Raw genomic sequence first — 72,089 nt, forward strand, 5'->3', positions numbered from 1 at the left:
GGTATCACAAGGGATAAGAAACTAAGAGTAATGCTACTCAACACCAGAAATCTAAACCTCAAGATGCACGCACTCAAAACTCTCCTTAGCATGGAGAACATCGATATCTGTGCAGTAACAGAAACCTGGTTCAAGGATCCTGAGAGCACCCCAGCACTACCAGGTTATACCTCATACCATGTTTTCGGCCCTAAAACTTGGACCAAACCACAAAAGGAGGGGGAGTATCAATATTCGTCAAAGATACCCACACCTCCAGGTTGGTGGCACAGCACGAAGCATCAGAGACTATCCATGTGCAACTAACAGTGGATAAAACTGCCTTCCAGTTTATAGCCTGCTACAGACCACCCTCCCAAACCCAGGAACCCCACTCGACCTTCCTGAGAACACTGGAAAATATGAATGTCTCTCCAAACACCATTATATTGGGTGACCTCAACTACATAGACTGGAAGTATTACTCTAGCTCCAACACCCTAGCCCAAAGGTTCCTAGAATTTATAAACAAAAATGCTATGGAACAACTTGTTACCACTCCCACAAGAGGGGAAAACATACTGGACCTGATCATTACCAACATGGGGACTCTATGCTCCAGACCAGAAGTGTATCCCTCACTGGTAAGATCAGACCATAAACTAATCTCACTGTATATTCACATACCGATCCCACCCCCTGCCCAGAAAACCACAGTGAAAAACTTCTCTAAAGCAAATTTCACACTCCTCAAAAATGAGGTGGAATCCTTCAAAGACCCCGGGCCTGTGGAAAATACGGCCCAGACTGCAGAATCCTTTATAAACACATTCTATGAACACCTTCAGGAATGCATGGATCATGCAATCCCAAATAAAACCAAGACCCAATCCTCCAAAGGCAGACGTCCTGTCTGGTGGACCCCAGCCATAAACAAACTATACAATAGAAGGAGGAAGCTACTACATGATAGAGCAAAATCCCAAAAAGAGAAGGCATCTCTGATCAGTATTAGCAAAAAACTACGGGCACTCATAAAATCGTCTAAGGCCAGCTTCGAGAGAAAAATTGCACAGGACACTAAGGATAATCACAAGGCTTTCTTTAGTTATGTTAGGAACCTGGGTGGGAATTTCCAGATATGCTCAGAATTAGTCCAAAATGACAAAAAATACACTGAACCCACAGACATTGCCAACATCCTAGCTGACAGGTTCAGCACAAACTCCCCACCAAAAGGGCAAATATCTATCCCAGCAGAGTGTTGCCCCCCCTGACATCTCAGATGCTCAGGTAAGAGCCGCCCTTTCCAAAGCAAAAAACACAGCATCAATGGGACCAGACGATGTCCCGGGCTGCATCCTACATGTACTCCAAGAAGAGCTAAACCCAAACATAAAACTACTGTTCATTCTCAGCCTTACTACAGGATATGTACCCAAAGAGTGGCGTACAGCAACAGTGGTCCCTCTCCACAAAGGTGGTGCCTCAATGGATCCTGGAAACTATCACCCCATAAGCCTGACTAGCTTAGTCTGCAAAGCTATGGAAAGGATTATCATGGACCTCATAAATAAAGATATTGGGGACCTACAGACACTGGATCCTACCCAGTCCGGCTTTGTTAAGGGCAGATCCTGCCTCTTAAACCTGGTCGATTTCTTTGAAACAGTCACCAAGGCCATTGACGAGGGGAAGGTGGTCCACACAGCCTACCTGGACCTCGCAAAAGCCTTCGATACAATACCCCACTCGGGCATTATAGATAAGCTCACCAGCTTAAATATAAACCCTTATGTCACTAGATGGGTTGCAAACTGGCTCAAGGACAGAACCCACATGGTTAGAATTGCTGGAGCCATGTCAGACTCCAAATCAGTTGCAAGTGGCATCCCACAAGGCTCAGTCCTGGGACCTCTCTTGTTCGGTATATATTTCTCGGAGGTACAGGCCAACACGGAAGGACTGTGGCTGACCAAGTTTGCAGATGACTGCAAACTGGGCGCCATAATCGACTCTCCAGCCGACACAAGCATCCTCCAAAAGGGCCTCATAGAAACAGACAACTAGTGCCAGAGCCATGGCCTCAAGCTAAATGCCAAAAAGTGTATAGTCATCCCCTGTGGCAAAAACAAAGTGCCCACAAATTACCACATAGGTGGTAATCCATTAAGTACAGAAGAAGTAATTAGGGACCTGGGGACCCAAGTTGACAGCAATCTCTCATTTGACAACCACGTGGCCAAAGTGGTTAGAAAAACATTTTATATAGCCCACCTAATCATGGAGGGATTCACATCTAGATCAGGGGAGGTCATCATGCCTCTTTACTCATCTCTCATCAGGCCCAAAATTGAGTACAATGCCCCTTTTGGGATGTACCTTACCAAACACCTGCAGCAACTGGAAAGACCCCAAAAATACCTCACCAAGAGGATCAAAGGGCTCAAACAGATGCCATATGCTGCCTGGTTAAAGAAACTCCAGCTCTGCTCAGTGGCATACCGCCTGCTCAGAGGTGATCTGTGCCTGACGTATAAAGCCATGTCCAACCCGGAATTAATGGACATGCTGCGCCTCAGAAAATCCAAATCCCATCGAGCTACGTGCTCGAGAGACTTGAACCTCAGCACTGAAATAAATAGGACATGCTGGAGGGACAGATTCATAACCCAGAGGCTCCCTTCACTCTGGAATAAAAGAAATAAAAAGGACATGCTGGAGGGACAGATTCATAACCCAGAGGCTCCCTTCACTCTGGAATAAAATCCAAGTCCAGGTTAGGCAGAGTCCCTCCTTGACTATCTTCAAGAGGAATCTTGATGAGTGGATGGGAGATCGTAAGGTTTACCCTGGGTATCACTTCTGTGTCACTGTTAGACAGAGGCACAGTATACTAACCTCAAAAAAGGGCATAGCAAAATTAATTTAAAATGGGTGGTTAAAGCCAAACACACTCTGGCTAGGCTTATAAATGCCCTAGGGCAGATAGCCTAGTATGAACCTATGAACCTATGAACCTATGAACATGGCATATGTTATATGCATGTTTACTGTCTTGCATGCTATCATCATTGTCATGTAAGTGTACTGGTACAATATTACCTTGTGCCACCATTTAGCATTGTCACCCCTCCAGTTTTTTCCCCGGAGTATGCGGAAATCAATACAGCACTCCGGTTCTCCAGTTCTCGCTCTGAGACTCCAGAATTGATGTGCTTCATCAGTGCATCTGTATGCTGACGAAAAAATGACATTACCATCTTGGTTGATTGGCTGCTTGCTGCATTGGGAAACAATCAATCAACAAGCTCATGCAGCAAGCAGCCAATCAACAATTAGACTAGCTAGTAGATGCCCATGAAAGCCCGTGAAAAATAAGGAATAAAAAGTGGGGCATTGAGCTATGTGTTGCCTTTGTTTCAAAAAAGGTGAAGGACTGAGATTTTCTTTGATTGCTGGCTTGGATCGTATGGCTATCCAGCTAAAGTCTGTTCAGAACTTCGGATTGTTCAGTGGACTGGTGGTCATGCTTCTTCTTTTGCCACCCTTGCCTGCTCTTCAGTTGCTGCAATAGAGATTTGGGACTCAGGAGACCTGCTGCTTGTTTGCCGGAAGGGAAGGACAGTGCCGTGGTGGTGGTGTATACTTTTACTGCTCTGCTGCATAAGGTGGTGTTTGGGAGCCCTTTTTTCCCTGCCTGCTGGTTGCTCTGTGCCATGTTAGCCTGTGTCCTGCCTGCCCTGTTCTGCCTGTGAGATTGTCCAAGGAGCACTGCTGCTTTTCTCAGAGGTAGGTGGAATTTAATCTGAAAAAGATGTAGATTTTCAAAGGCTTAGTGTTGCAAAGGGAAGGGAATGAGATACTGCCAGCACAGCTGCTAGTAAATTTTGTAAATGTTAAATTTACATTAATCCACTAGCTTTGCTGACAGTTTCTCATTCATTGATAGTGACAACAAATGATTTTTATAAGATGCTTGTGTTATAACTGTATCAAAGTAGATGTTGTGGTGATTATTAACTAGAAGTCATACAATCTATATAATTTCTAGTTTGTAATCTCCACAGCATCTACCCTGAGCTGTAGTTTCTAGGATACTGTCTGTGGACTGAGATATATAGCAAGGGTCAGTTTGGCTGTTTTTACTGCAAAGTTATTTTAATTATTTTTTATTTTTCATGTGGTTTTGCACTTTGATGTTACAGTGAATGTATATGGTGTATGTGATTTGTATAAGATGCTTGTTATGACTGTAGAACTGTTATTTCTCTAGTTTGTCATCACTGTGATGTTTACCTTGATCTGCATTTTCTAGGGTATACTGTTTATACTAAGGCTTAGTTTGGCTGTTTTTACTGCAGTGCTATTTTAAATATCTTTCATGTGGTTTTGTACTTTGATGTTGCAGTGAATATATAACGAGTACATGATTTGTTTAACATGCTTGCTATGACTGTAGAACTGTAATTTCTAGTTTGTCATCACCTTAATGTTTACCTTGATCTGTGTTTTTCTTTCTAGGGTGTACTGTCTTGGGTGTATAGTAAGGCTTAGTTTAGCTGTTTTTCTTTGAGACTGTCAGTGTTTGAAATATTTTATCTGGTTTTGAACTTTGATGTCACAGTGAATATATACTGAATATTTTCTTTTATTAATAAATATATTTAAACCTTTCATTGTGGTGTAGAGATATTTCAGTTTTGAGAGTACTTGCTTATTTATTTAGTAAGTTTACTATCAAAATAGCAATGTTGAGATGTTCGCAGATGAAAATACGAAACACAGATATTCGAATGTTCATCTGCTTGAATATCTCAATGTTCAAATGTTTATATTAGCGAATGCACTGTGATAAATTAATCTCTTACCTCACTGTAGTGCAATCTCAGAGTTGGAATATATAGTTAGTGGGGGTGTGGGGGGCACAGACCCCCACAGGGAGGTGCAGGGGGGCTTGCCCCCCTACAAAAACATGATGTCAGCTACAGGAGTTTTGTTTATGTTAGCTCCTATACTGACATCATGTGATGTGTTCAGAAACAATGTCGAATCTGCTGAATTTGATCAGTGGATTCGACATTGTGTCCTGTTTGTTATTTTAATTTTCATGGTTTACTTTCGATATGTTGCATGAAAATTGTTTTGACGTTTGACATATTGATAGTAAACTTATTTAGTGACACTATGTGGGTCTTAGTGTGTGTCAACTGCTTGAGTGGGGACCCAAAGCACTGGTTGGACAAATGGGGTGCTGGAGGTCTTCACTTGGCCCCTCTGCGCAACTCTATAGCTGTGACAGTGGTGAGTGTTATTGGGGATCTGGAGTGGAGAAAGGGGGAGAAACCAGCCCCGAGTTGACTGTGGTCTCTGTGCTGCTAAGGGAAATTGCACTTAATGCAGGGTGTTGCATCTGGGAATACTGTGGGTACTTGTCATTCTCTGTGAATGTCCCCCACTGTTGCCAGTGGTGAGGATCGAGGCTCCTGTAGTGGTGGGTCTCCACACAGAGTAAGTTTAAAATGAATAACTATTGATGCATTGTCAAGCTTCTTGCAACTTTTAGTCTGCTAATGCTCCTGTATTTATTGTAATCTGATATTGTGCTATCAGGCCAGGTGTGCTTGTTGCAAGCAATTACAATTGCACAATCAATTTTAAGCTGTAAATGATGGAAATGTTTTATTTTAGCCCCTATGTTTGAATATAGCACTGATGTTTGTCTTTCAAAACAGTCTGTGATTCATAGTGGCAAATCCTGTGAGTGGGATTTTAACTTTGTCTTTTTCACATTCTGGTTTCCTGTCCAAAGGTTTGGCTTAAAAGCATTTGTGGATATTAAACTTCATATTATTTATTTTATTTTATTTTACTTTACATTTGTTGACTGGGCTAGTCTAGCTGAATATATGTCCATTTTCAGTAGAGGCCCAGGGAGAAAAGCTCCACAGCAGATAGATACAGCTTAACATACATGTGTAAATATAGACATAAAGGGACATTAAAAAAAAATACACTTAGCTATACATGGTATGAAAAGTCATACGAGTCTAGCTTATTTACATTCCATAACAAAAAAAGAGAGCCATGAGAGAATGACTTACAAATTAGGTATATAGAATAGAAGGAAGACAAAGGGACATTTTTGACAACAGTGTTTAAATGTATAAAAAAGGTTAGTTATGATTTTTATTTATTTATTTATTTATTTAAATTTGTTGACCGGGAGTGTTCGACTGGACGTGGGTCCATTTTCAGCAGAGGCCAGGGGAGAAAAGCTCCACAGTAAAATAAACAGACAGTAGTTACATTGGATTACATAGCGATTAACAATTTAACATAGAAATTACTTACAACATATTTACAGATGAAGAACATAGTACATCAGTAGACAACTAGAATCTTTATCTATGAAGTACATAACAGGCATTAACAAATGTAACAATGAGAAGTTCCTGCTGTATAATAAGTACTAGGCTTATAAGCATCCGAGCTTGCTATCATCAAGGTAGTTAGTGGAGGTGAAAGAAAGGTAGTAGTTGGATGGGGTGGATGATATTAGAGTGGGAGTTGCAAGGGCAAAATAAAGTTTTGAAGTTGGTGCATGATGGTACGGAGGTAATTGTGGGTGGGAGTGAGTTCCATAATTTGGCTATGGCGCAAGAGAATAGTGCTTCACCAGCAGAGTTATTGGCTTTAGTGATCTGCAAGTGATTTTTCTTGCTGGATCTTAGTGGTCTGGTGGTGCAATAGGGTTGGAGTAGATTCTGGAGGGATGGAACATTTAGTGGATGGTTTACTAGTTTGTGGGTGAGTGAGAGTTGATACCACTGAAGGAGGTGAGGGAGTTCAAGCCAGCCCAGTTCAACGAGTGAGAGACAGTGGTGACTATGGTAGGATGCCCCTGTTGCAAATTTGGCGATTTTGTTGTAGCAGGTCTCTAGCTTGTTTAGATCACATTGCCTTAGGTTGGTATATACTGGAGAGGCATAAAGTAGGGTGGAGATAAGGTGGGAATTTGCTATTGAAATCTTTGCTGCTTTGGTGAGAAATTGTTTATTTCTGTAAAATGCTCCTAGTTTTTTGTGGACTTTTTTTATGGTTATGGATATGTGAATGTCAAATTTTAGTTTATTGTCTATTTCCACTCCTAGCAATTTGGTGTGTTCAGCTGGGTATATAACGGTGTTGTCTTTTGCTGTGATGTTAAAGTGAGAGTTGTTTTGAGTATGTTTGGTGGGTTGGAAGATGAGTAGTTTAGTTTTGTTTGGGTTGAGTATTAATTGGGCATCAGATAACCATGTTTCAACAGAGGAAAAGGCTTCCTGTGTGACTTTTTGCAGTTTGGGTAGGGACTGGGCTGAGCAGATGATGGTTGAGTCATCTGCGTATTGGATGAGTGTGCCATGTTTGGTGGCAGAGGCTAGATTATTGGTGTAAACAGAGAAAGTAGGGGTCCAAGGATGGATCCTTGGGGAACCCCTATGGAGACAGGTAGTTGGGGAGATATGTCATTCTGCCATACAACGGATTGTTGGCGGTCAGACAGGTAACTCTGAAACCAGTTGGTGACTGATTGTGAGAAGGATAGGTTATTGAGGACAGAGATAAGTTGTTTGTGTGGGACCATGTCAAATGCTTTAGATAGGTCTAGGAAAGTAGCAGAGGAGAGATAGCCATTGTTTTTATGCTGAAGGATAGTGTTAGTAAAGGAGAGTAAGGCAGTGGTGGTGCTATGGTTTGGTCGGAAACCATGCTGAGTACTGGAAAGGAGGTTGTTAGTAAGGAGGTAGTGTGAGACCTGAGAGTGTATGCATCTCTCTAGTATTTTGGAGAGTGGAGAGAGAATAGCTATGGGGCGGTAATTGGTTAGTTCTGCAGAGGGTCCGCCTTTGTGGAGGGGAATTATATGTGAGACTTTCCACAATGTGGGAACGTAACTTTCTGACAGAGATCGGTTAATCAAGATGGATACTGGGTAGGCCAGAGCATCAGCTGTGATTTGTAGGTATTCACTTGGGAGGTTGTCTGCTGCTAATTTGGTGGGTTTAAGTTTAGTTAAGAGTTTTTTTATGTTGGAGTATGATATAAGTAAATTCAGCCAGCGTTAGTACATGGACACAGCCATTGCGAGTTAAGGAAGATTTTTAGATGCTTTTTGAAAAGAGGGGTAGATGAAAGGGATGTGAGATTACTAGAAAGTTTATTCCAATGGATTCCAATAGTGTTAGTAAATAGAGAATCACCTGATTTGTTATTGGATTTTAGGGTAGCAGCTAGTAATTTATTGGCTGAGCGAAGGGTACTTAAATTGTTATAGGGGTTGATTAAGTTACAGAGTATGGGAGTATTTGTAGGGTGATGGTTAGTTGTTGGAAAAGAAGCTGGTTTTGAAGTTCCAACCATCCTAGTTTATGTAGATTTTGACAGTGGTGTGTACGGAATGTGGACACAGTGGCAAACCTGGCAATGTTATTGTAAGCGGTGGCCAGCTTGTTTTGATTATTTTTAGATAGATTTGTAAAAATTGGGGAGGCATAGAGAAGTGTGGAGAGTAGGTGAGTTTGGGCCATAATAGTCCTGGCTACAGGTGTAAGGAATGGTTTTAGCCTACAGAGAAATCCTAGTTTTCTATTCACTGATTTGATGGTTGAATTTATGTGTGAGTCAAAGTTGAGGTTATGGTCAATAGTTATGCCTAAGAGTTTGGTAGTTGGGTCTGGTACAATTACAGTGCCATTTTTTGATGTAAGTGTGAAGTCAATAGGAGGAGACTTCTGGGTAGGGGTAAACAGTAGAAGTTTTGTTTTTTTAGGGTTAAGGAGAAGACAGCATTTAGAGAACCAGTTTTCCACTAAGGTAAATACTTTCTGGGTGTTGGACTGAAGTTCAGCAGAAGTTGCTGCAGCACAGATTAGGGTTGAGTCATTGGCGTATTGAATACAGGTGGTTTGTGGTATAGATGTTTGCAGGTTATTGATAAAAATACAAAATAGGAGGGGCGCCAGAATAGAGCATTGTGGGACTCCCTGTGAGATAGGAAGTAAAGTAGATAGGTTGTTGTCCCAGAGGACTGCCTGTTGTCTGTTTTTAAGATAGGATTCAAACCATTTGGCTGTCTGAATATCAACTGAAAATGTGGTAAGTGTATCTATCATTAAGTGATGATTCACCATATCAAAGGCTTTGGAGAGGTCTAGAAAAAGGGCAGAGGTGAGTAAGTTGTTGTTACGATGATTTTTATTAATTGAGTCAGAGAAAGATAAAAGTGCAGTAGTAGTACTGTGAAAAGGCCTAAAACCATGCTGGCAGTTGGCTAAGAGATTGTTTTGGAGGAGGTGATCGAGAAGTTGCTGGTGAATGCATCTCTCCATGATTTTAGCTAAAGGAGAAAGTAGAGCGATGGGGCGGTAGTTAGAAAGTTCAGTTGAGTTGCCTCCTTTATGTAGAGGTATAATACAAGAGACCTTCCAAAGAGATGGTATACTACATTCTGTGATTGTCCTATTAATTAAGATAGAGATAGGGTAAGCAAGTACTCCAGCAGCCATTTTCAGAAATTCAGCTGGAAGGAGGTCAGCTGAGGGGGTACATGGTTTTAGTTTTTGAAGCTGGACATGGATGAGAGAGGTGGGAACAGGCTGTAATTGGAGGGGAGGAGGTAAAATGTCTTTAAGGAAATGCACAGTAGAGTAAAAACTGTTATTCTAACACCTAAGACTGTAATGTTTTTGTGTCTCTAGCAATGTCTATATTAGGAGTTCGAACGCACAGTTGTCCGAACACCATAACATTGAACTGGGAAATTTGAAATGTGAAAATAGCGAAGCTGCGGAACACCAAATTTTTTCCCAGGGAAAAAAAATCTGTGGGTCGTTTCCGCGGCTTTGCTATTTCCTCCACTATGGTGCGAACTCAGAGTTGGTATATTTAAGTAGGGGGGGGGTGTTAGGAACAGTTTGAAGTGTACGTGTGTTTTTTGTTTTTGTACTGGAGCAGCAATTTTTTTTCCTAGGGGAAAAAAATCGCTGTTCTGTGTGTTCGAAATTCATGCATTTCAAACTTCTGGGTTCGATATTCACGTAGTTGGACTTATTTCAGTTTGACTACGTAATATAGACCCTCTCTAGCACAGCCTAGTGTAGGTTTCTTGCTTAGGTTGAAAGATATTGTGATGTTTAGAACAAAATGGACAGATTTTGCCTCATTGTTCTCATACTGTGTGGATTTCTACCAAATGACAGAGAGTTGAAGTCACTAAATATTTGTTAGGCTTTTATCTTTAAGAAAATTCATGGCCTGTTATAGGATTGCAGTATTTTAAAATCTAATTTTTGAGCCATCTCTACACAAGCTATTACTGTTGCAGCCAGAGGGTATTATGATTGCTGAGTTTCATATTTTATCTTTATCATCGTGTCGGCCCACACTGTCTAGTGTGTCTCTACGCAAGTTGCGCAAGTTATTACTGTTGCAGCCAGAGGGTATTATGATTACTGAGCTACGTATTTTGTCTTTATCATCGTGTCAGCCCACACTATGTCTGGTTTATCTCTATGCAAGAGTATTACAGTTGTAGCCAGAGGATATGATTGCTGAGCTACCACGTATTTTGTCTTTATCTTGTCAGTCCATGGTATGCTTGAACTTTGATGCTGTGTCCAGACTCAGCTGGATAACTTTGCATTGTGTTCTGCATAACAGTAGAGGGTCTTAACTTGCTTTAGTGTCTGACCCATAGATTTTACACACAGTTGAATGCCTTCTGTGCATATTCTGCTGTCACACCAGGTTCATGTGTGTAACAGCTGCAGAATGTCCCTCAGACAAGAGTTGCTTCTGCCTTTCATTGCTTGACCATCACTGTTAATTTTTCGTGTGGAGTCTCTTTTTTTCACATGTTTTTTCCCTTATTCCAACTTGGTATTACCAAGGTGTAAAAGGCTGGAGATTCACATGTGAATGTGAGCAAGTTTGGCTACTTACTAGTGACTGACACAGGTCCCACCAGGCACTGGTGTTGGTCACATAATAGTGTTTTGATTTTGTATTGATTTTGTATTAACAGCTGTTTTGGTTTATTTTAGTGGTGTTGTGCAAGGAACCTGCACGAATCATGTTTGGGAAAAGGTCAATGGATCAGTAAGAGGCTGAAAGCATGTCTCCTAAGAAGTTTTTCTGCAGTTATAATAAGGTGCGGGAGCAAAGCTACTCATGGGTGTGACCTGTTCCAAATGCAGATGCCATGGCAAAGTGCACATCCTGTGGAACAACTTTCACTGTAAAATGGGATGGGAAAAGGCATTGAAAAACCATCAGAAGTCAGACAAACATCAGCAAAGCCTTCAGCTCCAGAGGCAGAACCCTGTAATGACAAAGTTTATTCAGCCATGTAGTGCGACCAGTGAAGCTTCCAAAGTGACTGAAGCTGAATTGACAGCAGTCTACCATGGAGTGAAACATGGTCACTCATATGTACTCATGGACTGTGGAGGTAAGCTGGCACTGACAGATTTCCTTGATTCTACTTTGGCTTCGAAATTCAGCTGTGGGAAGACACAATCTGAGAGTATTGTCATGAATGTACTTGTTCTTCTGCAGGAACTTGGTAATTCCTATTTTTCAGTGGGATCAGATGCATCCAATAAAGGGAACAGAAAAATATTCCCTTTGGTTATTCAGTACTTTACTCACACCCATGGCACACAACAGAAACTTCTGGATTTATACGAGGATCATAATGAAATTGCCAAAAGCATCTTTACAAGAATAAAGGACATCCTTGAGCAGAAAGGATTCAAAGTACAAAACATTGCTAGCTATGCTACAGACAATGCCTCTGTTAATTATGGAAAACACAGATCTTTTTTTAAAAGTTTGAAATCGGAGGTGCTTCACACCATTGCAGCAAACTGTTTATGCCATTTAATACATAACTGTGTCAATCATGCAAGCAAGTCCCTTGCAAGGTTTGATATGGAGACTCTGGTTTTGAAAGTATATAACGCATTTTCAGAATCTTCTAAAAAAATGGCACTGTTGAAAGACTTCTATTCTTTCCTAGACAAGGACTTTAAGGAAATCATGCAGCATGTTGTCCCAAGGTGGTGGTCTTTGTTTCCAGCTGTGGTGAGGCTGGTAGAATGCTGGGTTGCTATTAAAAGTTATTTTATTAGTCAAGGGCCTGAGGACTGTCACCCCCTTATCTGGAGATTTGTGGAGGCCGATCAGGATGGCATCAGTGGGGATAGCTCAGAAGCAGTGTGCTACATACATTTCATGCTCTACATCCTGCAGGAATTCTACAAGTCTATAGCAAAGCTTGAAAGTTACACTCTGTCTGCTCCTGAGTTGTACACAGTGATGACAAATCTTAAAGATGAGTTACAGAGAAGGCTAGATGACCAGTTCTTTGGTACTAAAGTTTCATCTGCCTTACAGCACTTTACTCCAGCTGTCGCACAGCAGGTCTGTATGGACTTGTAAAGAACTTTGTTACCTACAGAAATGGTTTGACTATGATAATAGTCCCTTTAAAGCTATGCAGGTCCTCAGCCTCCAACATCCTGTAACTTGGCCAGAACTGTGTATAGTTGCAGACATTTTCAAATTGGATGTGGACATTGACGCACTTTACTCAGACTATTGCACTTTAACTGCTGCATTGCCAGCCCTGTTACAGATGACAGATGCATCTGTAAGTAATCGCTGGATGAATTTTGTTAGTAAATCTCCAGACTGCAAAATGCTTCACAGACTGCTGCAGCTTGCCCTTTCAATTCCCTCCAGCAATAACTTTGTGGAAAGTTATTTTTTCAGTCTTGGGAATACATACATACATACATACATACATACATACAAATGTTTCAAGCACGGGCATTAAAGCCCTTCTAGCTTGCCAATATGCCAAAACACTTATTCCCATAATAAATGTCCAGGCTGTTCTTAAAAATATCTAAACTAGTACTTGCTTTAATGTAATTTGGTAGTCTGTTCCATGTATCAGCTACTCTCTCAGAGAACCAGTTAGTACACTTCTCATTCCTATAGAATCTTCTACATAGGTTGTCTGATGATTCTCTAGTACTTTTTGTTAATCCCAAACATTCCCAGAGGTAGTTGTCCCTAAATGCCCTATATATTTGAATAAGATCTCCTCTTAAATATCTATAAGAGACACTGTACAAGTGCAGATATTTTAGTCTTTCATAATAACTTAGATTTTCATATCCATGGATGCCCTTGGTATATTTCCACTGTACTCTTTCCAGTTTATTCATGCTTGTTTTCCTATAGGGTTTCCATATTGTTATTCCATACTCAAGTTTGGGTCTAATGTAACTAACAAACAATGACTTCATTATGTTTGATTTCCTAGACTATATAAATCTTTTTATACAACCTATAGTGGACTGATACAAGAAACAGAATGCTTGTGTCTTGTCAAGACTGAGTGACAGGTCAAGCTAAATGTTAACATGAGCTGTTCGCAATTTTATTCATTTGTGAAAAATAACCAGCCATTACTTGTGGCTGCTAGATCAAATGCAAAATATAGCTTCAAGTATAAGCAATGACTTCTGGCAAAATTGTGAATACACTTTATACAATTGCTTTTCTTTTTCTTCCAGTGGTGTCATTTTTTATTTACTGTTGTGTGTGTAGTGAAGCCTTAATGTACTGCTTGAATTACTGCTGATTTTTTTTTTTATATCTAAGTAATTGCATTTTTTCCATTTTAGTACTACCAACGTGATATTAGACTAGTGCTGAAGGGTTAGTTTTCCCATGCTTGTTTCATCTATTGGTCATTTTGATGCACTGTGTAGTGATGCACTATTGTGTGTAGTGAACCCTTGAATGAAGTACTGCTAAATAAAGTTTTTTTTAATTTACTTCTGACTCATTGCATATTTTCCATTCCCTTTAATAGCCATGGCCCTTTGCTCTAGCACCCTTCAGCACAAGTCTTGAATATCATATACAGTTACCACTAAATAGGTGTGGCTTGAATATGTATAGGGCGAGGCTTATTTGTCAGGAAATGGCACAATAGAAAGGTGGCAACCAAACCACCATGTTGGGTATCATACACATGCAAGGCATGTGCACAGAAATGGTAGCAATTGATTTGATTCTATCATTGCTCATGTTGTACTTGTGGGGGTGTTCATTACCCATGGATCTTTATGCTTAATATCTATTCAGAACTTACATTCCTTAATGTTTATTACTCATATCTGTATCATCATTTACTTCATATTCCATCCATATCATTGGTATGGGTATGTGTGATAGACCTTCTTCCTGTTTGGATCATGTCATTCCATTGCATGTAACACATATACACTGTTTATAGGACAACTCATCTGTACTGGCTCATGTGGTTCCCATTTCACCCTTGTTTGTGGTGTGTATACTTATTTGTTTATTACACAGCCACATTAATGTTTTCCTGTGTTACTGCTGCTTGGCACTGTGCTTGGTTCTTTGCCTTTTGCATGCAGGGTTGGAAGTTCTAGTCTGCCTTCCAACTGTCTGCTCCTGCATTTTATCATCCTTGTCGTTGCTTGGCTTACACTTAACTGCTAACAGCCTATTGGATGACTAGATTTAATATCAGTTGTGTACTGCAATGATAGCACTTTCCATTTATTGTTCTTCAACAGACAACTGCTATCAGTTATACTCATTATGGTATGCCTGTCACACAGTTTGCGACATATTGGCAATGATGTGTGTATTCATACATATATATTTTGCATTGCATCATGGCTGGTATTGCATCTCTACCCTGTTTGTCAAATTTCCTTCACCTGTGTTGTATAGTCTGTGTGAGTGTTGTCTGTGTACCTTACCTTTCCTTTATATATATTTCTGACCTTTGTTTGTCATGTCTTGTGATATTTTTATATGTTTATACCTATTTTTTTGCTCTCCTCCACTTTCTGTGCCTTTTCCATTCCTTCTCAAAAAAAAAAAAAAAAAAAAAAAAAAATGCCCATGCCTGTCTGGTATTCATATTCTATCATCTTGTGTATTTCTCTTTTTCATCCTCACCCCCCATTTGATTTTCTATCACCCTATTTCCTTCAGTATGTGTATTACTTGTATTTCCCACACGTGTCATACCACTATTGTTAGCTACTGTTAGTCATGGCGAAGTAGCCCTGATTGTCCTTCATCTTACTTAATTTTTATTAGAAATTTTATGAACTATGTCAGATACTATAAATTGTAATGGGTGTATTTATGCATGTCCATCTACAAATTATGATACCCATAATCGTTTGAGGATATTTGTCACTTTTTGGACATAGCGAGTGATGCATATTTCTCTTCCTTTGGTACTTTCCACCTATTACTGAAAATTCCATTGAACTTGTATAATTTTTGATTTTGGTTGATGTGTATTGGCAATGTACACAGATATATGCATCTTACTTTATGAATGAGTTTTCTTGGAATACACTTTTGACATGACTGCTTGTGGTTGCACTGATATCACTGGTTATGTCTGCTTTGCACTGAGTTATTCAGTTTAGACTGGGGTATGTCTGTATATTACTTGGTTAGCCGCAATTCTTGTGGAGTGTACTCTTGCTGGAGTCTACAAACTTTATTGAATCTGGTTCTCTCTGTCTATTTGTAAAGTGCTTTCTGCATACTTATTCCAGATAGATAATAATTTCCTTACTTTGCATCTTTCTTCTTTCTCTCATCCACTTTTGCCTTCCTCTTCCATCATTTTTTTAATTTTTTTCCTCTCTCTCTCTTTCCCTTCTCCCTCCTGTCTCCTCTTAAACTTTAGTAGTTTAGTAGGTAAATATATGCTCTGTATAAAAACACTAAATAAAAATATTTTATTGTTATAAGATGTTGACTAATCCAGCATCTTGATTAATATATATTATCATAAATATACTAGTACTTAAATATATGTAATTCCACATACAGTTTTATAATTTATGTTAGTGTTATGATCATTAAATAAGTTATTCACTGAAAGTTGTTTTATTTGATCTTGGATGCCCTATAGTAGCTTTGTAAAGACTATGTTAGAGTTACAAAGTTTAGCTTAGATAGTTTCTAATTATGCTAACTGATCAATAGATCCCAGTATATTGGTAGTAAACATTTACAATGCTCTATATCTTAACTTTATTTTTTTATCTCTTCTCCAGATCTATCAAGTCTGAAAGTGTAAATTATTTTATGAGGTAATACCAGATAAAGCATCACTGTATGAACAGCATAAAGGTAAAAATGTTTTAAATCAACCACATGGTAAAGACATTAAACATATAGTCAATTAATATTACTGGACAAATGTCCAGAAAAAATATGGTGTCAGTAAATAACTATAAACAAACAACAAACAAAGTTAATACTGCATTTAACAGAAAAGCACATACAACTGAATAAGATCGATATAGGCTCATTATAAATCAATACAAAACATTAACGGTGTCTTATTCTAAATTTAAACAATGAGGTATGTTAATGTTGTGGAAAAAATAATAATGCCAGGATAGCAAAATAAGATATATATATATATACTAGCAAATGCTTATTGGATACCTGGTTTTGGTGCTAAATATGCAAAAAAACTTATGGAAATGCACTGACTCATATGAAAAGAAGTATAATTTTGAAAGATTTTAATTGTATGCTAAATAAGAAAGATAAAAGTACAATAGAATCCCCTAGTGTCTCTGCTACAGCTAAAGTTTTAAAAAATAGTGTTAGTTAAATTAATTTGAACAGAAGGAAACCAAAAAAAAAACTCTTTAAAATTCACCCATTATTCATATGACTTTGATAGACTACAATAGATAGAATATTCATATTTATGGACATAAAAAATAAGGTTATTAACTTTAGAATAATAGCATGCCCATTATCAGATGATACTTCCTTAACATTATATTAACAATAAATAATAATAAGCTAATAATATGGACAGAATATCAACATATAATACTAAACTGGAATAATTTAAACAGTGGTTCTCGGAAGATATAAATATATGTTTTTAATTTAATGACAGAGAATGTATCAGTAGAAATATACTCTGGGATACTTAACATCTTATACATACAGGAAAATTACACATTAGATATGAAAAAAACAAAGAATGGGACAATCAGCTAATAGTCATACGACAAGAATAGGTGCTGTCAAAAAATGCAAAAAGATGAAAAATATTTTTAGAAATAGTTAAAGCCCTACATAGCAATTATGAACAACTACTTGATCATAAAAAGGAACTAATACCGGAGAAATGGAAACTTAAATCACATAATATTAATTCCATATATTTATATATAAATTGGCCAATAGGTCAAAAATATTAAATGAATCTGATCAGATTAGTACTATCAACTCTTTAGAAATGTAAACAAATAAAATATAAATACTTAAGGAGTTCAGAAAAATAGTATAAAAAATGAAAAAAAATGAAATGCAGCCAGAAATTGAACAAATACAATATTTTTTCTGGATAATAATATACTGAACAGGTTATCTAAGGATGCTAAAGACCTATTAACAAAACAAATTAATGGAACAGCTGTTATGTAACAGATAAAGAAATTAAAAGAGAATAAATATTTAGGGATAGATGGATTAATTCTGAAAATCTGTAAGCAATTTCCAAATAAGCTATTCAATTAATAAGGCAGATATACACTAAAGTTCAAGAGAATACCTATACTCTAAAATCCAGTAGATATTCCACAGAAACACCAAAACTAAAGTAAAAATGAAAATAAAGATCCTGCTCATTATGCAACTTATTATCCAACCACACTGTTAAATCTAGATTACAAGATGTTTATTTCCATATATAGTGAAAGAATAGAAATAAAAATCTCACCCTTTATTAATGAAGATTTTTAATTGTACAGTAAGTTGTTGAACGTTTTCTAAGTTAAGTTAATATAATCTGCTTGAAATATAATAAAATATTTTGATATTTAATAGATACTCATATAAAGAAGAGCAAGTGGCATATTAAGATGGTTTACATGGGACTAGATTCCATAAAGTTCACCGAATCTGGTGGATTACAAAGATATCAGCAGCAAAATTGCAGATAACAATGCAATATGTAAATGGGTCACAGTGAGCTCTGAATATTTTGGCACACAAACGAGTATCTCAGTAGTAATGGTGCACTGAATATACCTTCAAGTAAACTGTAGTTTATGAAAAATTGCTGTCAAAGCTTGATGTACATTAACAAAATTGCAAAAAGAATATCACAATTCAAGAATCCTGACGGTCTTAAATACATATCTACAACAGAATCTCTCCAGTAAGCTTAAGGACAACTATGGAATGTCACCCAAACTCCATTATTATAAAAATATGCTAACTCTCACTTACAGATTCTGATGGTATCCATAAAAGTTCTAATAAAAAATGTAATAAAGGTAAAGGGCAATAACGACCACATCATCACAGCTAATATTAGTTAATAATGGGTGCGAGACTTGTGTGGGTAACGCATACACCCAAGGAAAGTGGAAGATAGAAAAGAAGATGTGGGTATGGGCGAAAAAGAGGGACATACAAGATGAATATTGCAATAGGAAAATCAGGTGGAAAGTCAGAGGGGCACAGGCAATTTTTTTTTTTTTTTTGACAGGAATAGGCCCCATTATTTATTTATTTATTTGTTTGTTTATTTTTTTTAGAATAGAAGGAAAGGTAAAGATATGGAAAGAAGAAGAGAAGGCCATCACAACAGAGACCCTGTTAGTTGCTCTTATGAGGGGGCTGGAAACAATCAGTTAACAGAGTTAACTGATAAATGAACATATGATAGTGACAAGGGTGGTTGTAGTTTTAAAAATGGTACCTGCCACAGGTAATATTTATTAACTTTGGGATTGTCTTAAGATAATAAACAGGGAAGGGGGAAGAGAGAACAAGGGTGTGAGCAGACAGTTCTTTGTACTGCTGCTAATGAGCCAAAGCAGAGACAAGTTTGTATTTAAGAAACAATCACAATTGACCAAGGACTGCTCTGAAACTGTAAGTCATTTCTTAACCATTTCTCAGGTGGAAAAACAGGATAACCTTGTATCAGTAGGCTACTGTGGTCTCAGTTTAAATTAACAAACACACAGTATTGATCAGTTATGGATACTATTTGCTAACAGAAGGGAATAAGAGAGAAAGTGGAAGATGAGTGTGTGTGTGTGGGGGGGGGGGGCTGCTTACAAGCCAAAGCAGAGTGCTCTGCTCTCCAGGGGAGAATGAATATTAGCTCAAACAAGTAGACACATACTCAAAGTTACTTTAGCTGTTTGCAGACAGTTCAGACCCGGACTGCGCTTTTCTTATAAGAATGATAAAGGTGGCACCGCAGTTGAATACTTAAGAGTGGTGTTAGGTTCAAAGTTAACTTTAGCTGTTTGCAGACAGTTCAGACCCGGACTGCACTTTTCTTATAAGAATGATAAAGGTGGTACCGCAGTTGAATACTTAAGAGTGGTGTTAGGTTCAAAGTTAACTTTAGCTGTTTGCAGACGGTTCAGACCCGGACTGCACTTTTCTTATAAGAATGATAAAGGTGGTACCACAGTTGAATACTCAAGAGTGGTGTTAGGTTCAAAGTTAACTTTAGCTGTTTGCAGATGGTTCAGATCTGGACTGCGCTTTTCTTATAAGAATGATAAAGGTGGTACTGCAGTTGAATAATTAAGAGTGGTGTTAGGTTCAAAGTTAACTCTGAAGGATGTGGAGTCTTAAACTCACATATTTGCCATTATTTAATGATGTCAATCCTCATCTATTTGCCAGAAAGGTACAGATTTTAGGAGGAACGCACCAAAAATATGAGGCAAAAATCTGGGCATTCTGCGAAAATCTGTACAGTTGAGAAGTAAAAAACCTACTTTGAAGAAGATGCTTTTGATTTCTGATGCTCATTGCATTAATATAAACTAATTTCCATGTTTTTATTTTCACTGAGATTAATAATAGTATTATTATTTATGGTGTATCCTGTGTTAGAATGACTGTACTTTGAGAGTAATAAAACTCATGCAGAGTATGCATGGGTCTGATGATGCTAATACAGTTTTCTAGTTCTGAACTGTGTTTGTTTCTTACAGTGGTAGTGATTCACCCTAAATGCAGTGTACTTGACTAAAGTCATTAGATAACTAGAATTACTTATATCTTGCAATCACTGAGTGTGCAGTGTTTTATCCTAACTGTCTTAATATTACGGTATTCATTGCTCAAAATAATGATGGTCATCCACATGAGGAAAACCTCCATGCAGTTTCATAGCATGAGATGTAGGCAAATACCACTTTTGTTCAGAGGAACAGACAGGTAAGTTTGTAACACAGCATTATTCTGTTGAGTAACATACTAATGACTCTGACTGGACACCTAAGAGTGGGTAGATTTAGGGTGAATATTTATAAAGCAATCTACCTTAGGGAGGAGGGATAGTCAGAATGAGCAGGAAAGCAGACTATTCATTTTTTCTGGTCCTTGGGATGGGGGCCCCAGATTTTATCCAAATCCACACTAGGAGCCAGAGACAGTGCCATGCTTCATAACATCTGACAGTGATAGTTAGTGTTATGGGTATTACATGATATGGGAAAAAGAAAAGGTATAAAAGGAAGTATACTGTAACCGAGCTGAGACCAGAGATAATAGTACAACATGTGGTTTACCCATGCAAAGGTGAAGAAAATGCTGTAGAATGAAGGATGAAGACAATATACTTTTCTTACAGAGACAAATGAGTGAGGGGTCACAGCTGATCTTCACAGGTGCCATGGTAGATTATAATAGGGATGAAACAGTTGTTTGGCCTGGGCCCACAGCTTTTGGGGGGGCATGGTTAGCCAACAAAGCAATTTAATTTTAAAAGTCATTCACACCTACAGTAAAACCAGGAGAAATAAAAATGAAAAAAAAAAAATAAATCTGTCTTTTAGTTTCTGAAGTACAACAGTACAGGAGGTATCAGTACAACCAGTACAAGTACATGTTCCACCTCCCACAGTACAGACAACAATAGCACAATAGTACAGGAGATATCAGTACAACCAGTACAAGTACATATTCTAACTCCCACAGTACAGACAACAGTAGCATAACAGTACAGGAGGTATCGGCATAGAAGCAGGGGAACAGCTGCTTTTGAATGAGCACTTTTGAAGTTGCACAATAAGAACACCTATGTTATTACTTTAGTTTTACTGAAATTGCTTTTGAATGTGCCAGTGTTGGGACTATTTACCAAATCAGCACTACACTGTTTACTGAATAGAGATTAATGGAGTAGAAGCACTAGAACAGTGAGTGCTATACTATTTACTGAAATGGCTGCTATGAGTGCTGCCCAATTACTATGAATGGAAATACAAAATGGAGATTATTTACTACTGAGAGGAGAATGAGCATTGTGTGTGTGTGTGTGTGTGTGTGTGTGTGTGTGTGTGTGTGTGTGTGTGTGTGTGTGTGTGTGTGTGTGTGTGTGTGTGTTTGTGTATGTGCGTGTGTGTGTGCACATATGTGTATATGATGTCCATGCATTTCTTTTTTTTTCCAAATGACAAAGTTAGTTATTACAGTAAAACAGATTCTATTTTGTATCAGGGCACTGTTTAATTAACTCATTTAAACCTCTTTTTACTTTAAATCTATTTTGCAAATAAGTACTTTTATGGTTTTATATCATTGAGTCACGTATTCTTCAAGGGATTTACTGGTTAATGACAGAATGTATGTGAAAAGCAGTGTAAGAGAAATAAAATTACACAAAGGCTGTTTGTCTAGGATGCACAACAGAAGAGATATGAAACATTGTCACTTGTTATGCATATTTTCATACTGGCATTGGTATTTGTGTAACTGAGCAAACATAAATGTTACTGAATCGGTATAGAGTGAAATGTCACAGTGGGAGCCATAAAAATGCACTATCTGTATGAATATATAAAGCAATACATTGTAGCTATTGTTAAGTGATGGTCAGTCAATATGATATTAGTATATTATCATGAATACTACTGCGGTTGTGGTGCTGCGGTAGCGTTGTCGCCTCACAGTTAGATGTTGCCCATTCGATTCTCAGTTAGAGCGTCTTCTGCGTGGTGACATATGTGAATGGGCGTTCCTTCATTGAAGGTTGTGTGTTAGGCCCGGCAAGCCAGCAAGTAAAACTCTACTGCCAATCATTAGCTGTGGCGACCCCTAACCGGGAAAAGCCGAAAGACACAAACAATATTATTATGAATACTGCCTAACCAAATCTTACAAACTATTACGAGTGTCAGTTGAAACATTTGATGGTGCTGAAGAGCACTGTAGCAGATGCACTGTGTTTTTTTTTAGTTTGAAAACTACCAAATACTGTTTATGTTGTTAATTATGCAAATAAGGATAATTTTCCATATTTCTGCAAATATAAAAAAGCACTAGGAAAGAAAATGCTTGCCATCATATAACAGTTCTTCAAATCTAGCTAAACAAAAGTACTGTTGATTCCACATGTTTAGGTTTAAAGTTTCTACGATAATGAAAATTATATGTAAAAAAATTAGGAAAAATATAAGTCTTGATTTTTTTCATTATATTACTGGACTAATGGAAAGACTGTATACTGAATATTATCACTGCAAAGAAGTTTTTTTTTTCTTTCACTGAACATCACTGCTGTTTAGATTTTTTAACAGCACTTCCTATTCATAAGTATTTACATTTCTTTGTTTTGGGAGTTTGAGGAGATAATTATGGTGCTCTAGATTTGAAATTGTATGGGTTCTAGGGGTGGAAGAGATTAAAAACGTAATCATCTGCCCTAATTGGCAGATATTCACACACTTCTTCATTCTGTCATGAAATCTGAAAGCTAAAAATCACTGAGATTGATAGTTTATCCATAATGCCAGTCATTGCAATTTCATAGTTTTCGTGTTCCACAAAATGCATGTTGATGCAAAATGTGTTGTTTTATTAACATTTTATGTAAATTGGAATAGTTTACCTCTGATCTATGTTGACATTTAAAAACATCTCTGATTTTGTCTCACATTTGTGCCCTGCCTTCATTCAGGAGCAGCCTTAGGTCAACTGGTGCCCTAGGCAAAAGGGCACCACGGCACCCCCCCACCACACCACCCAGTGCCCCCATCCTCGTCTACCTACACCAAATAAATGCTGGAAAAGTGCCCCTACTAAAGTGGCACCCTAGGTGGCCACCTAGTTGGCCTATGCCTAAGGCTGTCTATGCCTTCATTAACTTATTTTTTTTTTTCTGGAAATTACTGTGGATTACAGTCAGTCAATATTGTTACTCATTACAGTTTCTTACTTTTCATTGTTCTAAAAATGCATGCCTATGCAGCACTTATTGTTCTGTTAATGCTTTAAGTGATTTGGAGTTATATGGTGCTTATAGTTGTACAATATTAATGCAGTTCTTCCTGTAGTTAAAAGTACAGGGTTTGAACTGTTTAACCTCCATTTGTGTACGGTGTGACCTTGAGCAAGTTATAGTTGATAGACATATCTATGTGCAACTACACAAATACATGGTTCCTTTATCCCACTATGTACTCATTCCTTATGAATTAATATATTGGGTTAAAACTGCTGTTTCCTGTGTCAAAGTGTGGGGTTTGAATCCTCCCCCAACCTTCTTACTTTAGTTTGTCAGGTGGTGCAGAGGATTAAGGCTGTGGCCTATAGTTCTTGGGGTACAAGGTCCAATTCTCTCAGCCCTTATTTGCCCGTTGTGTGACTTTGAGTAAGTCACTTAGCCAGACAGTTCTTTGGTATAGCTTGAAGTTTGGGCTAGGCTCCTCTATAGTCTCCTGAACTGTCTGCGAGCCTAGTAACTACCTATGAACCAGGGTAGTTATGGTGTAAAGCAAGGGAGTTTATTATAGTGAACAGGATGTATGCACCATGATCCATGCTCTATTGAAAGTGTGTTTATTATTCAACTGTGAATATATTGAACAACATGATGTCTCTGCGAGTTTAAAGGTAATATTTTAACTATGAATACATTTTTCATTTAGCCTGTTTTTTGCAGACACATGGTTGTGAATGCACTGTGTTTGGGATACAACTGTTTGTCTAGCACTTAGTGCAGATGAAAAAGGCTAGGAGCCATCAAAGAGCTGCTTCCTATAAAAAAGGATTTGATTCTCTCAGCCTTCATTTTTCTTCTGTGTGGCTCTGACTGAGTCCGTTAACCAGACAGTATTTCTGTGCTACTCCTGAAAAGGGACACTTGTGTCCAGTGGGCTGTCCCAAGCTGTTAGCAGATGTATGACAAATTTGTCATTTGAATTTCTGCACCCTTTGCATAACCATTAATTAGTGCTTTACTATATGCTATTTGATTATGAGTCCCAGCACATATCTTGTAGTTTAATTGGTTGCCAGATACATTTTCACTAAATGCAAATTTCAAGTGAAGAGTAGTTTACTGTTTCTCATGCTATGACTGTTTTCAATGTTAAAGTGTTTTGTTTTGTTTAGAAAATGTTTATCAGTTTATTTGCTGTAAAGTTTGAAATAAAAGTTTTAAATGAAATCCAAATCTCTGTAATAATTGCAAAAGTAAAGAAGAAAACCATATGTACATTTACAGAATTGAACAGCGTTTTATGGTAATTAGGGAGAGACAGACAAGTAATGGGATATTGCTATGGGTGGTGGGGGCTTGGTTCATTACCCTGCATAGGGCCTCATTTTACAGCAATCTGACTTTGGTGATTCTGGAGGATTCTGGAGGCATATGCTGCAACAATACTGCATTATCGGCCATTTAGGTAGAACAGACCTATACTGGGTGATGTCAGAGGACATATTCTTGATGACAAGGAAGACATGGGGAGGTCAAATATTAGATGAAGGTGCCTCTAAGCATGCAAGCCCCCCAAAAAAACAGTATGTTGTAAACAGTAGTATTTTTGATTATTGTATGGCCTGTGTGCTGTTGAACAATATCTGCAGCATCTATATTGCCTTTAATTGTTTTATTTTATTTGTTGCACTAAAGAATGAAATAATTCTTTAAACAGCATGGACAGTGTAATACAGCCTAACTATATTACATTTTAGTAATATATTTTTGAAAGTCCTCCTTTACAGCCTCTAGCGACTATGAAGGGGTTGACGTGTCAGGTTATATAATCAGCGTTATTTGGAGTGGTGGTCAGCACTATCTGATCTTCAGCATCGGTTATGTAGCATATTACTGTGATATAATATTTTTTACAAGAAGAGATTGCAAAGGATTTTTGCGTTTAGTTAAAAATTGTTTCTCTCTCTCTCTCTCTTTCCTTGGCAGTTAGTGGAGATGACCAAAGCTCTAACTTATTAATAAGCTATTATCTATGCCAAGGGTGTAGGGTTTGAATCTTTTCAGCTTCATTTACATACTCTGTGACCTTGAGCAAATCAATTAACTAAGTAGTGTTTTGGTACAACTGGGAATTTGGGTTAAACCCCTTAATGGTCTCCTCTACTGCATGTCTAGTGACTAACTATGAAAGTGTAGTCATTTTTTGTCAGCCATTCGCTACTGCATAGCTGACCAACTTCAGGTAATGTTATGGCAATATCATCTGCACACAAATTTTTAATACCATTTATTCAAAGGCGGTAGGCACTGTGTTTGTAGATGAAGCACTGAAATGCAATGTCAGTTGCCAAGAGCAACATCAGCATTTAGTAAAAGTTATTTTTAATGTGGAATTACTCTTACTTCTACAGAGATTTTGCATATCGACTTAGCATATGTTATCAGGTGGTTAGTATTTCTTATGCTCTGATCATAAATTTTGTTCTATATGAATTGTGCTACACATAACTGAGTTTTAAAGTACGGTGCTAGTGATCTTTATACAATTCCATTTATATTCATCCAAAGATACCAATAAAGTACATATTATTTATCTCATCATAACAATAATTGATGCACAGAGTCAACAAAATAGCTACAACTGCTGGTGGGTTGGGTGGAGCAACTGTGCATGAAAGTACTTTATGCTCTTATCATAATTTTTTAAGAGTCCTACTCTAGCCTTGCAGGACTAGTGTGCATGTATAGGTGAATTAATTAGGAATACTTTATTATGGCACTTGTGTGAAACAAACTTGAAATATATTACTTTGGTTATTATTATTGTTAATTTTTTGACAATACCATATGAGAAGGAAGCAGTCAATGATGCAGCTATAATTTTTAGGTTTGAGTGATGCCTGTGGATAAGAATGACTGACCTTTCTGAAGTCATTAGTTTGGCTTTGCAGGACTAGTGTGTATTTTTGAAAAATTGAATTGGAATACTGTGGTTTACTATCAAAATATGGAATGGCAATTCATCGAATATGGGTTGGATGAATGTGTGATCTACCAATGTCCATAACGGTGAACTGAAAACATTTGAATTCATATTAGCAAAAGTGAGTACACATTTGCTAATATGAAGTCAACATTTTGAATTGAGATCATGGTACAGAGCGGATCAGGAAATTTTCCCTTTTCCTCACTGTAGTGTGATCTCTGAGTTGGTATATGTAATGTGCAGGGGTGTGGAGGGTGGCTTGACTCTTTGCTAAATGTTAACAGTAGCATGGAATTTCGACATTGGAAGTTCTGATGTTCAAATGTCAATTGTCGTGGTTACCATTTCTGACATTTGGATAATTCGGTAGTACACAAGTTGGATAAACAATTCAGTAATTTTGTAAAAAACTGTTTTCAGTTTCAACATTTTGATAGTAAACTGAATGCTATACTGTGTCCAGTTTTAACACAATCAAATATGGAATGTGTGCACAAAGTTGCTGTAGTTGATGAGCATGGATATTGGTTGATTATGATGACAGCAGTTTGAGTGGAATTTTATAGCTGAATTCCATAAATTGGTACTTTTGTCATTACTGGTTACTATATACAGATTACTGGAAAATGTTAAAAAACACAAATTTAAAATACATACTAAAAATTTTTGCTGTATTAAGCAAGAAATATAATCAAAAGCAATCAGGAAGGTGAACACAAAAGAACACATGCAATTATACATGATACTAACATGTGTGTGTGTGTGTGTGTGTGTGTGGGGGTCGTGGTTTGAAAACAACCTGGGTCCCAAGGTACACTTAATCTGCCACTAGCTGTACAGCCAAAACATATGTTTGTCTGAAGAAGTTCGCATATTTTTGCATTCGAAAGTGCTTACAATAAATTGGTCTGGTGAACACCCCTTGCCTTTCATTCATTTATCACTTGTTTCATACCAGACTGGATCCTTTTCAAATTAAAAATATCAACAAGTAATTTTCATCCTTAACTATGAGGCTTTTTCAAAACATAGGAAAACCATCTGACATTTGTAAGAAATAAGACTATTTTAAATGGTACTTCCCACATTTTTTCCTTGATTTACTGATAGATACTACATTATCTCATTCAAGGCCACATGGAATCCAGATCTTGTTCACAGACCATGCAAACATGTATACATGCACATGTATGCACACAGATGAACAGGCAAATGCACTTACACACACCCACACACACACACACACACACACACACACACACACACACACACACACACACACACACACACACTCATAGACATACATACACACACACACACACACACACACACACATGCACGCACGCACGCACGCGCACACACACACACACACACACTCATAGACATACACATACACACACACACACACACACACACACACACACACACACACACACACACATACAAACACACGCACGCACGCACACACACACACACACACACACACACACACACACACACACACACACACACACACACATCTGTATCACTGTGTTAGATATTCATAAGTTGTAAGTTCATCAAGAAATTAAATGCAGAACACACTTCCTATGACCTTTCTGTCTGTACATGGATTGGCTCCAAAGTGTACATATATTAATGAATATGCACAAATGGGATTTATTACCTGTGTAATGAGGAGACTGACAAAGAAGACATAGTTCCTTTGGGAGGCATGACTTGACCTTCAAGATGATAATATAATCCAGTAGTTTTCCTGTCAGAGTTCAGTTTTGTGAAGAAAACTAGGATTTTTTTAAAGAGCTTAATATATTTTCAGCCATACAAAAGAATGAAGAAAAAACAGATTTGGACATTTTCAATGAATCTTTTTCAGGATGTTAATGTTATCATCATTTTTAAAAAGCTGTCAACAGTGGAAACAGATGTGACTGAGTATAGAACATCTTTGATCAACCAGCAGCATCAAATAAATGTGGCAAACTCTGATTTAATGGAACTAAAAAGACATTAGCAACTTATAGACACAGAAATTAAAGATGAGACACTACATGAAGAAATTATTAAACAGAATAATAAAACACATGATTTTGAGAATATATGTAGCAGTCAGAATATACTAGTGTTTGGCATATCTGAATAAATAAAAGAATGAGCTTTTTACATTTTATGAAAAAATAAAAACATTCTGGATGTGCTACATTTCCAAAATTAACTTAATAGTGGAATTCAAATAATTCAAAGAGTGGGACTGAAGATAGAAGAAAAACGTCTAGACAAGCTGCAATGTTGTTGTATTCTTATCAAACTAAAGAATGGTTGCTGCACATAAAGAAGATGAACAGAGGTGTATCATGGAATAATCTTACAGACATTACAGGCAAACTATCTGATGACTTCTCTAAGCAATTTTATCCATGCAGGACAGAATTATACAACCATGCCATATTAACCTCGTCCTGATTTCAACCAGAACTTGCTTAGGTCAAAGACTTTCTTTAAAGACAGTACTAGATGCTAAAGAATTCAAGCCAAATTCCAGAAAGAACATGGAATTCACTGCATTATGCCAATATCAGTGCTAAAGTTGCAGATAACAATGTAATATGTAAATGTGCCACAATGGACTCAGAATACCTAGGCACACAAGGGAGTATCTCAATAGCAATGGCGCACTAAACATACTTGCAAGTAATCTGTAATTAATGAAAAAATGCTGACAAAGCGTGATGTACACTAACAAAGGTTTGGAAAGATTATCATTATTCATGAATATTGATAGCCTTAAATACATATCTATAACAGAATCCCCCCAGTCAGCACAAGGACAGCTATAGAATATAACTAACTGCATTATTATAAAACGTGCTAACTATCCCAATGTAAGTTGCATGCATTCATAACACATATCTTCAGAAATCTGTCCAATAACATTAGAGACAACTATGGACATCTCCGTAATTCATTTACTAATAAAATATACTTGCTTGCTTGCAAGCTGCGTACCATTCGTAATACATATCTTCAGCAATCTGTCCAGTAAGTTACGAGACAACTACAGATATCTCTGTAGGTCATGTACTAATAAAATATGTGTGCTTGCACTTATGGATTCTGATGGAATCCCTAAACTTTCTGGTAAAAAAGTTAATAAAGGTGAAGGCAATCATGGCCACACAACCATAGCAAACATTAGCTAATGATGCATATGGGACTTGTGTGGGTTACACAGGTAATGCACACACCCAAGGAAAGTGGGAGATAGAAAAGAAGATGTGGGGTATGGGTGAAGAAGAGGGACAAACAAGAGGGGTTTTTAAGTAGGAAAATCTGAGGGAAAGTCAGAGGGGCATGGGCAATTGTTTTATGAGGAATAGGTCCCATTTTTATTTTGTTAAGAATAGAAAGAAAGGTAAACATAGAGAAAGAGGAGTAGAAGGCCATCACAGCAGGTACAACTGTAGAACAAATATCATAACACATGACAGACAAATGTTAGGAAAAAACAGTAAGGACCGGTAAGTTACAGATAGCACACTGAACAACATGGGCAATGGAGAGTTCTTTAGTGTCTTTAGAGACTATCTGTAGGATTAGAACTCCTTACACTATATATCTGTTGAATGGAGGTACAAAGACAACAGTATCATGCCACCTGAATTTGCACGCATTTAGCATTTAAATACTACACAAACTAACAACTGAACAGCTTAAAGAAGATGTCAGAAACCCAAACCTCAGGATCCATGATCAGGTCACAGAAATTATGGCTCCTTTATATATTGAACCAGTATTTATAACACTTTTGTTAAGAACCATCAATGAAGAAATATCCATAGCAGTAAAATCACATAGAGCATACGGTTAATGTCAGAATCCATGGGTTTCCGTACTTAAATCACAGAGTTTACAGAACTACCCATAAGGAATATGGATGCTTCATAAATTTGCCTTTATGTATTGCTCACATCTGCAATGTAAATCTGTCTATATAGCTGCATATAGGAAATTACTCTATGTTCTTAATGAAAATGGCAACACCTGTATGCATAAAGGTCAATAAAACATCACTCAAGTAAGTTAAAACCATTTCTCTTAAAGCACACATTTGCATTAAAAATAAGTTTAAACAGGTAGTTTTGAGAAAGATTAAGTTTAACAGATGTAATATTCCATAAAACAGAAAAGCTAGTAGTTGCCAATTTCTTATCAGCTACCTCTGACCCAGACATCACTGAAAGTAAGAGCACCTAATGTGCACCCATCTTTAAGTACCATTTGCATCATAAATAATTAATGAGGTTCATTAAAATTCTAGGTTTTTAAATCCCATTTGTGCATGTCTGTGTAAATTATCAAAATTCAGCTTAACATCCAGGTGTACTGCTCAAGTCCCCAGTAGGTATCGATAAACGGTACCATGTGGGGCATGTGTCAGTTATTTATTTATTTTATTTATTTAACATTTGTTTAACATTTGTTTACCAGGAAAGTCTGATTGGGTTGCAGCCCATTTTCAGCAGAGGCCTGGGGAGAAAAGCTCCAATGACAAATTAGCAAGCAACAAAATTTACATTGAAATATGCAATGTGTTTTACATAATACACATTACATACATAGTGTAATTCACAAATTCAAACTGAATGATAGGGAGGAATTTATACATACAGTAGTTCAAAGCAAATATTACAGTACAGAACATACAAAGGATTTCTAGTATACAAGCCTTGAACAAAGGTAAAGAGGCAATCTAGTGTAGAGAACAAATAGTGAAGGAGGATGAGGAAAGAGAAATATTCAGTTAGAAGACAGGTAAGGTAAGCTAAGTAGGATGAGGGCAATAGGGAGAGGAATATGGGTATTAGCAGAAGGGGAAAGTGGATAAAGTAGATGTATGGCTAATTAATTATGGAGGAGAGGAGTGGGAGTTTGGTGGGATAGGAGGATTAGGAGAAAAGTAAGTAATAATATTTTATAATATAGATATGTATAGAAACATCTACTGGGTATAAAGTGGCAGGACTGTAAAATGGGTAGCTAAGGAAGAGGAAGATAGTCTTAGCCAGGGCCAGGGCAAGGACAGAACCAGTTGCAACTCTGATGATTCTTAAAAAGTTTTTTGAAGTGAGTGATGTTAGTAGTAGTAGTCATAATAGACTGAGGGATATTGTTTCAAATTTTGGAGATCCAGTTGGAGTACAGAGAGTCACTGGCACTATTGCTAGACTTGGAGATCTATAGAAGAAATGTATTAGATGACCAGAGAACGTGAGTATTGGTGTAGGGTTGGAGCAGATGTTGGAGAGCAGGAGATTTATCTGGTTGGTGTACCAGTCTGTGAGCAGAGATGCGTTGGGTGTAGGTTAGGTAGTGGGGTAATTCCAACCAGATAAATTGTTTTAAGGCTGAGCCCTGCAGGGATCTATGTGGGGAGTTTGTTGCAAATGTAGCTATTTTATTGTAGCACATTTCAAGTTTTACTAAATATGTTTTCTTTAAGTTGGCAAGAATAGGGAAAGCGTAAAGCAGGGTAGAAAGCAAATGGGTTCTGGCAAGTGTCTGCCTTGTATTGCTACTTAGGAACAGTTTGATTCTGTAAGGTGAGCGTAGTTTCATATGTGTCTTTCTGATACTCTGAGCTAGGTGTATGTCAAATTTCATTTTATTGTCAATAAGGACACCTAGCAATTTTGTTTGAGTTTGTAGCTATTGTGGTATTGTTACAGGAATATATTTGGAGCAATGAAGAGGGGTCTAGGGATTCACTGGGGGAAAAGAGCATAATTTTAGTTTTACTTGGATTAAGAATTAGTTGAGAGTTTGTTAACCAAGATTCAACAGCAGGGAAAGACTGTTGTGTTGCTACTTTGAGTTGCAGTGTGGGAACAAATTAGAGTAATCAGCATACTGAACAATGGAGGCAAGATGTGTAGCAGTATGAAGTTTGTTGGTGAAAATACTGAAAAGAAGAGGACCAAGAATTGAGCACTGAGGTACTCCCATGGTGAAAGGCAAAAGAAATGAGAGATCTTGCAGCCATTTAACAGCCTGTTGGCAGCTGGTACCTGTGGAACTAGGCAAGATATGAGTGACTTGAGTTTTAGTGTGGAGAGTTCTGTGAGGCGTTTATGGTGGGAGACATTATCGAAAGCTGTTGACAGGTCCAAAAAGATGGAGGATACTAGTTTGTCTTCATTTCTGTATTGCTTGATAGTGTTAGTGAAGCTTAGGAGAGCAGCTGTGGTACTATGACTGGGGCAAAAGCCATGTTGAGTATTAGATAGAAGATTGTTAGATAGAAGGTAATTCATTAGCTGGGTATGAATACATTTTTCTAAGGACTTTGGCTAGGGGGGATAAAATTGCTGTGGGTTTGTAGTTGGAAAACTCAGTAGCATTGCATCCCTTATGCAGTAGGATGATGTAAGTTATCTTCCACAGTACTAGAATGTAGTTTTCCGATACTAAGTGATTAATGAGAATGGAAATTGGAAAGGAGATGGCATCTGCAGCTAGTTTAGGGAATTCAGTAGGTAATTTATCAGCAGCAAGGAATGTAATTTTAAGTTTACTAAGTAATTTTTTATGATGTTGATTTGGATAGCCTTGAAGGAGAAGCAGTTATTGGTTTCATTAGGTGGAACTGGGTTAGTTGGAGAAGTATTACAGTATTTCTTAGAAAGTGAAAGAATAGACTTTGTAAAAAATATGTTGAATTCTCAGGCAATGCTATAATCATTGCTAGAGGCTGACAGAGATGATGCTGGTTGACCAGGCTGAAGGAGTTTTTAATGGAGGGCCAACATTTTTATGGGTTGTTATGTTTTTTTCTTTTTTCTTTTTCTTTTTTTTTTTTTTTTGCTGAATATCAGTAAAGTATTTTTTGTCTAGTTTGATTTGGGTTTTGGCTTTGTTTCTAAGTTTTCAGTAACGATCTAGGTTGTCCTGGATTTTGTTGGAATGCCAGTGTACCCATGCTTTATCTCTTTTTTGTGTGTCATTTGTTAGTCATGCAGCATAGCTAGATTTTACTCTTATGGTTTTTAAGGGGGTGAGTTTGTTAACAATGTCAAGGAAAGTGGAATTGAAGTAATCAACCGCAGTATCTAAGGGTAGTGTTTTAAGTGGGGTTCAATTATAGTTCGACTGGACAGAGAGAAAGATTTGAGTGTTAAAGTTTTTTTTGTTATAAATTTGATGTTAGGTGGTGTTTCTTAGAGGGTGAAGGTGATGCTTAAGAAGATATATTGGGAAGTGGTCACTAATACTGTCAGGGAGGCAGCCTGATTGGAAGGTGTGAGATGGTTTATTTATTAGGATCCAATGTAGGATAGATTGTTTTGGCTTTGACTACTCTGGTGGCAGATTAAATGACCTGGGTAAAGCCTTACAGGCTAATGAAACTAGTGGGGTTATCAGAGTTGCAAGTGAACCAGTTGATATTGAAGACATCCATTATTATGGTTTCTTGTGGATAAGTAAAGGATAAGTAGTGAAGAATATCTTTGATTAAAGTAAGGTTATTGCCAGCAGAAATATATATGAATATAATGGTAAGGAATTTTGGGGGGTTTAGTTCAAGTTAGCTAAATAGTATTTCAGCATTATTGAATTCTGATAAGCTTGTTTCAATGTCTTCCAATTTTAGATTATTTTTATAGATTATGGCTACTTCACATCTGCATTTGTTTTTCCAGTCAAGCCTATGAATACTATAACCAGGAGATAGAATGTCATTGTTTATTTCTAGCTTCAGACAGATTATGTCAGAACTATGATGTTAGAGAAGTATTGTGATAGGCTAGCATGTAGTTCATGTATCTTACTGACTATGCTTCTTGGATTCATGTTAAGGAGTAGTAAGTTTGCACCTATGGGGAATGTGTTTATTGCTCTAAAGGGCTGTAGTGTTGGAGAGTTGGTAGTGTGTTGTTGGTTTGTATTACGATTTAGGTTAGGTTGAATATCACTGTTGAGCTTTAAATGGGTGGAAAAGTAGACAAGTAAGGTCGAGAGTTTTGTTAAAAGTTTGTTAGATTTGAGAGAAGTATGAGATCTGGAATAGATGGGAACATAGCTATGTGGAAGTAACATATATGGGTGGTGTTATAGAGGTCTAGAGCTATCTTGAAGTTTGTGGGGAATGCATGATGAGGATGATGGAGCATAATGGTTGGAGGAAAGAAAGTGTTGGATATGTTATTGTGATAAGTTGTTAGCTATATTTATTTATTTTTTATTTATTTATTTATCATTTGTTGACCGGGAAAGTCCAACTAGGTTCCACAGAGCCTGTTTTCAGCAGAGACCCGGGGAGAAATTCTCCAGATGCATGTCTTTGGAGTGTGGGAGGAAACTGGAGAACCCGGAGGAAACCCATGCGAACACAGGGAGAACATGCAAACTCCACACAGAAGGCACCCCAGCCGAGAATCGAACCGGAGAACCTGTTGCTGTGGAGTGACAATGTTAACCGCTGCACCACTGTGCCACCCTATAATAAGGAGTATGAGAGGCTTGTATGAATGGATAACATTTTTAGAGGTCTGATATAGTGAGGAATTATCATTGTGTTGAGAAGAAAGTAGCCAGACTAGGGTAGAGTGAGTCTGGGAAGACAAATTGTTATAGAGGAGAGTAGTAGAATGTATCATGAGATTTAGTAGATAATACGGGAAATGAGAGTGAGAAGGTGGAGCTGGCTGTTTCTAGTACAAGTGAGAGAGTATAATTTGGTATTGAATGGGTGTTGATGAACAGTAGTTTGTGACTGGATAGTGGTAATTGGTGGGAGTGGTTAGGTGGAGATAAGTTTAGATGCACTGTGGTGGGTGGGCATTGGGGGTAGGGAAGGAGAGTGGAGTGAGCTTGAGCGTAGCGAGAATGAATGCACCAGGCTGATCCAGGCCACCAAAACTGCAAAAACTATCAGTGAAACTAGGTCACAAGCAAGTCAGTGCAATAGACCCAATTATACAGGTACACTGTGGGTTGAACAAACAAGAGTGGAGCAGTGTTATTTTGATCACTTAAAATTTATCTTTATACAAATAATGCTCTGTCTTGTTATTTACAGCAGACTATTACCAGTTGTACTACAAACCACAATTAGTTTAAGCACTGCTATGGATTAACTACCTTGTTTTGGTAAAGCAAAAACTGAGAGCAATAATAAAATAGAGTATTTATAAAGAAGCTAAATTACAGGCTCAGGAATGAGGAGAAGACCAATGTAAAGAGCAGAAAAGGGGAGGAGAACCTAACACTATGGTCCTTGCAGTGTGCATGCCACTCAACAGCTTAGTTACAAATATAATATTAAAGGTAACTTAGCAGCGGTGTCCCAGGGGAGTAACATACATAGTGGCTAGGTTGTATTTTCCATAAGTAGGTTCGCATTTCTGTAGCTGGTTGAGTAGCATTAGGGTCAGTGTCAGGGCACAGGTGAAATGAAGCACTTGCGGTTAACTGCAGATACCTTAAAGTAACTGAAATAAAAGAGCACAGAGCAGAGAAATTAGGGGGGGTTGCAATTAAAAGAGAGAGATAGGTTCATAGGTTCATAGGTTTATACTAGGCTAACTGCCCTAGGGCATTTATAAGCCTAGCCCAAAGTTATGTGGCTTACGCCACCCCTTATGTTAGAAATACTGTGCCCATTAGTTTGTTTTGCCTCTGTCCAGTAGTGACACAGAGATGATTCCTGGGGTAAACCTACGATCTCCCATCCACCGGTCAAGATTTCTCTTGAACAGAGCCAGCGAGGTGCTCTGCCTCACATGGACCGGGATTTTATTCCACAGCATGGGGAGTCTTTGGGTGATAAATCTATCCCTCCAGCATGTCCTATTTATATCCATGCTAAGGTTTAAGTCTCTTGCTCTAGTGGTTTTGGTGGATTTGGTTTTTTTGAGGTGGAGCATGTCCATTAATTCCGGGTTGGTCATGGCCTTGTATGTCAGGCACAGGTCACCTCTGAGCAGACGGTATGCAACTGAATAGAGTTGGAGTTTCTTCAGGCTGGCAGCATATGACAGGTTTTGGAGTCCCTTTATCCTTTTGGTGAGGAACTTTTGGGGTCTCTCCAATTGCTGCAGGTGTCGGGTGAGATACATCCCGAATGGGGCATTGTACTCGATCATTGGTCTGATAAGTGAAGAGTACAGGGGAACAATGACCTCACTTGATCTGGATGTGAATCCCTTCATGATCAGGTGGGCAATGTAGAAGGTCTTTTGAACCACTTTAGCAACGTGAGTGTCAAACGAGAGGCCACTGTCAACCTGGGTCCCCAGGTCCCTGATAACCTCTTCTGTGCTTAGTGGGTTGCCACCTATATGGTAGCTTGGGGTTACCTTGTTTTTCCTGAAGGGTATGACTATACACTTTTTGCGTTTAACTTCAGGCCATGGCTCTGGCACCAGCTATCAGTTTCCGTGAGACCCTCTGAAGGATGTCTGTCCGATGTACTATCCACTATGGCACCCAGTTTGCAGTCATCCGCAATCTTTGTCAGCCATAGTCCTCCTATGTTTGCCTGTACTTCTGAGAAGTAGATGCCGAACAATAGGGGCCAAGGACTGAGCCCTGTGGGACTCCACTTGTAACTGGCTTGGAGTCTGACATGGCTCCAGCAACTCTAACCCTGTGGGTTCTGTCCTTTAGCCAGTTTGCAACCCATCTTGTGACATATGGGTTTACATTTAAGCTGGTAAGTTTCTCTATAATACCCGAGTGGGGTATTGTGTCGAAAGCTTTTGCAAGGTCAAGGTAGGCTGTATGGACTGCCTTTCCCTCATCAATGGCCTTGGTGACTGTTTCGAAGAAGTTGACCAAGTTCAAAAGGCAAGATCTGCCCTTGACAAAGCCAAACTGGGTTGGGTCCAAGGTCTGCAAGTCCCCTATGTCCTTGTTTATGAGTTCCATTATGATCCTCTCAATAGCTTTGCAGACCAGGTTTGTTAAGCTTATGGGGCGGTAATTACCAGGGTCCGTAGAGGCACCGCCTTTGTGGAGTGGGACCACAGTTGCCGTACGCCACTCCTTGGGCACATATCCTGTGGTGAGGCTAAGATTAAACAGCTGCCTTATGTGCGGGTTTAGTTCTTCATTAAGTTCATGTAGCACACAGCCGGGGACCCCATCCGGTCCCATTGATGCTGTGTTTTTAGCTTTAGAGAGAGCAGCTTTCACCTGCGCATTTGAGATGTCTGGGAGGCTACACTCAGTTGGGATAGTTATCTTTCCTTTTGGGGGGGAGAGGGGGGTGAAGTTTGCGCTGAACCTGTCTGCCAGTATGTTGGCAATGTCTGTGGGTTCAGTGATTTTTGTATCATTTTGGACTAATTCTGAGCATATCTGGGAGTTTCCACCCAGGTTTCTGACATAGCTGAAGAAGGCCTTAAGATTGTCTTTTGAATCTATGGCAATTTTTCTCTCAAAGTTGGCCTTGGATGATTTTATGAGGGATCGTAGTTTCTTGCTAGTGCTGATCAAAGATGCCTTCCCTTTTTGGGATTTTGCTCTATCATGTAATAGCTTTCTCCTCTTATTGTAAAGTTTGTTTATGGCTGGGGTCCACCAGACTGGACGTTTGCCCTTGGTGGAAAGAGTCTTGGTTTTATTTGGGATTGCCTGATCCATGCAGTCCTGAAGGTGTTCATAGAAGGCATTTGTAAGGGCTTCCGCAGCTTGGGTTGTGGTTTCCATTGGCTCAGGGGCCTTGAAGGATACCACACCTGTCTTGAGTAGTGTGAAGTTTGCTTTAGAGAAGTTCTTCACTGTGGTCTTTTTTGTTTGGGGTGAGGGCGGGATGTGGATTTCTAGTGAGATTAGTTTATGATCTGATCTCACCAATGAGGGATATACTTCCGGTGTGGAGCATTTTGTCCCCATGTTCGTGATGATGAGATCTAGTATATTTTCTCCTCTTGTGGGGACAGTGACTAGTTGTTCCATGGCATTTGAATTTATGAACTCCAGGAACCTTTGGGCTAGAAAGTTTGGGCTTGAGTAATGTCCCCAGTCTATATTCGGGTAGTTGAAGTCACCCAATATGATGGTGTTTAGTGATACATTTATACCCTCCAGTGTCTTCAAGAAGGCTGTGTGGGTTTCCTGAGTTTGAGAGGGTGGCCTGTAGCATGCTACAAATTGTAGAGCAGTTTTGCCTATGGTTAATTGCACCTGGATGGTTTCCGATGCTTCGTGCGTAGCCACCAACCTGGAGGTGTGGGAATCCTTGATGAATATGGATACACCCCCTCCTTTTGTGGTGTGGTCCGGGTTTCGGGGCCGGAACGCATGATATGAGATGAAACCTGATAGTGCCGGGGTGCTCTCAGGAGCCTTGAACCAGGTTTCAGTCACAGCACAGACATCGATGTTCTCCATACTGAGAAGGGCCTCGAGTGCATGCATTTTGAGATTTAGACTTCTGGCATTAAGCAGCATTACCCTTAGTTTCTTCATGTTTTTGTTTTCTAGGGTGGTAGGTTTAGAATTTGAGCCTTGCCTAAAAAAGGCACTATGGGGGTGGCAAGAGCCTTAGCCAATATCCGGAATCCCAGGGGTGACAGGTGCAAGCCATCCCTTGTGAAGCAGCGTGGCTTGTCGAGCATGTCATCCCAGGCAGACAGGCACTGGATCCCCTTTGAATGGCACCAGAAATTAAGCCAAATGTTAAAGCTGATCATCTTGTCACAATATTGTGGCATCATTCTTGGTGAAGGAAGGATACTGCTCAGGGTCAGGGTCATACCTGCCTGGGCTACATAATCAGAGAGCTCCTCTATGTCTCTTTTCATGTAGTCCAGGGAGGTACATCTCAGGTCGTTCACACCAGCATGGACAATGACTGTGTCATACTTGTACTTGCCGTGGAGTGACCTGAGTGCTTGTGTTATGTGGCGGATTCTAGCGCCCGATAGGCAGCTTACCGTGACCCTCTCCTTGTTCAGCCTGGTGAGTGGGACGTCAGTGTGTCTGACTATGGAGTCACCTATGACAAGTATGTTTGGTGTTGTATTTGGCCTTAAGGGCAGTGACTGCTTTGCACACTGATTTTGTTGTTTATGTGTTGTTTGTGTGGTGTATTGAGTTTGCAGTTGCTTGGGTGTCTGCTTTGGAGGCCTCTGCTGTTTAGGTAAATTTTTACTCAGAGCCTCCGAGTATGTCTTAGTGTGTTTATGTGTTTGATTCAGTGGTGTGGTTGAGTTATGTGAGACTAGTATTGTGGTCTGCGTAGTTGCCTTCTCCTCCTGCCTGGTCTTGCCAGTCCTGAGTTGAGAGAGCTCAGCCTCCAGTCTGGCTAAATAGCTGCATCTCTCACAAGTGTTAGTGTTACGTGGGAGGAGGAGGAGAGGGTTGTCCGTGTACATGAGGCAATTGTAACATTGTCTCAGAATTCCCAGATTCACCAACTAGAAATGTATAACAAATTTCAAATACTGCTATATGTAAAGTATGGTATATGACAACTTATCAAAGCAAGCGACTACAATGTAACAAACCAGAGATTAACATCAGCACAGCAACAATGATATAATTAACAGAAGTAGACCTAATGTTAACTAGCAAAAGTCTAGAGATAGCTCAAATAAATTGTTACAGTTTAACTACTATCACAAACTGCAGTCATTCAACAGTATAGCATTGTGTTTTGTACAATATCACTTTAGCAAGCAGTCATAAATCAAAGGGCATAATACTAAGAAAATAACATAAAGCAGAGCTAAACCCTTGTCATACTCTGCAAACATGCAATGGATGGCTCAGTGAGCCAATTTAACTTAAAACATAACAGAAATTTACTGCATATTCCACCAATAATATCAGTGGAAGAACAGATGTTTTTTACCTCATGGAACAGTATAATGGTACAAGAAATTTAACATGTACTGAGAAAAAAATTAAAAAACATCAGAAAACATAATAATGCAGTCCAATTATAAGCACTTACAAGGTGAGTGCACTGCACATACACTTGTTGGGATAGCAGCACCTAACACAATATTTAAAAAAATGGTACTGGTCAGTTTACCTCGATTAGTAGAATTAGTCTGGAAATTGGTAGGGGGTCGACATCCACAGGTGTGTGCCATGTTCTATCTAAGATAATCTCAGGGCATGTGATATAGCAGTGTAGCAGGCCACCAAAACTGCAAAAACTATCAGTGAGACTAGGTTGCAAGCAGGTCAGTGCAACAGACCCAGTTATACAGTTACACCATGGGTCAAATCAAGAAGAGTGGAGCAGTGTTATTTTGATCTGTTAAAATTTATCTTTTCACAAATAATGCTCTGTCTTGTTATTTGTAGTAGACTATTACCAGTTGTAGTAGCAGACCGCAATTAGTCTAACACCTGCTGTGGATTAACTACCTCATTTTGGTAGAGCAAAAACTGATATTGATAATAACAAAATGCAGTATTTATAAAGAAGCTAAATTACAGGCTCAGGAATGAGAAGGATACCAGTGTAAAAAGCAGGAAAGGGGAGGGGAACCTAACAATGTGGTCTCAGCAGTGTGCATGCCACTCAACAGTTTCTGGTGATCTGATATCATGACATAAGCACCACTTTTAAATATTGATTTTGCTACATTTACAGATAAGATCAAACTACTAATTATCCCAATGTAAGCTGCATCGCATTCATAATACATATTTTCAGAAATCTGTTCAGAAACATTAGAGATAATGACAGATATTTCTGTAATTCATTTACTAACGAAATATGCCTGCTTTCAAGCTCCATGCCATTTGTAATACATAACTTCAGCAATCTGTGTAGTAATCTTAGAGATAATTATGGATATCGCCATGAGTCAGAACAATGGATTCAGCACTCGTGTGGGAGCACAAGTAATGCACACACCCAAGGAAACTGGGAGATAGAAAATAAGATGTGGGGTATGGGTGAAGAACCAAGACACACAAGTTGGATGTTGGAATTGAAAAATATGACAGAAAGTCAGAGATGTATGGTCATTTTTTTTTTGGTAGGAATAGGCCCCAATTTTCTTTCATTTTAAGAATAGAAGGAATTGTAAAGATAGGGAAAGAGGAGAAGAAGGTCATCACAGCAAGTATACCCACAGAAAAAAATAGCACAACACATGGCAAAGTTTAGAAAAACACAATAAGGACTGGTAAGTTACATAGATGGCGCACTGCATAACATGGGCAATGGAAAGTTGTCAAATGGGGTAGGAATGTGTCACTCGTTTAGTCAGGATAAAACAGACAAGCAGTTGTAGGTTCAATTCAAGCGGCCTTATTACAGAAAACACATCAGGAATGAGGCTTTGCAACTTAAACTTAAATAAACTTATAAAAAGACTGACTCATACACTCATACACGTTAACACTCTGACTGTTCTCTCAAAATGGCACTGGTGCCTGCATGTGCTCACTATTTATATGCATGTGGCTATATCTGGAAATGCTTCTTAAAGGTACATACACAAACTCTCTTCTGCAGGACGCATAACATGCATGGTGAAATGCAGAAAAGCATATCTACCTTTGAAATGTCACATTGTGACATGTTGTAAACTGTGTGGTAGTTATAACTGGATGTATATGGCCAATGATAGATGTGTCCTTTAGGGTAATAAATAAAGGATCACCCTACAACTTTGATAAATAAGCACATATCCAAGTAATCTGTTAGCAGTACAAGAGTAAGTCAAGCAACATCAGAAATGAGCAGATGCAGTGCTAGCAATGTTAGATAACTCCAGCAGAGAATAGAACCAAACCTACGACCATGCATGTGAAAAAGCAATCAACCAAGCACAGTCCCAAATAGCAGTTCTGCAAAAAAGCAGAAAATAGCTGTGATATACACAAGCACAGTAGGTGTATACACTCAAAAAACAAATGTGTAATGGAATGAGTATATGTCACACACATGTACCATGTCAGAGGCAACACACAGGTGTATGACTGACAATGGCCTAAATGGTCTGTACATGAAAGCAATTTTAAAAATGGAAAAAATCTAACACTACAACTTAAAAAAAATATCAGGTTGTGTCCCTGGATTTCAGCAATGTACACTGGTTAACACATAAGTAAAACAAGAACAAGAATATATTGCAAGCAATAGCCAGCGACTTGTCTGCAGATGTTCTGAAGATGTAAATAGCATTTAGCACATGTTCACCATGTCAGCTATGTAATACATGACAATGATCAATAACTGCAACAAAGGCAAAAATATCTGCAAAATATAATACGATAATACAAAGGTGGAAGGGAGGTGGACAACCTGGGTCCATATTAGGAAAAAGCAGAAAAGGTAATTTGACACACTGCACATGTATGTGTACAGCACACAGGGTACTGTAAAAGCCAACTCAACATACATTTTTAGCAAAAGGCAAAAGTAGGTCACATGGGCAGAATGATTTCTGATGTCCACAGAAATGGCCAGATATAAATAACATATACATAGTGATGTGCAAACATATAACATCAACATGCATCATCCTCATTATCATCAACGTCATCATCATCATCTAAGAGTTTCAAGCACATACACATATACTGTCAGGCAAATGTTGAATAAACAACAGCAGGTGTATGTCATGCACCATGATCATTACTGAGCAAAGGACACTCCTGTGATCATCATTATAGCACATCAGCGGTAAGTCAGTGAATGCTCACATGCCAAAGGTACAATTGTGTGTCATTATGGAGCTGACTATGTGCAGAGACATGTACAATCAGTTAATCTGTACAATTATTTGTGGAAGGTGTGAACTTGCGTGAGTAATCAATGAACATGGAAATGTTAAGATACAGCAAACGTGTCATGTACTGTTAAAGAATAAATGATCTCTTACACTATGTATACATTAATGCTAGAGTTCTGTTTAATGCAGTCAGAAAAGTAGGACTGCCTATAGCTTATGACGTGAATGCATATGGCCCCACATGGCATTAGGGTTGCCAACCATCCGGAATTCTTCCGGACTGTCCAGAATTAAGGGCCACTGTCCAGAAAATGGACCAGATAGCATATTGTCCAGAAAAAAATAACAGGAAATTAATTTTCTTTTAATTAAAAAAATATGTATTTTTAAGGGTGTTTTTCTTTAAGAACTCCCTTTGCATCCAGTTGCACAGACGCAGAAGATGAAAGCAGTCTTCTGCATCTGTGAAACTTTTTATGTCTTTGTCTTCCTCGTGTGCAGAATTTGAATTCTTGAAGAACTGAACTGCACAGCGGATGGACCATGAACAGACATATAAGTGATAAGGGAATATTTTCACCACTTGTATGTTTAATAATTTAGAAAAATGCCATATCTAGATGGCTGAGATCAAATTCCTCATGTATCAAGTGACTGATTAAGAGTAAGCTGAGGAACACAGCACCTTTTGTTATTTTTCATAGGAAAGAACTGGCAGTGTGATTTCTAAGAGTGCACTAGCAGTTAGTCTTATGTTTTGGCAGATTTCTACCTTTTTTGTGTTTGTGATACTGTGAAATTGGTATACATAAGTTCAGGAAATTCAGGGGAGCTTGTCCTCTGCGAAAAACACAGTTGGAGGTTTTACCCTTTTGATATTTTGGGCAATTTTGTTCAGTGTATTGTTTACATAGCATTTTCTACTTTGAAGTTTCATTCTGGATCTTGAAAAATGTTATTGTTCATTCAGAGAAAAGCAGATGAAAAATGCAGTAGCTGTAGAAGATCTACATTAGATTTAAAAATGAATATTGTATATAATTGGTTACATATACAAGCAAAAGAATCTGCATTGCACTTGCCTTTTCAATAAAATGTAATATGTAAAAAGTATGTAAAATGGTATGTAAGTGCACTTGCCATGGTAAAAATGCATTATAGTTTAATAATAAATCTAAACTTCTTACTTTACTATACATGCTGTTATAAAGTATAATGCTACTTGAAAGTTGTTGCAGTATTTTACATAATAATGATGCCTTATTTTGGCTGTATCTTGTTTAGACCCCCCCCAAGAAGTATGTAACTACAGAAACAGAAAGGGTATGGTATAAAGCTTGAGTTATAGCCTATTTCGGGACTTTAAATAGAAGGGATGCCTGTTAATACAAAAAGTAACAGAAGTAGAGGAGCTACAGGAGTTTTGCTTTGCTTGGTAATGATACCTGTGGAGTCAGAGTTATATTGTAACCAAAAATCATGTAAATGACCAGCGAAACTAAAACCCCAAATTCAAAAAAATCACTGGGAGTCCACCAATTAGAGGAACGTAGATGTTTAATGAAGAAAAACCAACAGCCACCACGAATAAAGATGTAATTTAATGCTTCACTTGAAAAATAGCATTTTCATAATCCTTCATCAGAATACAAAACACATCACTGTAGCTGCTTTATATACTTCATCTGATTGAAATACTAATTGTCATGGTGATTTAATTGACTGTAGTTGATTGAATTAATTAAATAATAAACTTTTAAAACAACCTTTAACTTCTGTTAAAATACTGCAATAGTCATATGTAGACCTTCATATGCAGACAACAACAAAATACATTTCTTTAATAAATACGTATATATAAATACATATATTGTACCTACAAACATAACTCAATGAAATAGAAATGTAATAAATTAAAACCTGTTGAATGTCTATTTAATGTTCTAAAATGATCATATTTTGATATAAATAAAATAGTGTAATATAATACTTTAAAATAATATGTGACATCAAAGTTATAATTTAGCCTGTCTTAATTTTAAGACAGGTTTTAAAGAAACCATATCGTTCAAACCTGGAGGATTATATTGCCAGTAAGGACTCAGAAATTCCATTTGGACGTAACAGCCAGAAGAAGAGAGGGCATATCATTTAGTTAGCAAAAAATGTGTATTTATGTATGCCTTGAATGAATTATGATTGAGCTTCATTTATAAGATAGCACAGTGAGTTGTATGCTGTGAGAATCTATCTCAAGTATGATAGAAAGGGACATGTACAAAGCAGGATGTTATGAATACTATTTCAGGATTCACCACCTCACATATTTACTGTCACAATGAGTATACTCATATAACTGTTCCTTCATTCAATGCACATTTGTAACTATGAACCTATTTAGAGTTTGCCATCCATTTCCTACTGCAAAATTACCAGTTTACCACGTTTTAATGTAACATAAGCAATGTATTCTTCAAGGGCAACAGGCACTGAATTTGCAGATGAAACACTGAAATATGAAGTTGTTTTCTAGCAGCAACTTTTTCATTAGTTACAGATCTCTTTAATGTGGAATTATTCAGATGATTTTTACTTCTGCAGAAATTGTGGATATTGACTGATACTGATGAATTGTAATGACAGAAGTCTGAGTGGCCTTTTATGGCTGAAATGTTCTGAATTGGGCAGCTGTGTCATTACTGGTTCATATGTTTTGTTTCATTGCTTACTGGAAAAATGCTCAAAGCTATAAATTTAAACACTTTTTAACAAGTGGTGCTGTTTTATGCAAGGGATATAATTTAATTATTATATATTATAATTTAATACAATCAGGAAGGAGACTCAAAGAACTTTTACATGGTCCAGAAATGTGTACAAGGGGCCTATGATTTGAAAACAACCCAAAGGTAAACATAATCCATCACTGGCCAGATGCATTTTTCTTTGAATGTGGGTTTCAATGCTGTTTCAGTGAATGTGAGTTTCAAAGGCAGAGAAGTTTAAATTTAAAGTGTGTTTTCATTGTGAGACTGTATTGCTGTGTTTAGCAAATGTCTTTCGGTGTTTGTGCTATACAATCTGAAATAAAAGTTTTAAATTAAATCAAAATATCTGTAATCATTACAGAAGTCAAGCAGAAAACAGTGTGCATACTGAAAGTTTTGAACAATGTTTATGACAACTGGGGAGAAATAGAGAAATAGCCAAGTAATGCGACACTCGAATGGCTGCATGGGGGGTGGTGCCAAAATTACACACATTTTGCTTTCATGTACATGTCCAGAATTTTTGACATGAAAAGTTAACAACCCTACATGGCATCAGCATTGCCAACACAGAGGACACAATACCACACCATGCCACTGGTACAGCATGACAACTGTCATCCAAAACACATGGGAAATGACATATCCTTCTGTTACACGTACATGATATGGCAATACACAAATCCAAACCATACCACAGTGGTAGTGCTGGACTATAGCAACACCAGTTGTTTGTTAGTTTTCTTCTGTAAAACGCATTTACAGGCTAACTGTTGCAGCACTAGCAGCAGGTTAATTGCTATAATGCATAGACAGATGAACGTTGGATGAAAGTGTAATGTGTCAATGTGTGTTATGCACATATTAAAAAATAATTAAATGTGATATAAGTTATTTTATTTATTTATTTAACATTTGTTGACCGGGAAAGTTTGACTAGGACAGAGCCTATTTTCAGCAGAGGCCTGGGGAGAAACACTCCAGAAACATGTCTTTTGAATGTAGGAGGAAACTGGAGTACCTGGAGGAGACCCACATGAATGCAAGGAGGACATGCAGATGCTGCACAGAAGGCATCCCAGCTGAAAATTGAACTGGAGAACCTCTTGCTTTGATGTGACAATGTTAACCACTACATCATTGCAACATGCATAAGCATGACAGCTCCATGATATGCATGCACATGAGTGCATGTACAGTTCAATCAATTATATGGCAATTAGCATGTTGGCAACATAAGACAATTGGAACACACAGACAATACCTATGGACTGGAGGGACCAGGCTGATAGGGCTGAGCCTTATGAATGGCCTCAAAGGCTATCTCACTGAATGAGTCATGAATAGCCCATGACATATCCTGGAAGAATGTCCATATCATGTCCCTCATCTGTGTTTGAAACACATTGGTCACAATCTTCCAGATATCCTCTCGATAATCATCTTTGTTTCAGTCCTGGCATCATCTCCTCTGGGATGCAGCAGCATGATGGCTCGGGCGGGTGCGGGTCAAGCTTCCTCACCACTGACATCATCATCAACTGAGGACTCCAGCAGTGGCCTGGCATGCCCTCACCATCTGATGAACATCCACAAGTCTCATGCTCTGTCAAGATGAATTGCAAAACACGACAGAAATTAAAAACAAATATCTATCACTCAGCACATTCGCATGAGAGATGACCTTAATAAGAAACTGATGTGCATACCTGTAGTTTAAATCAAATCCAAAAGAGGCCAGCACTCAAGTGAGAGGTTAATATATACTTTATTAAGCCCAAAAAGACATCTACAGACCGGTTTTGGCCATAAACCCATTTCTATATGTTACACATGAGCTTAAACTCAACACATTTCTATAGAAACATTTTTGAATCCAATATTTAGACAGTTACACCCATCCAATTAGTTAACAGCCATTAAAGATGTTCATTCAACACAGGGGAAAAGGACACCCCAATTTAACAATCCAACTTCTTTCTTTTTTGTTTAAAATGTTATGCCAAGCAGCTTTTAAATTTCTATTACCAAGAATTTTTTTCAATGGCAATACATTTTAATTGTGCAGTAGGCTGTTTTATGATATGCTTGTACAAAGCATTAGTTAAACATTTATTTCTAATATTACTAAGGTGTTCAAAATATGTAATCTAATAGGTCTAGAAGTCTGACCTACATAAAATGCTGAACGCATGCACATAACTAAATAAAGTACCCAATCTGTGCTACAATTAGCAAATATATTAATGCTGAATAAACAAGATGTATTGTTACTAGTAAATTCCTTGGTTTTACAAATGTGCCTACAAACTGAACAGTGGCCACATGGAAAACATCTCACCAGTATTTCAACTTCTAAGTACCCTGAATAGTGTTTACAGATGGTGTTTTGTGTTTATAATGATTGAAAAATCCTCCTAGTGTTTTATCTCTCCTAAAGGAGAACCGACACCTAGGACCTAAAAGGTTACTAAGCTGATCATCAGCCAATAAGATGTCCCAATGTTGCTGAATAAGATCCATGAAGTGAAAAGTATTGTGGCCATAACTAGTAATCAGTCTAATAATGTTATTATTTTTGTTTTTTTTTTTGGGTTGATGTCTCAGCAGATCTGGTCTATCTAAAGATTGAACCTCCCTACTAGTCTGAACAATATGAGAATTAGTATATCCTCCTTCCCCAAATCTACCTATTAGTTCCTGCTGTTGTGATAGGAACCCCTCATTAGTAGAACAAATTCTACGAACCCTCATAAATTGCGATTTTGGAATATTTCGGATGATATGTTTCGGATGACAGCTGGAGGCATAGAGTAAACTATTAGAATGGAATGGCTTACGGTAAACAGAAGATTCCAATGTACATCCAAAAGTGAAATGCAGCCAGTGTCATAATGTGCTGTAAATTGGATGCCCCACTTGTTTTCATTCAGATATCGAACAAATTCTTGTAAATATTCAACATCAGTCTTCCAAACCATCCAGCAGTCATCCAAAAATCTCCACCAAATATCTTTCTCCCATAGACAGATTATGGCTAACATCACAGATAATTTCTTGTTCCAGGTAGCCCATGAAAAGGTTGGCATAAACTGGTGAAAATGATGCCCTTAAGTTGTAAAAAACAACTGCCATTGAAATAGAAAACATTCTTAGTAAGAATATGTTCAGTTAAACAAAGGAGAAAGGTATTAAAACCAGGACTATATAAAGGAATTTTCTGCAACCAGTATTCCAAAGCAGTAAGACCCACCCAATGGGAAATACTTGTATATAAAGATGTAACATCTAAGGTGCACATAATCCACCCTGGTTCTAACTGCATGTCTGAAATGATATTAAAAAATTCTGTAGTGTCCCAGATACGAGCCCTAACCTCTTTTAACAATGGCTTGAGATAGATTTTCAAAAATGATGATAATGGTTCTGTTAAAAAAACATTACCAGAAACAATGGGTCTACCTGGCAGTTGTGTGGGTTTCATATGAATTTTGGGGAGCAAATACAAATATTGTGGTAAAGGGTCATGGACCGTCAGATGATGAGAATTGTTTTGGCTAATGATACCTTCACTAACCACGAAACACAAGAACTCATCAATCTAATGTTTAAATCTTTGTGTTGGGTCATTTGACATAATCATGTAAAACCGACCATCTTTCAATTGCCTCTCAGCCTCAGCCAAATACCGAGTCCATGATCACTATCGCCCAACCTTTATCAGAAGGAATAATAACTATATTTTTGTTCTTCCTAAGATTCTATAAAGCTTGAATTTCTAATGCTGTCAAATTATTAAAAAAATGGCATATGTGATTCCAAACCAAAATGTAGATCTTTGAGAACACATTTTTGAAGATTTCAACATGCTTATTCATGGGATGAACAAAAGTAGATCTTTGAAATCTAAAGGCATGCTGGGGAAAAGATGTTTGTTCTGTGTTATCAAAATACAGTCTAAGGTTTAACAATCTGTAGAAAGAAACCAAATCATCCACAAAGTGTCCTCAGACACCACAAGACCAGAAATAAAATTCAGACCTTTATTCAGTACCTGTTGTTCAACATCAGATAAAGTAGCAGCAAAGATGTTATGTACATTGTTTAAATTGACTTTTGAGGCATTAGGAGGGGTAATAAGGTTTCTAGTGTAGCATCCTGATTTGTGCTTACTGCCGCACCTTCTTCTCGCCCTAAAGGGTTAGATCATTTATTCTTGTCTTGGCCTGAAGATTTATAAGAATTACATCTTACCTATTTTACCTAGATATCATAGAATAACCCACATAAAACATGTACACCCAAATCCCAGAAGGATACCCCTTCCTCATAGTAAATATACAAACACTGCATACCTAACCCTACTTCTCTCACTTAAGAATGGAGATATTCACCCAAACCCAGGTCCAATTGACTCCTCCTTAAATCAATCCATTTACCTAAACCCCACTGTTAACCCACTATTTAAAAAACCCAAAAACTCACTCTCAATAGCTAACCTCAACATATGTAGTATTAATAATAAAACAACTCAACTACATGCTCTCTTAGAACTCTACTCCTTTGATAGTATTTGTCTACCAGAAACCTGGTTAAAACCCTTAACAAGAGACAGCGAACTCATTCTTCCTGGCTATAATATCTTACGTCTCGACAGAGAATCTAAAAAAGGTGGTGGTATAGCTATCTTATTTAAATCCAGCCTTCAAATAACCACTTTCCACCAAAAACCTCCCCAAGACTCTAATGCTGAAATTCTTATTACCAAACTTGAACTAAACACAGCCAAATCAGTCTTTATTATTTGCATTTATGTTCCCCCAGGAAATAATATTTCTACCATAGAAAAGATCCTATGTTGGCTATCACTAAACTTACCCCAAGAAACAATCATCCTAGGTGACGTAAACATTGATTGGCAATCTTGTAACAACAAACATCCTACTAGCCATATTAACCTTTATGGATTCTCTCAGACTATCACCTCCCCCACTAGAATAAATAAAACTAACAAAAAAGAAAGTACCATAGACTGGATACTATAGCAATAACCCACGCCTGGGTGTGGGTAATGCGGGATTTAACAACGGTTGGCATGGTTTGGTCCAGAGGGCGAAGCCCGAGGGACCAAACAAAGACAACCGTGGTTAAATCCCACATTACCCACACCCAGAAGTGGGTTATTGCTATTATACTATGAAATTATTTAAGAAAAGAAACAATTACTTTTCTTAAATAATGGCATTGTATAATGCCTCTTTGCTGCCCTTCCGCAGCTGTCTGGCATCCGCGGCAGTTCTGGTGTACTGCACATGCCTACATAGTACATCAGAGCTGTGGCCAAAAGCAACAGAGAAAGCAAGATCTCCATTGCTTTTTTACTGTTTCGCTATGTTAAATGGGTTTAACATAGCGAGACAGCTTTAAAATAAGCAACAGAGATGTCCGTTGCTTATTTTAAAGCTGTCTCGCTATATTAAACCCATTTAACATATGAACAGTAAAAACGGAGATCTTGCTTTCTCCGTTGCTTTTTAAATGTCTCGCTATGTTAAATGGGTTTAACATATGAGACAGCTTTAAAATAAGCAACGGAGATCTCGGTTGCTTATTTTAAAGCTGTCTCGCTATGTTAAACCCATTTAACATAGCGAGACAGGTTTAAGAAAAAAAGCAACGGAGAAAGCAAGATCTCCGTTGCTTTTTACACACATTGTCGCTATGTTAAAGGAGTTTAACATAGCGAGACAGCTTTAAAAAAAGCAACGGAGATCTCTGTTGCTTTTTTTAAACCTGTGTCGCTATGTTAAACTCTTTTAACATAGCGAGACAGTGTTTTAAAAAAAGACTTATACTAATGGAAAAAGTCCGGGCGACCGGACCTTTTTCCATTAGTATAAGTCGATTTACAATGTGCACGCTGGCCAATCAGCATGCACGTTTTGGAATATTAATAGGGGGTCATGGTACAATCACCAATAATCAACCCCATACTTTTGTAACAGGGACCCTCCCTAATGATATAAGTGATCACTTATTAACCTACATCATCAGGCTCAAAACCAACCCTCCTACCCAAAACATAACCAGAACAATCCGATCTAAAAAAAATTTCAACTTGGAGCTATTTCAAACTGAACTGAATGCATGTAATTGGACGCCCTTAAAACACCTTTCTCTTGACAAAGCTGTAGATTTCTTTAATGCTAAGTTTCTAACCATACTCAACTACCATGCCCCCACACGCTCTATTAGAATTAGAACTAAATCTGCCCCCTGGCTCTCAATAGAAACCAAACAAAAAATCAATCTCAGAAATAAAATCTGGAACAAATCTCGCTTAACTAAAAACACAGCAGATTACCATAACTTCAAACAACTGAGAAATGAGACCAAAAAAGCAATAATGAACGATAAAAAAAACTACTACCTGAAACGTCAACATACTCACCAAAATAACTCACAAAAGTTCTGGGCAAACACAAATCAATGACTACAGCCAAGTAAACCTGTCACACCCAGCCCACAAGGCTCTGACATAAGGAACCCCAACCAAATTGCAAATTACTTTAACTCCTTCTTTACAGAAACAATTCAAACCCTAGACAGTCAACTCCCCATCAAAAACACAAACATATCTAACAGCAACCTAAACCCCCCCCTTTTCGCTTCCAACCTGTCCCAACAACTTATATTCTCTCCCTTCTCAAAAAACTCAAACCATGTACTCCCTCTGCAGATCTAATACACGCAGAATACTTGCAATTAGCAGCCAAATCAATAGCCTACCCAATTTCCATACTGATAAACAGAACCATCACTGAAGGATATGTCCCTAAACTTTGGAAAATCTCCCACATTATCCCACTTCATAAGGGTGGGAATTCTACTGAAATCTCTAACTACCGCCCTATAGCCCTTATCTCTCCCTTATCTAAGATTATGGAAAGGTGTATCCACAAGCAACTGCTTGACCACCTTTTCCTAAATAACTTACTCTCTAATACCCAACATGGTTTCAGACCATCCCACAGTACCACCACTGCCCTCCTCTCCTTTACTGACACAATCAACAAAAATCGCAACAATAACACCCTTTCCTCTGCACTTTTCTTAGATCTATCCAAAGATTTTGACATGGTCAACCACCAAATACTCATACACATTCTTCAATCCTTGTCAATTGATACCCAATCTATTAACTGGTTTAAGTCCTACTTAAATAACAGACATCAAGCAGTACTCTGGAACTCCACTCTATCCTCCCAGCTACCTGTCAACATTGGTGTCCCACAAGGGTCCATACTGGGTCCCCTCCTATTTTCTTTATATATCAATGACCTACACTGAGTTGCTCCCTAAGCTACATGTATACAATACGCAGACGATTCTACACTAATCTGCTCAGCCACATCTGTATCAGACCTTCACTCCCTCACACAACACATATTTAACTCTGTAGAAGAATGGTTTTCCCAATGCTGTCTACTACTTAACCCAAAAAAACTAAACTCCTCCTCTTCACACCTTCCAGCAAATCTCCCCACATAGACTTTACTATAACATCAAAAAATGGCACACCTATATCACAAGATTCTACTACCAAATTACTGGGCATTACCATTGACAACAACCTTAACTTTGATGCCCATATAGACAACACATTGAAAACTATTAACAAAAAAATAGGCTCTCTTGACAGAATCAAACCTTTCCTCACTCCTGAATCTAGAACAACTATAGCCCACTCCCACCTCATCTCACCCCTTCTCTATGCCTCTCCCATATTTACCAACTTATCAAAAAATTGAAATTAGAAAACTCCTACCACAACATAGCCAGATTTGCCACAGGAAACCCTTACAGAACCCACCACTGTACTAATTTAAAACAACTAGGCTGGCTTGAATTTCAGCAGCAACTAAAAATTAATCAACTAGGCATAGCCCATCAAATTCTTTATCAACCTGACAAAAGACCTATACTATCTACTCTTATTCACCCATACCATAACCTAAAGTCCCTAAGATCTGCACACAAACTTCTTATAGATACTGTCAAGTCAAACAACAAGGCTGGAGAGTCTCTTTTCTCTAACACTGTTGGAAAAGATTGGAACCTTCTTCCCTCTGAACTTTCATCTATTCCCGCAAAATCTCTCTTTAAAAAGAAACTCAAGCTATACCTCAAAACACAATGGCTGTGCCCCTCTACTAATCCTGGCTAACTTTATTTCTTGACCCCCGACTATACTTCACATCAGTAATTCCCAAATTCTATGTCAAATTGGCATCCACTGATCTATAACTCCTTCTTACTATCTACGAAAAAAAAAAAAAAAAGGTGTACTTACTTTCTTCTTACTTTCCTATATCCCTACTTCTCTGTACATTTGATAGTATTATCCATGTATGTCATGTGCTACAATATTTTTGTTTATTTCCTAACTACTGCATGTTTATATCTTATAACTATGTCACTAGTAACAATGTCTTAATTTTATCTAATTTTATCTGATTACTTTACATGTATTTATTTAATGGGATTTTATTTAGTATCATTAGAATTTTTAACTTCAGAGCTCATCTCCCCGGGCCTCTACTGAAAATGGACATATATCCAGCTAGACTAGCCCGGTCAACAAATGTAAAATAAAATAAAGAATAAAATAAATATTTTGTGGGCTGGTGACCCCTGTTGGTGTTCAGTTTCTGTATCCACGAACAAGGAAGAATCTTCCCCAGAATTGTCACTGACCAATTTTTTCAAAATAGATTTCTTCCATTTTCTCTTTTGGCCAGTGTTACTAAATTCCTGCTTTGAATATTTGACACTTTTTTTTTTTTTTTTTCATAACACAGTTTTATTAGTCTACAGAAACAGAAGGAAGAATAAACATGTTACAATAATTAGTGTAATAGTTTTACATAAAAAGTGCAGGTATATCAAAAAATAACCTATATACATATATACATATGTGCCAAATACAAAAAGGAAAAGAGAAATAATGCCATTAAAATATTTGTAAACTCATTGTTCAAACGGTTTATCTTGATTATAATCTCTTACATCCCTGTTGAATTTACAAATCTTTCTATCCTTTAGTTCCCTTTCAAATTCAAGCAAATCAGAACTTAATTTTTGGAAACAAGATTTATATGTGAGATGACCATCAAATTGTTTGGCTTGTTCACACACCCCAGTAACTTCTGATATGCAGCTAGCTATCCTACGTTCATAAAAAGAATGTAGAATATCCACAAACTGCATAGAGGCTGTTGTATCTCAGACCATGCCGCCAATAAAATGTCATCAGCCTGACCCACCAATGGCTTAATACAAATGCATAAACCCCTGGGAGTAATCCCCTTGAGTTTATTAGTCTTAAGTAATTTTAACTTCCAAACAGTAGCTCTTAAGTTTTTCATACATTTCAAAAGTTTGCCAAACGTTTGGGAACAATGAACATCTGGATTAGATTCATTACTGGGCATAGCTCCTAAATTAGAATCCACCCCAAACACCTGGATATCATCTTTGTCAGCTGACAACCCCCGCAAAATGGTCATAAGATCCATTTGGAAGATAGTATCGTAAATATCTAAACAAATAATCGAAAAAATCAATGACTGTATTGAAAAAATAATGATAGCTACAATCGTACTTAAAACATAAAAATGCTAACAATATATATAGACCATAACTATAAATGTCTTATATAACAAACATAGCAATCATTAGGCCCTAAATAAGTAGCAATTTTCATCGCCATCATTCAATTATAATACAGTACCTCATAAAGATTGATGGTTACTAACAATAATACAATCTCCCAATAAATGACATAAATGCCACAATATATAAAAATGCGAACAAGTCAAACAAAATCTAAATATAGAAACAGGTCATTACCCCTCAAAAGATGATATAATAGAACATGTAGTTTGTCCCCCAAGACACAAAAGTAAACTATAGCTGCCACAATATAATGGACAATCTAAATGGTCCGAAAGGTCCGTAAAAAGTGGTTTACAAAACAAATTGTCACTTGGTAGTTCATAATAAGGCAGTCAATGTACATCAATAAACCTGTTATGTTTGTAAGTAATTTAACAGTTTACAGTCAAAACATGAAAGGAGTGGTCTCCACTGGTCCACTTCACCGTTGTTAACACCTCCACAAAACCACTTACATACCCCCGGATTCTGCAAGCCTTACACGGCGTGCAGGATTAGTGTAGGAGCTCCAGCAGGCAATATGTTTGCTGTGCGATCCAGGAATAACCTGTAGGGGCGTGCATGAGTGCTCCTGCACTAGTCTTGCATGGACTCAGCCCCTGTATGCAAATTACCCCATTTGCAGGAGAAATCCATGCAAATGAGGTGAATTTGCGATCCAGGAAAATAGAAACTGGCCATGCAGGACTCGTGTAATCTGCAGAAATGTACTCTGCTAGTAAAGGAGTACATTTCTGCAAATTCCAAAACGGAGCCATGACAGCTCCAAATAAAGGGTGGACATCATTTAGAAATCATGCCAATGGCCAAGTATAAGGCCATTGGCATGGAAAACAGCTGAAAAAAAAATCAACTTTTATTTTTTTAGCCGATCTCGGCTGTTTAAGCATAGGGCAGCAGCATGCAAACAGGATCAGGGGGAAAATAAACCTAAAATAAGCATTCTAACTAAAAATCACTATTCTGCCATTATAGTCAATGGCAGGCAGAAGATAACAAGCCAGTGAATAGTGGTTGCTAAGGGGGGAGGCTCAGTGTGAGACATGTAACTATGTATTAGCAGGCAATCCTATGCAAATGAGGGGAATATTAGTGAATCCCAGATTTCCCCTGCATGCTAGTCAGCGCCCAACAGTGTAAGAGCAGGAATGGCTTGTTGCAAGCCTACAAGTTAGCTGACATCATAGGGGTGTGTGTCAGGCATACTGTAAGTGGATAGGAGCTCTGCGGCTCAGGTTTGCTCCTAGCTTAGCACAGCTAGGCAAGGTGGCGTGTCTGAGGCTGCCTAGAACTCTTTACTTTGCCTAAGCGGTTGTGCGCACCGTGCACCGGGTTTTAAAGAAAAAAAAAAGTAAATCAGGAAATAGCAGCTCTGTGCACATTTGAGCACTGTGTTTGTGTGGTGCACCCCCGAGCTTAAACAGAAAGGCAGTGGGAAAGGAAAACAGCAGTAGGAAGGTAATCTTGTAGAACTAACATAGCTGGCAGGAGAAATGTATCAGAATCAGCCAATTACATAGGCAGCAGACCAGCCCAGCCCAGAACACTACTATAAACTATGCAAACACCTTCCCCTCTGGTTTTTCCCATACTCTACACCACCAGTGTATATAAGTGGGGACATTTTAGCAAACAAAACAACAAAATGATAGGAGCTGCAATAGCTATCATACAACAACTTGTGTAAAAGGCTGAGGTTGGTGAGGATGTGAATGCTGTCGACCAACCCACAGTGAGGAGATGGAGAAGAGTGTACAGACCCAGGGTAACCTACCAGGGGCTACGTGAGCTGGAGATAGTGGAGCGCTATAGGGTGGACAGTAACCTCCTATAGCAAATTGTTGAGCTGTGTCGGCCACGCCTGACACACAGAACTAAAAGAGGGGAACCCATCCCAGTGGATACCAAGGTATGTGTAGACCTAAGAATACTAGCTACAGGTACCTTCCAAAAGCCAACTAGGGATATGATGGGGATCTCACAGGCAACATCATCCGGGGTACTCCGCCAGTTCCTGGATGCCATGTCAGCACATGCCGGTGAGCACATATATTTCCCCAACATCCGAGAGGCATTGGCCAGCAATATGCAACTGTTCCACCAAATAGCAGAATACCCTGAAGTAGTGGGTGTATAGACTGTATGCACATATGCATCAAAGCACCACCTGGTGAGCGGGGTAGGGTCTACATCAACCAGAAGGGGTTCCCCTTCATCAACTGCCAGGTCATGTAAGATGCCCAGGGCATAATAATGAATGTGTGTACTGGCTGCCCTGGAAGCTATCATGATTCCCACATCTGGAATCTGATGCAGCTGTACCACAGATTTGCCAATGGGGACATCCCTTACAGTCACCTAGTGGGGGATTCTGGATACGCACTGGAGCTGTGGCTGATGACACCCATCAGAAATGCACACACACCCGAACAAGAACTCCATAATGAGGTACACGCACAGACCAGAATTATAATAGAGCATGTGTTTGGGATGCTGAAGTCATGGTTCCAGTGCCTGGACACATCCGGTGTAGCCTTGCAGTACTCACCAGCTACATGTACCCAAACTGTCATCATATGTGCCATGCTACACAATATGATCCTGTGGAAACATCTGCATCAGGAACAGCACAGGGCAGGCCCACACAGCCCCCCACCAATGCCAAGGCCTGCACAGGCACAGAGTGACTCAGGGGAGGAACAACCTGAGCCTGCCCCAGTAGGCAGAAGGAGGCATCCCCAATATGCCCTGGCCTTGGCAAAGAGGCAACACATAGCACATACACTGACACAGGAGAGACCCAGGGAATAACACCTCTCTCTGACTCTCACTTACAGTAAAAGGGATGCCAACCATGACACTACCTGTGCTCAACCATGTGTAGGGAGTGTACTATGTGCATCTGACATAGGCAGCCCTGCAGCACCACCCTCAATACTGGGACACCCACAAGGTAAGCCACTCAACCTATCAATTGCCGAATGGAGTAGAATGTGTTGTTACCTCTATCTATGGTACGGATGTGAGCATGCAAGGGAATCAGGTGGCTGAATGGTATGCCAGCAGGTAGTAGACACCTATAGTGGCACCATGAGATCTGTAACAAATACTGGTGTCACCATAGTAGCTAGTACTACACAGGGTGACAAAACCCACTGCAGGAAATGTGCTAGCCACATGTGTGTTCATATGACTCACACATGCCAGTCAGGGAGGTTCACATACCCAACAACAGTCTCAGCCAGCAGGACAGGTGTAGATAAACGCAAACAAAGGATGTGCTATGGCCTCTGAATGATGCCTATGGGTAACCCCCCTCGCCCCAGGCCTACACAGACAGACTACAGCAGGTCAGGCAGTAGGATATTAGTTCTGAAGGGTAGGAAGTCAGAAACTAATATGTAGATCAATCAAAGCTAAGACCTGTAGTACACTGATATGCCTCTAGTCAGCATGGTAGGTTAGAATACAGAATGAAATGGAGTACCTGATATACCAGTACAGTCATAGCAAATGTGTGCAAGTGTCAGGTGTGCCCCCCATCCTACGTAGAAATGTAAAAACAGTCAGATGTGCCCCCCACAATCCTGTGTAGAAATGTAGAAACAGTCAGGTGTACCCCCCCAATCCTGTGAAGAAATGTAGAAATAGTCAGGTGTGCCCCCCAATCCTGTGTAGAAATGTAGAAACAGTCAGGTCTGTCTCCCCACAATCCTATGTAGAAATGTAGGAACAGTCAGGTGTGCCCCTTTCCCCAATCCAGCATAGAAATGTAGTAACAGTCAGATATGCCCACCCCAAACCTATTTAGAAATGTAGTAATGGTCTGGTGTGCCCCCCAATCTGATGTACATGCATCGTAACAGTCAGGTGTGCCCCCCACACCCCTATGTTGAAATGTAGTAACATGTATGTGTAGGTATAATACCGGTGGAGCACAGATGCAAAGAGGTGGCCAAGGTAGCAGGATAGGTTGTAGCATCTGCATAATATGCAGGTGTGTGTGTTAGGTTGGTGTGTGTTTCATATTGTGTGAGAGTGGTCAGTATGTATGCATGCATGTTGAGGTAAGACCTGGTAGCCATTGCTGATGACAGGGACAAGTCCTCACAACTGCAGTGCCAAAGACAATACCCACCGGTATAACACATGCTAGCAGTAAGCTATTATAAATGTATGGTGATAATATTTGTCACCATCTGAAAGACTGACATGGCATGGCTGTTGGGCTAGATATACAAGCAGTACACAGGGGAAAGTACCCCACACATACAGTATATATTGTGTCACTGTGAAATGGACACACCCTTGGAATTGCACATGCAGGTATGCATCACATTATCTGGTCCTGTAGTAGCGGATACCAGTGTTTTCTGCCCAAACACTCACAGATCACAAAGGTGGTACGACTGATGTATTGGGAAACAGCTGATGTACCTGCACATGCAAGCATAACTAGAATGCCCAATGCATAACTGTGTGTCAGATGCAAGTAGTGTCCATAATCACATCGCCACAGTAGTCAGGAAATCCTTCTATGTGGCACACCTCATCACAAAAGGTTTTTCATCCAGAAAAAAAGAGGTAATTGTTCCCCTCTACTCATCACTCATTAGACCCATTATAGAGTACAATGCCCCTTTTGGTATGTACCTCACAAGACATCTTCAACAACTGGAAAGGCTGTAGAAATACCTCACAAAGAGGATTACTGGCCTCAAACAGATGCCCTACGCAGACCGTCTAAAAAAACTCCAGCTTTACTCTGTCGCATATCGCCTACTCAGAAGTGATCTCTGCCTAACATACAAAGCTATGTCAAACCCAGAGCTGTTGGACATGCTCCACTTAAAGAAATCCCAATCTCTCCGAGCTACACACTCTAGGGACCTAAACCTTGTCACCACAATAAACAAAACATGCCGGAGGGATAGATTCTTGTCCTAGAGACTTTCCATACTCTGGAATAAACTACCTATCTATAGCAAACAAAGCTCCTCATTAGCAATCTTCAAGGAAAATCTTGATGATTGGATGGGAAATAGGAAATTCACCACGGGGATCACCTCTGTGGCTCTGCTTGACAGTGGCATGGGAAAATAATTTTCTTAGGTGGCAAAAGCCAGGGTACCTTTTTGGCTGGGCTTATATAGACCCCAGGGCTGAGAGCCTAGTACCTACCTATGAACCTATGAACTTATGAACCTATAGGACACATGCACCCAGCTCATGAAAACACCACCCACAGGTACCTCTCTGGTTGTACCCTTGCTGTGGGGAATGGGTACAATATGATCCCACCAGTATATGGCAATAGTGAAAGAATGCAGCATGCAGTGCAGGTGTCCCATGCAGATGTGTCACTAGCTGTAGGTAGCATCCTACCAGCATCCACACCACCTGATCAAGACTGATAGAAGGTATTGGCATGAACACCTAGCACACCCTACCCTGTCATCCCAGGGGAATATACTGTATAGCGATCTGGGACTGTAGGAGTGACAGAATGCAACGACCTGCCACATCTGGCCCACATCAATACCTAATGGCCCACAGGCCTCTGCCAAGGGTATGTGTCTCACATGTACTGCCAATGCATGTTATGTCATGGACACCCAAATAACAACACAACACACTCCACATAAGCCATATGCAAGGCCATGTGGACAAACCACAGTAACATGTCCACCATGTCCCACTGTATGAACTGTGGATCAACACCAACACACAGCTGTGATGGGATGATAACCTTAGGGTAAGCATCAGAGAATGTATGCATAATGTAAGGAAGAGGATAGAATAACAGAGCATGGTGGGAGAATGGGCAACATGGAATGTGCAAGGCCAACACAAAGCTGTGTGCACACACTATCCCTGGCTGTAAATACATAAATGGGTGGCTATGTATGTGGCTATACACCACAATAGGGGTAATGTCCTGACGCATGGCCCCTGCTTCTGGGTAACCTGTGCAAATCTGTACAGCTGTGCATATTGCCATAGCAATATAAGGCCATACTGTCATGTTGATGGATGTACAAGTATGGGATCCTCTGCCAGCACTGTACCAAGGTGCTGAACTGGATACACAGACCCAGAAGCAAGTGTCTGCAGCTCCCCCTCCAGGATGGCATAACCTACCATGAATATGTAGGTGTCTTCCCACAATACCGCACACACAGATGCAGTCACCCCTGTCCCCCAAGACATCACTGTGAGCAGGGATGTCCACTGGACAGTACATGAGGGCAGAAAACATCACAGTGTATAACAGTACACATGTCTGAATATCTCTGTTAACAGCAGTACCATGTAGCTGAAGCAGCACAGACACAATCACCTACTGTGCACACTATCCCATGCACACTTTGTCCCCATATTGCCAAACGATCAACAGATACCCTGCAGAAACAGTTTACTACCTATAGGTTTACAACACAAAGGTTTGCACTTGAGTACAAACTACCTGGAATCAATCCACACATTCAGTACAGAAGGGCATACTGAGCATGCTCACACACTTAGAGAAATTAAGACAATGTCAGACAACAACATACTGAAAGGTCATACTGGACATGCTCACACACTTAAATGAAGCCCATGTTTGCAAACAACAGTGGACCAGACATATCTGGCAGTTGCAGATGTTAGTGCAGACACTCCTCAGTATGCACCGCTCATGCTTTGCACACACACACGGGATAGGAATACAGACATATATCCAAGGACAACACACTATAATAAGTCAAAAGTAGACGTACATAGATGTGTGGAAGAGAATGACTGTGACAAGGAGCCATCCATTATGAGGCATGTTCCACCCAGTACACAGCCAAATGGCTACAACCACATGAGGTTCAGATGTCACTCACTGTAGATATTAGCCACCGGTATCTGTCAGGATTACAGACTATGTGGTGCAAGTGCTAGCTGTGAAACATGACTGTACAAGGAAGTAGTCATCTAGCAGCTGTATACATGTACTTGTGGAATATAACCCTGCATGTGCCTGCATGTAGTGTGTCAACCTCTAGATGAATAGGTACTGGCCCATGCACACACACTGTTCTCCCTATAGCCCTACTATGACAAGCCTGCTGAGGTCATCCACTTTGAAATACACCTTTGGGAAAGTTGTAGCCCCGTAATCTCCATGGCACATCCTATAACTTCTTACTGCTATAGTATGATAACTAGTTAGGTAGGAGTTCTAATCCCAAACATGGCAAGTGTGTGTGTGTCTCTGTCTATGTAGACAGCAATGCTTTTTAGGCTAGTCACACACACACTGCGAATCAAATTCCTTACTTTGATAAGGCTGCTGATGTCATTCACTGTGGAATACACTTTTGGGAAAGCTGTAGTCCAGTAATCCCTGTGGCACATCTTATAACTGCGTACTGCTGTAGTGTGATAAAATAGTTAGGTAGGAGTTCTAATCCCAGACATGGCAACTGTGTGAGCGTGTGTGTGTGTGTGTGTGTGTGTGTGTGTGTGTGTGTGTCTGTGTAGCGAGAAATGCTTTTTAGGCTAGTCACACTCACTACAATTCAAATGCCTTACTTTGGGAAGGCTGCTGATGTCATCCAGTTTGAAATACACCTTTGGAAAAGTTATAGCCCATTAATCTCCGTGCCATGTCCTATAACTGAGTACTGCTGTAGTGTGATAAACTAGTTAGGAAGGAGTTCTAATCCCAGACATGGCAACTGTGTGTGTGTATGCGTGTGTGTGTGTGTGTGTTTCTGTCTGTGTAGAGAGCAATGCATTTTAGGCTAGTCATACTCAGTGCAATTCAAATGCTCTACTTTGGCAATGCCCTACTTTGGCAAGGCTGCTGATGTCATTCATTCACTGTGAAATACACCTTTCAGAAAGCTGAAATGCAGTAATCTCTGTGGTGCTTCCAATAACTGCGTATTGCTGTAGTGTGATAAATTAGTTAGGTAGGAGTTCTAATCCCAGACATGGCTACTGTGTGTGTCTTTGTCTATGTAGAGAACAATGGCTTTTAGGCTAGTCACACTCACTACAATTCAAATGCCCTACTTTGGCAAGGCTGCTGATGTCATCCACTGTGAAATACACTTTTTGGAAAGTTGTAGCTCAGTAATCTCCATGGCACATCATATAACTGTGTACTGCTGTAGTGTGATAAAATAGTTAGGTAGGAGTTCTAATCCTAGACATGACAACTGTGTGTGTGTGTGTGTGTGTGTGTGTGTGTGTGTGTGTGTGTGTGTGTGTGTGTGTGTGTGTGTCTGCCTCCGTCTGTGTAGAGAGCAATGCTTTTTAGGATAGTCACACTCACTACAATTCAAATGTCATATTTTGGCAAGGCTGCTGATGTCATTCACTGTGAAATACACCTTTCGGAAAGCTGTAGCCTAGTAATCTCCATGGTGCATCCTTTAACTGCGTAATTCTGTAGTGCGATAAAATAGATAGGAGTTCTAATCCCAGACATGGCAACTGTGTGTGTCTTTGTCTGTGTAGAGAGCAATGCTCTTTAGGCTAGTCACACTCACTATAATTGAAATGCCCTACTTTGGAAAGGTTGCTGATGTCATTCTCTGTCAAATACACCTTTCAGAAAGCTGTAGCCCTGTAATCTCCATGGAGTGTCCTATAACTGGGTACTGCTGTAGTGTGATAAAATAGGTAGGAGTTCTAATCCCAGACATGGCAACTGTGTATGTGTGTCTCTGTGTAGAGAACAATGCTTTTTAGGTTAGTCACACTCACTACAATTCAAATGCCTTACTTTGGCAAGACTGCTGATGTCATTCACTGGGAAATACATCTTTGGGGAAGAAGTACTCCAGTAATCCCTGTGGTGCATCCTATAACAGCTTCATGCTGCAGTGTGATATAGAACTCTGGTAGGGGTTCAATTCCCATACATGGCAGTTGTGAATGTTTTGTGTGTGTTTCTATGTCTGTGTAGGGAGCAATGCATTTTAAGCTAGTCACACTCACTACAATTCAAATGCCCTACTTTGGCAATCCTGCTGATGTCATTCACTGTGAAATACACCTTTGTGGAAGGAGTACTCCAGTAATGTCCATGGCGTGTCCTATAACTGCACAGTGCTGTAGTGTAATAAACTAGTTAGGTAGGAGTTCTAATCCCAGACATGACAGGTGTGTGACTCTGTGTGCGTGTCTGTGTTTGTAATTCATATCCTGTGTGGAGGTGGCTGTGCATGTGTAACAACTGGACTCAATGTGTAATGGGTTTTGCAAATTTCTTATATGGTGGCCCTAGTATATATCACAATGTCCACCATACAGGGATAACAGATGTGAAATAGCCAAGAAGCTGGGGTGCAAATCCATACCCGTATATGTGACATCAAGGCCAGATGAACAAAGTGAGCAACCCTAGTATTACCCAGAGAACACTATCAACCCATGTCTCATACACACGCACACTTGCCTAGGCAACAGATGCTATGTTGGTAGTACCTTGCATATTGCCCACAGATAGTAACCATGATGTGATTGCAGTGGGCTACAGAGGGCATGGCACCCCATCCATCAGTCCAACAGGCACATACATGCTGACAGTGCACCTTCCCCATTTTCCCCTCTGGACACCTGCATCACCTGTGGTACCATCAAATGTGAACCACAAAGGACATACCATGCCTGACAAACATGGCTGTGTATGGACAGATGCCAATGACACCAGGGAATACTGGTATCATGCTATCAATGTAGGTGCAAGGTCAACCTGCTGTTCATTAACAGTTCCTGCCACATGAGGCCAGGACTGGCACATCTGATGATTATATTCTGTGTACACAACATGGGCCAGACACCCCAGGTATAGTTCCACATGTCACTGTACATGCATGTGGGAGGTGTGCACATCCCAGACACTGTCCATGTTGTGGACTAAAAAACACATACATGGCAAATAATGCACAGCATTGGCCACATGCAATAGTCACCCAGGTGACTGGATGGTGAATACAATACCCACTTGTGTGGGCAAATCCAGACACTACACCCCTGAGCCACAATGCAGACCATTGTCATGTGACCTGATGCCAATGTATACCCATCACCTAGCCTTGTATAGCCGTCTGGTACAGTTGACCACTACACAACCATGAAGCAATGCACCCATGCATTTCAGTACTGGAACCCTGTGTCTGTGTGTGTTGTATGATGTGTATGACCACATTCACACTCACTACAACCCCCATTGGCATACTGAAGTATGTTGTCTGATGTCAGATACCTCCACATGCCCTTTGCCCATATAACCTCCGTATGACACCTGTGGTGCATGTGATACATGCGCAGCAATGTGTTGTGGCAATCTCACTTGTGATGAGTTGTATTCCTGGCCCTGTCAAGTGTGTCAGTATGTGTGCATCCCTGTGAGAGTGTGGCTGTGTTGACACTGGCACCTGTTCATGCAGACAGGCACGTGTGCTACACCTGCCGTATAGATACCATATCCCTGTTGCAGATGTCACTCAACATCACATATACATTTTTAGGGCTCCTCAACATGTAACCTATGTGGTGCATCCAATAACTGCATAGACATGTGATAGCACTACATAGTCATCAGGGGTTTGATACCCTGTACTGGTAGGTGTGTGACACAAACATGCTTAAGTTTTACTCTCCCAACCCTCCCTGAATTTTCTTTGCCTCTGTCTGCCTCTCTCACTCCCTCTCTGGTGGATGTGGAGACGTCCACCTGCTTTGCTTAGGCAGCAGCATGTGTATTTTAAGTGATGCTCATGATCAGCTGATGGCCTCTGCATGAATTGCAACCCTCCTCTAGCTGATGGAATGGTAACATTCCTATAGCCAATTGCATGGAAATACACTCCAATATCTAGGAACATCATGTTGGTGTTGGACCTTTACATTCACTGTGAGCAGGAACTCGATCTAATATTTAGCAAACAGCATCTCAGATTATTGGGGATTTACCTCTGACAACATACACTGTGGAAACATGGCAACACATACAGGAGGGGGATGTGCCTGACCTGACTACAGACTGTAAGTGCTGCTATACTGCATTTGGAGTAATGTTGGTTTAACAGGGTGTGTGTGGATATGGCTATCCTACATGTTTTAATACCTTCCATGTCAGTACTATGTTTATGAGAAAACACCATCTGTAGGGTCATCTGCAGACTGGGCAGTGTGCGGTGCCTTTTGTTTCATGTGTTACCCACCGGGCACCTGCAGTCTGTAGATGGTGACAGCTGTGAGAGTTACTGACTTCATATCCCTCATAGGACATATGTTGCAACAAACCCTGTTGCAACAGTAAATGTCTGAGGTTATCACAGCAACATGTCAATATTGGCCCTGTGTATGTGCCTCTAGCCACATGTCTGTCAACCTTTGTACATATGTCATGCAGTAAGAGGTGCATATGTGCTGTACACCATAATTAGTGACATCATATCTGATAACAAGCCAGTGAGATATCAGACTGCTACACATGTTATGTATAGTAGGGGTTATATTTTATGACATTACCTGGACATTCTGTGGTTGTTTGTACAGTACTGAGGTATGTGTACTTATGGTGATTTTCGACAGTGTGTGTATTGTTGTTTTTTTTTTTTTTTTTTTTTTTTTTTTGTTAATATGTACTTTTGTACTTTGGCCTGTGTACAGACTGTGGTTGATGTCATTGTTCTGGGTTCTGTTCTAGCTGATGTTACATGCTGCTCCACTGTATGTTACCCTATCAGCTTACATTTTTTTAGGGTCACACATACACATGTCCCATACCACAGACAGCCATTGGACCACACTGTGTAGTGGCCCAATATATGTAGGGTTAATGTGTGAATGGCACATATGAGGATGGTGCTGAACAGATAGTCCATATACTGTAATATTACGCTAGCTTACCATATGTGGCTGTGGCTGTGTTCACATTGGTTCTGGTTATGCACTTTCATGCAGGTGTATCATACTCTGTGCTGTGACATGCCTGTAGAGTCTGCTATATATGCTGGTACATGTGCATTCCGCCATAGGAAATGTAGACCATTGTTGAGCCAGTCTGCCTGTAGCCTGCACAGTGCTTTGTTACATGCCTAGCAGCTTAGTGTACTTACCCAGTGAGATTTCATGTCCAGATACTTTCCAGATGTACTGCTGCCAGGCCACCGTAACAGTCATGTATGTCAGACAGAGCAGTGGGATGCTGTACAGATGTATGTCAATATATAGTGGGTAGTGCATGGCCATGGCACCTCTGTATCAGCAGTTATTATGTATCAAGACAGACAGGGGTGTGTGAATGGATAACCTATGGGGCAAATGTATACTAGTAGGTACGTGTTATACCCATCTACATGGCTGTTAACATCCACATTGTCAGGCTTGGTCCACATGTCTTGCACTAAGGGGTTCTTTGTATACCTCTGGACTGTCCAGGGTGTGTCAGACTGTCCACATATATTGGGCAATATCTCTGCTGTAGTCTGCAGGAGCATCACTGTACTAGCAGTGGTACTGTACTATGATGTCCTTAGGATGTCTGTCAGTAGCCAATGGTGCACATGTTAAAAGCAGATGTGGCCTCCTACACACACCATGTCTGTGAAGACAATCCCTATAACAATAGCAATAGTCTACAAATATACCTGCAATACATACCTGACATCCCCTTGCACTACAAAGTTGGGACTATAGAGGCTGAGGTAGGGCTCCACTCCATGTTCAGGACATATGGTGAGCATATATGCCTATATAATTCTGCAGATATCTATATAGATATATACACATATACATAACATACATAGATGGATATGTATATGTACATAGATATACATATAAACACTCAAATATGTACATATACAGAGCAATATATTTCTACACATATACAGATAGAAATACATATGCACATATATGCATGGAGACCTGCATATATATTGACAGTAGTAGGTATATCAGAATAGATATGTATGCACATATATTTATAGATATCTACATATATACCAATATAACTAAGCATATCTGTACACATAGGATGTGCATACATATATAGCTATATTTACATATATCTATAGATATATATATATATATATATATATATATATATATATATATATATACGTATATATATATACGTATATCTATATATACATATATCTAGATATACATATATATATATATATATATATATATATATATGTGTGTGTGTGTGTGTGTGTGTACATATGAAGAGCTGTACATATGGCCATATATATGTTGCACTATACAGATGTGTATACAGACATATGTATGGGTATACATTTGTATGTACATGTAGACATATATAGACATATTATATACAACCATATTCCTGTCATGAGTAAACCTCACGGTTGTGTATACCCTCCCAGATGTATCTCATGTATGTATCTGCTATGTGTACATTATGATAAAACAACATATGTAATGCAACAGTCATATTAATAACAAGGGCTACACAATTTAGGAACTAAAAGCAATTGTTCAATACTACTCAATATGTGTATTGACAACTAAATTGGTAAAACAACATCTGTCTTTGCAGTGGTCATGGTGTAGTGGTTAAGGGTTGCGACTTCAGTGTACAGGGTCCTGGTTTCAAGACCTGCAAGGGCTGTTCATTTTGTTGCTGGGCAAAAGAAGGGTTTACACAGTGTAGGCTTCACTTACCAGTGTACAAATCAGCTCAGCTGTTATATTACAGCAATGTTGATACTTGCTAAGCATGGCTTAGCCTTGGTAACCAGGTCACACCACCCAGTCTGATAATCAGTAATAAGTGTATGTAATGCCATGTACAATACATGCACCTATGTGCTATCATTACAGTAGCAAGGGATGTGAGTGTCATGTGTGGGGCACATACATTTATGAGGCCTGTACAGCACTGTTATCCATGTGAAGTTGTTACATACAGGTGTAGTAGCCCAGGATATGTGCTGTCACACTGTCATGTGGTGTATCATGGCAGTGCTACTGTTGACAGTGCTAACCCAGGCAAGAGCAGAGTGCTAAATGTAGTACTGACAACATGCAAACCTGCGGGCATAGCTGGACACTGAGGTCTCCCTGTTGTATCCCTGGTGTGTGAGCTGTGTCACAGTATATACCCCCTACTGGGCAATGATCCTTCATGTGGAATGTAACTGTAGACTACCGTCTGTACAGCACATGTTAGTGAGGGCTTCTGACATGTAGTTATGGCATACATATTGTTGTCAGATGTCTATCTGTCAGCACACTCATGCTACTGTGTAGCTACTTGCCAAGCTGATGAGTGTCAGTCCCTGTACAGATGTGCAGATGGCAGGTATCCAGCTGGGATATGTACAGGCAACCTCAGCTTGATTGACACTGACATGAATGCCCAGCTGTGTAAGTGCTGGCACATATAGGAGATGTCACTCTGTATGCACCACATGCCACGGGTACCTCTACTACACTACTAGAGTCAACAGAACATGCTTGGGTACAGGTCTCCATCACAGACACTAACCATGTGTTGTAATGCATGTTGCATACATGTCAACTTGATCACCTCAGAGGCCATGTGCAGGAGGTACCTGGAGGATTGGCTGATGCATGTCATTCTCACCCTGAGAGTCACCACAGTAGTGTCGGTCAATAGATTGCCTGCTGCCAGGTGGCAGGTTGCAGGATACCACTGTACACACAACCCCTACACAACCCATCTCCCCTTGGACAATAGCTAGGTACACAGCTATGACCACCTGCAGCGATGCACCCATATACTGACACATGTGTACATGTGCATGACTGAGTACAGCAGTGTCTGTGTGTTAGCACACCTGTACTTGGGAATTCCATGAGGGCCTACACAACCAATGCAACATCCATTGCCATAGTCAGTTGTGACTGCTGCTGTATGGGACATTACATGTACCCTGTTAAGCTCCTCCCCATACCGGCTACATGAGCCTTTCAGTACCAGCACAACAGTGTTTTACAAATAGGTTGATAGGCATGGGATACACATTGTGTTCTGGCATGTGTGTGTAGTTGTGCATGTCCGTATATGTGTAGGGTACAGCATTCCGAGGTCAAATACTCCTATTGCAATACCCATTGCCACACATTAGTACAGATAGTGTTGTTGCTGCCCATAGGTGAGGCATGACAATGCAACACCCTACTACGCATGTGGCATGTGCATTAGATGCATATCCCTGTAGTACTACTGTTGGGGTATATTATGGGTTGTATCACAGTCATGGCCAATGTGTGATGGTGTGTATGACAGAGTTTCATCATGGGTTTCATGAAGTACAATATCCACTGAGGGATGTGGGTGCTGTGTACACTGTCATTACACCAAGGTACACCCAGTATATGTCCCATGTACGACATTGTGGTTACCTCTGTCACCATCAACCATATAGGTAAATGGTACCACAATCCAAGCCAGTTATGCATGTACTATGTGCAGCCTACCTGTAACACTTTGGACACACAGTCAAGTTAGTAAGCAGTGATAGGCGCTGGTATCTCGGATGTATGTCTGGCTGTTATGTGTCTGTTAATGTGTATATGATGGTATGTCACACTATGTATTGTTCATATACACTCATTACATCCTCCATTAGCATATTGTACATGTATGGGGATGTTCTGAATGTAACATGTAACCTGGGATACACCTCACCCTAAACACTGTGTGGTGTGTGCAATGTAAGCCACACACTTCAGTATCACTACATAGCTAGGTAGGGGTCTATTCAAAGTGTTGCCAAGTAACAGTGTGCGTGTATGTGGATTGGTCTACATCAGGTTGCATGGAAAACATGCCTCAGCGGGTCACCTGTCCATGTGGCACAGACAATTACTGTTTTAGTAACCTGTGACATGTGTTCAACTGTACCCCAGATATGTCACAGCCATGGTGTCACCACAGTGCCATACCCCGTTGTGGAATATGACTGCAGACCATCCTTGTGCTGACAAATGTACACCAACAACACAAATGGATAACATTATAGGGACCACAACCAACCAGTGTTACTAACAGGTATAAGGCATCATTGCTGGATGGCTACACTACCTGCCATATATGCATTACACTTTACACCCTACAACATGTTACACTGCAGTACTGTGGTACAATGTAGTACAGTCACTGTGTGCATTGGAACCATATCAGTCTGTCCCTACATTGATGGTATGGATGATAGGGATGTGGCACAGGTATCATCATATGCACAGGCTGTGATGTTGCTTTGCCAGAGGTTGAGGGTGGGCATATATTTGACATGATGTGTGTGAGTGAGTGGTGAACAGGGCATGGTGATGTGGTGAGTGTAGGTATGGGGTTGTCCTAGGTGTGTTTGCGCAGTGTGTGGATATGCATGCACACAGTTCTGCTATGTGGCTGCCCTACACAGGTGTTTATGGACAGCTGCAGATCATACCTGGCAGGGTGTGTAGTTCACTGCCTCCGGCTATGGACACGTGGACTGTGCCTGCCAGGGGGTCCATGGGAATGTCCAGGTACAGGCCTCGATGTGCTACTCTCACCTGACAATGAC

This window comes from Protopterus annectens, chromosome 3.part0 (assembly GCF_019279795.1).
Source record: "Protopterus annectens isolate FY-2018-M chromosome 3.part0, PAN1.0, whole genome shotgun sequence".
In the NCBI taxonomy this organism is placed as follows: Eukaryota; Metazoa; Chordata; order Ceratodontiformes; family Protopteridae; genus Protopterus; species Protopterus annectens.